Source organism: Calliphora vicina, chromosome 5, assembly GCF_958450345.1.
Source record: "Calliphora vicina chromosome 5, idCalVici1.1, whole genome shotgun sequence".
Lineage (NCBI taxonomy): Eukaryota > Metazoa > Arthropoda > Insecta > Diptera > Calliphoridae > Calliphora > Calliphora vicina.
In genome coordinates this window covers 7,818,901-7,890,989 of record NC_088784.1, presented here as the reverse complement: position 1 = coordinate 7,890,989, position 72,089 = coordinate 7,818,901, and the positions used below count along the sequence as shown (strand labels likewise).

At 28.8% G+C, this 72,089-nt stretch overlaps 3 protein-coding genes across 3 annotated transcripts; 1 reads left to right on the top strand and 2 right to left on the bottom strand.

The window, feature by feature from the left end:
- Positions 1–40,909: 40,909 nt before the first annotated feature.
- LOC135961642 (venom serine protease 34) lies at positions 40,910–47,427 on the top strand. The gene is made up of 3 exons (XM_065513170.1): positions 40,910–41,900; positions 42,008–42,112; positions 46,883–47,427. The coding sequence occupies exons 1-3, from the start codon at positions 41,006–41,008 to the stop codon at positions 47,425–47,427; spliced, it is 1,545 nt and encodes a 514-aa protein (XP_065369242.1). The 5' UTR covers positions 40,910–41,005.
- A 7,446-nt stretch (positions 47,428–54,873) lies between these two features.
- LOC135961219 (venom serine protease) lies at positions 54,874–58,059 on the bottom strand. Its single transcript, XM_065512714.1, has 5 exons — positions 57,853–58,059; positions 57,463–57,796; positions 57,312–57,410; positions 55,698–55,866; positions 54,874–55,636 (listed from the first exon to the last, which is right to left on the bottom strand). The coding sequence occupies exons 1-5, from the start codon at positions 57,997–57,999 to the stop codon at positions 55,264–55,266; spliced, it is 1,122 nt and encodes a 373-aa protein (XP_065368786.1). The 5' UTR covers positions 58,000–58,059; the 3' UTR covers positions 54,874–55,263.
- A 3,192-nt stretch (positions 58,060–61,251) lies between these two features.
- Positions 61,252–67,057, bottom strand: LOC135960364 (venom serine protease). The gene is made up of 6 exons (XM_065511636.1): positions 66,555–67,057; positions 62,680–62,897; positions 62,294–62,615; positions 62,139–62,237; positions 61,827–61,992; positions 61,252–61,762 (listed from the first exon to the last, which is right to left on the bottom strand). Exons 1-6 carry the CDS (start codon positions 66,592–66,594, stop codon positions 61,375–61,377), a joined length of 1,233 nt encoding a protein of 410 aa, XP_065367708.1. The 5' UTR covers positions 66,595–67,057; the 3' UTR covers positions 61,252–61,374.
- Positions 67,058–72,089: the final 5,032 nt, after the last annotated feature.

The following is a 72,089-nucleotide window of genomic DNA, read 5'->3' as shown; positions in this document are numbered from 1 at the left end:
GTTTTATTTTAATGATTATTCGTGTAAAACACTTTTGGAACTTAGGAAAAGACATCTAATTCCCGCTCAAAGTAATTCAGAGGGAATGAGTGATCGCTTCCCTTTACGCTCCATCATATAATCACTTCCTCATATTTTATACAGTAATCCATAATGTGGATTTTGTCCATGTTAAAACTTTTTTATGACACTGTTGCAATGCAAACATCATTATTTCATTCATGTACTCGTACTTATTTTATATTTGCTTATGCTGTGAGTACTTTTTTTTTTGCAATTTTCATAGTAAGTGACCACTTTTTAATATTGTATGTGCATAAAAATGTACGAGGATGTAAGTAAGTACATTTCTGTGTTAGTATGGAAAAGTTGAATGACAGCTCATTTGACAGTTAGTAAAAAAAACATGTTTAAAGAACCTACAGACATATATAATGGGTACTATATACAATTCTTTTATACATAAATACTACTATAGGTATTCGTATATATGTATATTTATTTAGTAGTAGAGAGTAGTAAAAGTTTAAGTACTTTTTATTTTATGAAAGAAAAAATTGTGATTTATAAAAAAAAACAAAATTTGCTGCTTATAATGATGCTATTGAAATAAGGCTTTTATCGTTTGTAGGAAAAATGTCAATTGTATGCAGTTATTTTTAAAATATAGACCTTGAGCTAATGCAAAAAAAACTGTTTGTAATACAAAGATATATAAATATAAATGTCTATAGTCATAGGACGTTATCAAGTATTAAATGTACTTGTATAAATAAGTGTGTAATTTTATTATAGAAACCTAATTTAAAAATACATAACAAAAGAATTTTGTATTGAAAATCAGGGCTATTCCTGTAGTCATTTTTAAAATATTATAATATTGTTTGAAAATTCCATTTAAATAGGATTCAACAGGTCTTTAATAATGTTTAGTTTGTCTTAGAATGTTATTTGGAAATTAAGTGAAGAGTTTTAACAATTCGAAATTTATAAGCGTATTCCTGAATAGAGCTGATTTGTTGTAACAAATCGAAATAGAATTTGTATTTGTGAAAGGTGTTAAATTTCACAAGTGGTTTCTCAATGTCAAACTCCGTGTTAAACTATATAAGTATCAAATGTATTTGTTTATCTTGGAATTTTAATGTTAGCAGTTTATGTATAGGGTTTAAAAATTCCATTTAAATTATTGAACACTGATTATATAGAAAATATTGTAAACATTTTATGCGTTTTTTTCTATTTTGTGGAAACTCACATTGTAAATATTTTCCAGCATTAAATATTGGCATTTTCTTATCTATAAATGATAACCTTTTGTATGAACTAAACCAAGTTTTAAAATATTCCATAGTCAAATTAACATTTCAAAATGTTTTGAAATTTTGAAGAATTTGTTGATAACTAACATTTTGTATACATAAACTAATATTGAAGAAGATAAACTAAAAATAAATTTAAAATTTATTTAACTTAAATTTTAATTGGTTGCCACTGAACATATTCCAGTCTCATTCAAAAGAATTCAAATCAGGTTCAAATCTAATGTATTTTGAAATTACACAATAGATGGAATATATCAACATAAAGGGTCTACTAAAATGAAATTCGAACCATCCTTGGTTTGTCAGCTGATTTGCTTACATTTTGCATTGGAATGATTGGAATTTCTGACAATTCCTATAGCAAAGTGTTATTATATTGTTATTCTGACTGAACGCTAATTATAAAATCAGCTGGAGTCTCTAAAAGACAGCTTAAGCCAAAACTCTTTTTGGAGTCAATAATTGAATTTTTTGGGGAAACATTTTTTTTCGATGAAAACTCGAATAATCACAAATCTATTTTTTGATGGAAAATTTGATTTTTCGTTAAAAATTTTAATCGAAAAGCGAACATCTGATTTTTTGGCGAAATCCGGTAGACACCTCTAAATTTAATACCCGAATACATCTTGCGGCCATATCAATGGCATAATTTCCCGCTTGGAAGATAGTACATGTATCACCAATCTGAAAAAACCGAGAGTTCGAGTTCATCTGAGGAAATTCCCGAACCAGTGAATGTTTCCGTCTTTGAATCGTCATTGAAGAGAGAGATCCCATGGCACATGAAGACAGAGTTTGCGACCCATTCATATCCTCTCGGTATTATAATATAAATGTTCTATCGAAGTTTGTGAAGCGCTGAGTTTTTCTCGCTTGGAAGCCAATACATGTATCGCCAATCTGAAAAATCAAAGAGTTCGAATTCATCAGAGAAAACGAACCATCATTGTAGAGAGATCCTATCGCTTATGACGTCAGTGTTTGAGACCCATTCATCTCCTGTTGGTAATATAATCCTAAAGTTCCTTAAAATGTTCGCATGCACTGCCTAATTTTTGTATGATTTCCCGCTTGGAAGACAGTACATGTATCACCAATCTGAAAAAACCAAGAGTTCGAGTTCATCAGAGAAAATTCATGAACCAGAGGCCATTTTCGTCTTTGAACCATCATTGTAGAGAGAGATCCCATCGCCCAGGACGACAGCGTTTCCGACAATTCATATCCTGTCGGTATTATAATCCTTAAATTTCTACCAAAGTTCGCATGCACTGCCTAATTTTTGTGGAATTTCCCACTTGGAAGACAGTGAATATATCGCCAATCTGAAAAAACCAAGAGTTCGAGTTCATCAGAGAAAATTCACGAACCAGTGTTAGATTCCGTCTTTGAACCGTCATTATGTATGACGACAGTGTTTGCGACCCATTGATCTCCTATCGGTATTAAAATTCCAAAGATCCTATCAAAGTTCGCATGCACTGCCTGCTTTTTGTTGGATTTCATAATTTTTGTATATACAATCTGTCTGACTCTTTGAGTCTAAGAGCCGACTTGGTAGAGGCGCATTTGATTTCATATTGGAGATATATACAGCTTCGTATCCAGACTATACTGAGGAGTGGAACATGCAGAGACTCCGTTCTCTAGCAGACAAGAGGACAATGGAATAGTTCTAATAAGTTTTAATTAGGTTGAAGACTACTGGTTTTCATTCGAGTATAAAACTCACATTTTGGGTTCGACTGAAAGCATAATGTTTTCACAAGAGCTTAGAGTCTGTGGTGCTCTAAATTCCGGGATTTTATCTTATGGTGAAAAGTACCAATTCGGTGTAGGACGAGTTGACCTCGAGTAATAAGCGAAGGGATAATTCTTCCGTTGGTATCCGCTCTACTGAGAGCCTGAAAATAATTTTATTCCCGAGAAGGTTCCACAAAAGTGGAGATATAACATGGTGTGACTTTATTCCCATTGATCAAGTTTGGGCATGTGTAACCCAAACTAGATTATTGGCCCTGATTTTCGTTATTACTTGATCTATTCTCAAAACACATAGAACCTTGATTATTTAGGATATATTAATATTTTTGAAGGCAGAAAAGATGCCTCATGGAGCTTCCTCACTTCATATATTGAGTGAGGTTATTACTGACATAAGAATCATCTAGTGTTTGCAATAAAAACGATGTGAGACTGATCCATATACGGAGCGGTATTATGGATTATCTTTCCCTCTTTGGGAATAAATGCCACTGTAACCTCATCTATTCCTTTTGAATTTACACTGCTTCCCGACTACTCTTAATTATTCTATATAATATGCCATATCATGATGGACGTATCGGTAGTTTTACGAGTAATTCCAAATAAATTGGCAGCTATTGGTCAACTTTGACAAATCGTTCTAATTATTTGATATATTTTGTCTCAGAATTGTATTACTTATGTACTATGTTCTTCACATATCCCTGAACTGTTTTAGGCAAATCTATTAAAAAGAATAAGATATTGGGAATACATTAACAGGTTTCATATAAAATATAATAAGCAATGAAAATGTTTATCTTAAAATCAAAAAAGTAAACTTAAAATACAAGATTTCTATAAAAATTTCATTCAATTCATCCAATCTAAATCTTTCTTATTTTCTAACATTCTTTCTGCATTAACTTTTTTTCAAAATCCGATTTTCCGCTTTAAATATGTTCAGCTATAGTTTAAGGATCATGTCCTTAAATTTATAAACAACAAATAAACGAAATGTCAATTCTGACACAATGAAAAACACCTTAAGACTTTTTTTGCTTCATGCATTTCTAACTAAAGAAACAGCTGTCGTCTTTGATTGTGGCGCGTGGCAACTACTAAAACAGAGACAGACAAACAGACAGAAACACACAATATTGCAACACCGGGCCTACTTAATAACATTAAAGGGAACCCAAAACTGATGAGCAGTGAATGTAATTGATAAATAAAGGAAGTGGAGGGCAAAAAAAGTAACGTATATTTGATGAGCCTCTAGGGCTCAACAAGAGAAAAAAGGAGAAATTATAAAGACTCAATGTTTTTAGAGAGAGCTCAAAGAACAGACACTCTCCAACAGGATATTTTATTTAAACTCAAATACTCAATTGATGCAAGAGTTTGTTTTTAATCTCAAAAACAGGTAACTGAGTGAGAGCAACAACTCACTAATATTAAATGAGTTGTGCTCTTTTGGGAAATTTAACTTGTGAGTAATTTTTTACTTAGATCTCTTTAAAAAGGACTCTTATAAATTATGAGTTTTACAATATTGGCGCTCTTTTTTTGTTGGGTGTTTAAATATAATTATTATTAATGATTGCTAGTTCCTTACAACATGGGGGTTGTTTATTATTGATCCTTTGCGCTGGCTCAACATTTGTTACAACATTTCTAAGGAAGTTTTAGTTTGTAACGTATATTTTTTTGTCCTTTATAAATAAATTTTGTTGAGCTGTTATTGAGGCTTTGTTGTTTACTTAACAAAAGGACACACTTTAGTTAATATTATGGAACGTGTCATAGTTTTTTCTGGGCTATAAAATTGTATAGGGGGAGATAATTAGTAATGAAAGGTACATTATTATTTTTTTTTTTGGAATGGATAAAAATTATATCCCCTAAAGGAAGTTATAGAAAATTATGGTACGCGCCAAAGAGAAATCGAAAAGCATAGAAATCTTGTTGTTGGTTCAAAAAGGTAAAGGAAGTACTTAAAATCTTCTAATAATTGAAGATTTTTGATGAGATCAGAGCAATTAGGGTTCAATAAAAATAAGGAATATTTAATATTTAAATAAATTTGAAATAATGAATAAAGATTTCTGCTAGCAGCAGAAATACTCATGTTTTAAATCATTGTTTAAGTATTTTTATTTTATGTCATTTAAAAAACTCTGCCACTTCTTAAAAACGTCGATAATAACTATTTAGAGAAAAGTAATCGGTAACCAATTTTTCAAAAAGCATGTTTATTAGGGCGGGTCGATTTTTTAACGAAAAATCGTATAGCAGAAACGCATTCTACGGAAAATTCTAAGAAATTTTCCCCAAGAAACCATAGGTCTAAAATCAAATCCTATCTTGCGCATTTCGTCTTTTATCCAATGATATTTCAATACAATTTTTTTTTTAATAGTTTTTTTATTGGATAAAAGACGAAATACGCAAGATAGGATTTGATTTTAGACCTATGGTTTCTTCAGGAAACTTTCTTTTAATTTTCCGTAGATTGCGTTTCTGCTATACGATTTTTTACTTTTTGATCGTCCATACAAATCAACCCGGCCTAATGTTTATGCATACAAGTTGTAACTTTTTTCTTATTAACGATTCTTTAATGTAATTTAAAGCTAATTTTTTAAAGTTATTTGTGTTTTAATTCAAGTAACCATTTGCTACAAGGAAAAGTAATCGTATGTATAAATTGTTACTTTTATATTTTCAATTGTAGTTCTTACCAAAGCACTTTTAAATATTAAAATCATCGCTAAGACCTTAATTAAACAAAAGTAACCGGTAACCAGTTTTTAAAATTGATATTTATTAGTAAATAAACTAAATATTTTTGCTCATTTATAGTTTCTGTTTATAACTCAAATACAATGTTTGTGTTATTTTCATTTTAATTCAAGTAACCGTTTGCTAGAATTAAAAGTAATCGTATTTATAAATAGTTATTTTTGCAGTTTTATTAGTAATTCTTTAAAAAATACTTCGAAATATTAAAATCTTTGCTAGGAGCTAAATTAAACAAAAGTAACCGGTAACCATTTTATAAAAGTGATATTTATTCGTAAATAAGCTAAATATTTTTGCTCACTAACAGCTTCTATTTATAATTCATTTAACATTTTTGTGTTATTTTTATTTTAATTCAAGTAACCGTTTGCTAGACGCAAAAGTAATCGTATTTGTAATTCATTATTTTTACATTTTTATTAGTAATTTTTTATAAAATACTTCAATATATTAAAATATTAGCTAGGACCTAAATTAAAGAAAAGTAAGCGGTAACCATTTTTTAAAAGTGATATTTATTCGTAAATAAACTAAATATTTTTGCTCATTAATACTTTCTATTTATAATTCAAATAAAATGTTTGTGTTATTTTCATTTTAATTCAAGTAACCGTTTGCTAGAAGAAAAGGTAATCGTAATTGTAAATCGTTATTTTTGCAGTTTTATTGGTAATTCTTTAGAAAATGCTTCAATATATTAAAATATTTACTAGGACCTAAATTAAACAAAAGTAACCGGTAACCATTTTTTAAAAGTGACATTTATTCGTAAATAAACTAAATATTTTTGCTCATTAATACTTTCTATTTATAATTCAAATAAAATTTTTGTGTTATATTCATTTTAATTCAAGTAACCATTCGCTGGATGGAAAAGTAATCGAGTTTAGTAATCTTTACTTTTATACTTTTATTTACAATTCTTAATACAATACTTTGACGTATTTTAATTTTCAATACCATTTAAATTAAACAAAAGTAACCGGTAACCATTTTATAAAAGTTTTAATTTTACGTAAATAAAGTAAATAATTTTGCTCTCTAATAGTTTCTATTTATAATTCAAATATAATTTTTGTGTTATTTTCAATTTAATTAAAGTAACCATTTGCTGGAAGCAAAAGTAATCGAATTTAGTAATCGTTACTTTTATATTTTTATTTGCAGTTTATAATGCAGTAGTTTCTCATAATGAAGTCTTCGTTAGTAGTTATATTGGACAAAAGTAATCGGTAACCATTATGTAAAAGATATTATTTTTGTATGTTTTTATATATAATTCAAAGAATATTTTTCTGCAGTTCTTGTTTTAATTCAAGTAACCATTTGATAGAAGGAAAAGTAATCGAGTAATTAATATGGGTCATCCCATTTGATTTATAAAAAATATAAAATGTTTTTATGATTTTTATGAAAATTAGAGTAACCATTTGATTTTTTTAAACTAAAAGGTGACATTTCACTGTGTATGCCAGTTATCAAATGGAAACTGGTTACTGATTAACCATTTCTTCGCCATAAATCTTTCAACCTTTTTTTTCATAAATTTTATGTAAAATTTCAATGTTTTTATCAACATTTCGACAAGGTGTTAATTTGTTAGAAATGTTTCTCTAAATCTCCTTCGACCACATTAGTTCCACTCGTTTATCTTTGGCTTTGGAAATATTCTAATCTAATAATTAAGGGCTCTACGCAAAATATTGGTAAACATCAAACAATACTTTTTACACGAATTTGTATGTTCAACTTCAACAGAACTAACTCTACAGGTTACCATTTTCATGGTTGCTAACAAATTATGCGTTTTGGTCAGGGCATTTATGCAAAGAATTCGTAACCCAGCAGGAATTCTTAAAGGATCTACGAAACCAAAGCGACCAACGAAACAGCAAGTGTTTTTCTGTAGTAAATCTAGCATGACATTGAGAATTAGAAGAAGAAACACAGTGTAGTTTAAAATCCATCATAAAAACATTATTTATGCTAAAAGGGGGATCTACAGGATTCATGTCCTTTACCTTGGCCACGCCATGAGTGTTAATTGAAAAATATTGTGGGATTTTCTTAATTTTTAGTTTTTGGTTTGGTTTTGAAAATATGTTAAAGCATAACATTGTTGTGGATGATTATAAAACCATAAACTTCAAAATTCTTAAGAATTTTAAGTAGGTATTTTGAAAACATTTTTAAAAGACTTTGTGTGACATTTTAACAAATGTCACTCGCACACACAATTTTTACAAAGTGTTTTAGTTTGATTTTTGTTTGCTTTCACCAACAAAAACAAGGTAAATATTTTAGTTGACATCATAAAACGATTATGATTAAATATGTAAAACACATACTAAACAAAATTGCTGTCAATGTCACAAATGACAGGTAATAAAAAGAAATTGTGAAGGATTTTCAAAATGAAATAAAAACAATAGAAATAATTATTACAATTTTTTGAGCAGTCTATTTTTTTTTAAATTAAAGAATTTCGGGTAATTTTGAGGAAGTTCAAGGTTTTTGTTATATTCCCTAAATAAAGGAATTTAGAATTTTGAAAATTTAGATATTTGGCTTAATAAAGAAAAGTAACCGGTAACCATGAAATCTCAAAATCACGGTAATTGAAGTATTTGTAATACAAATTATTTAAAATAGTGTTTAAAGCTTTAAAAGCAATTCATATTCGAGGTTAGAATAGATTTATCATTAAAAATTAAAAAAGTTTTTTCAAAAAGTAAAGATTTTCCAGTGTTCCTTTGCAATTTGTTGTTTAAATTAAAACAAATTAAGCATTTTTTCACTTTTTGTATTAATAGAATTTCGCCCTTTGAAAACTGGTTTTGAAATATATTTTGCGCATTCCATTTCATGAATGGAAAATGAAACCAACCATAACAAACCAGATTCAGTGATAATACATAGAAAATATTTCTAAAGAGAACAGAACAGTACAACTTATTAGCATATTAAGAATTTCCAATGCTTTAGTTTCTTTTTCTTTACAAAATTTCAAAACCCAAAATATTTTTTCGCTGCCTTGTCAAAAGCAGTCATATGATTTCTTACGTGTGACCAGGTGTGCGTAAGACTTGTGACGACACACTTAAATGCCTGCGAAGAAGTACACTCCCTGGGCAACAAGCAACCCCTAGGAACTGTGAGTGATATGATATCAAATGTTGGTTTTTTCTATATGCAACGAAATGTGTAACAATTTCGTAATTATAATTTTGCATTTGAAAAACCACTGTCAAGGGGAGTTTTTTTCCTTTATAAAGTCTCAAAAAGACATGCGCAATAAGTTTTTTAGACTGGTTTATTTTTTTTTTCTTAATTTTTGAAAGAAACTAGTCTGATAATTCCCAAAAAAAAAAATGGTGTGACGGAATAGTGATTGATGTTCAGCAAAAACATTTTAAAATCATTTTGCAAATTGTTATGACGTAAAAAAGGTATAGGGTTACAGAAAAGAGTAATGTGAAAAAGTAACAGGATTTTTAATGGTTTTCTTTCGTATTCTTAAAAAAACAACAAATCTTTAAAATAACAAAATTTTTTTAATTAAAAAAAAATAAATTTCAAATTAAAAAGTGGTAATTTTCAAATGGAAGACAAAGATCATCCAGGCCAGCCAAAAAAGTTTGAAGACCAAGAATTGGTGGCATTATTCCATGAAGATTGTTGTCAAACTCAACAAGAGTTTGCAAAATCATTGGGAACTACTCAAGCAGCAATTTGAAAATGTTTGCAAGTAGCAGGCAAATTGGGCACCATACGAATTGAAGCCTAGAGACCTTGAAATCGGATTTTGCATATCCGAAATGATGCTTGAACGCTATAAAATAAAACCATTTATGCACCGAATTATTACTTGCAATGAAAATTGGATCCATTACAAAAACCAAAAGCGTAAGAGATGGTATGTGAAGCCCTGCCAACCAGCCGAATCGACACCTAAGCCAAATATTCATGGCGCTAAGGTAATGTTCTGTATTTGGTGGCTGCAAAAGGGTCCTATCTATTATGAGCTGCTGAAATCTGAACAGACCATCACAGGTAACCTTTACTTACAAAAGTAGTTGGTATTAAAAGTAATCGGTTTTAAATAATTTACTTTTTTCACAAATATGTTTCGATTATACTTAATAATAGTGGTTACTTAAAAACGTAACCAGTAATTGCTTGCTTAAAAATCTAAAAATTTATAAGTCATCAATGGTGATTATATGATCATATACGGTGAGGCGTCGATTATCCGTTATTCGATTATTCGTTATTCGGGAAAGAAAAAGAAAATATTTTTAGATCGATTTCAACTTTTTTGCATCGATTAACCGTAATTAACTCTATTATACGGGATTATAAGCAACATTTTTTTCGATTATTTTTGAACAATCAAACACAATGTGAATAAATCGAAAAGGGGAATTCCCTCGACTTTTAAAGTTTTGTGTAGAAAGTGATTCTGTTATTGGCTTTCGATGTTTCCTGAAAGAACGAACTCCAATTTCTGGATTAATAGTGAATGAAAAGGCAAAAATATTCCACTCAAAATTAAACAAAAAAACGATATTTAATTCACAACCTTAATGCTGCAGGAGAAAAAAATTATTATATAGCTGCCACAATTTTTGTGGAAAAATTAAATGAATTCATATCAATGGGAAAACTCAACAATGAAAACATTATTGTGAAATTTTTCCCACCAAATGAGATGTCTTTGATCTATCCGATGGGTCAGGGTGCAATATGGAGCTTTAAATGTCATTATCGAAGAACTCTAGTGTAAAAACTAGTTACGTCAATCAACAGAGAAGAATTCAAGAAAGCGCTGTTCTCAATTAATAATGCTTGGAACGCTATTACTTCTGCAGTTTTGAGAAATGTGTAGAATAACTTACTCTGTCCAGAAAATGAAGTTTTTGAAATTTTCGAAGGTGGGCCTAACATGGGAGCTATCAATTATGGACCGATCACCATGTAATTATGTCGTGTGATTTATGTATATATTAAAGTTTGCTATGTTGAATTTTGTGTATATACCAACATTTTTAAGCGATTTATGTACGTTAACGTGATTTTCGGAAGTGGGCCTTATATGGGAGCTATGACCAATTATGGACCGATCACCATGAAATTAGTACGTGTGATTTATATCTATATTCAAGTTAAATATGTTGAATTTTGTGTGTATACCAACATTTTTGAGAGATTTATGCACGTTAAAGTGATTTTCGGAAGCGGGTCTATATGGGAGCTATGACTAATTATGGACCGATCGTAACAAAATTCGGTGACATGATATGATTTGTGTATACAAAACTTATTTGGAGCAGAATTTGTGTAGATACATATATAAACAAGTAAGAAAGTATGGTCGGTCAAGCCCGACTATATAATACCCTACACCAAGTAAATGAGTAAAAATATTTTTCTTTTAAAATATCAATAATTTATATATTTGAGTGATTTTTCGAAGGGGCCTTATATGGGAGCTATGATCAATTATGGACCGATCACCATAAAATTAGGTCGTGTGATTAATGTCTATATGAAAGTTATTTATGTTGAATTTTGTGTGTATACCAACATTTTTAAGCGATTTATGCACGTTAAAGTGATTTTCGGAAGTGGGTCTATATGGGAGCTATGACTAATTATGGACCGATCGTAACAAAATTTGGTGACATGAATTTTGTGTATATAAAACTTATTTGGAGCAGAATTTGTGGAGATACATATATAAAATTAACATTTATGACCGATAAAGTCCAATTTCGGGAGGACATTTGTATTGGGGCTAGGTGAAATAATGTACCGATTTCAGCCAGTTTCAATAGGCGTGGTCCTTGAGCCGAAAAAATAATATGTACCAAATTTCATCGAAATATCTTGAAAATTGCGACCTGTACTCTGCGCACAAGGTTTACATGGACAGCCAATCAGCCTGCCGACCAGACGGACGGACATCGTTTAATCACACTTATGACCGATAAAGTCCAATTTCGAGGGGACATTTGTATGGGGGCTAGGTGAAATAATGGACCGATTTCAGCCAGTTTGATCGAAATATCTTCAAAATTGCGACCTGTACTCTGCGCACAAGGTTTACATGGACAGCCAGCCAGCCGACCAGACGGACGGACGGGCGGACATCGTTTAATCGACTCAGAAAGTGATTCTAAGTAGATCGGTATACTTTAAGGTGGGTGTTAGACTCATATTTTTGTGCGTTACAAACATCTGCACAAACGCATAATACCCTCCCCACTATGGTGGTGTAGGGTATAATTAACGTGTATGAATATTTTACCAGGGAAAAACCAGTACAATATCTGGATTACTAAGTCATTAATTTAGACAATATGAATATCTAATGATAGATATTTCAAAGACCTTTGCAATGGCGTATATAAGACCACAGTAAGTTCGACCTAGGTCAAAATCAATTTTTTAAAATTTAAAAAAACAATTCGAAAAAAAATTTAAAAACAACTTTGAAAAAAAAAATTTGTTTGTTTACCAAAAAATATTTAAAATTTTTATTTCGAAGTATAATTTGGTGAAGGGTATATAAGATTCGGCATAGCCGAATATAGCTCTCTTACTTGTTTTTATTGATTTTATATTCATGTTTGTAGTTACTTAGTAAAGTAACCGGTTTTGAATATTTTAATATTTTAATTTATATTAATTGTTACTTAGAAAAGTAGTCGGAATTAAAAGTAACCGTGTATGAATATGTTACTTTTTTCACGAAATATATACGAACATAAATCCAAGTGTTTTAAAGATAATTTTGTTTGTTGAATTAGTGTTTTTTTTAAAAAAGTAACCGATATTCATTTGCTTAAACAGGCTCAAATGGTTACTTAGAAAAGTAATCGGTAATTGTTTGCTTAAGAACACTCAATTGAGGTTAGGAGTTACTTTTTTCTTATTTATTTTATACATTTTTCATATTTTATTGTTGAAATATCGAAATATGAAGTTTTTTTAAAAAAAGTAATTGGTATCACTTAAAATTTTTATCTACTACAAACTTTTTTGAATCAAAATTGTATGGTCAGATAACTGCTATTAGTATTTCTAAGTGAGTTCATATGATTTTAGGTGGTTATTTGAAAAAGTATTGGTAATTGCAGTTGAGTGCAAACGGTGGCCAACTTTAAGAAAATCAAAAAATGTAACCATTGTTTGTAACCGGTTATTTTGGAAAATGGATACTTACTACCTATCGATCATAATATTTTTGCATAGTTTTTTTAAATATTTTTTTTTGAATAATTTAATAAATTTTCTCGAAAAGTAATAAAAAATTTAACCACTTCTTAGGGAAACACATTTTATTCACCACTTTTAGCAAGATAACTACATAAAAAGCAACATAAAAAGAAATAAAATGTTCATGTCATTGGGTCCGTGGAGTTGTTCCTTTGTAATAAATTTCAAATGATCCTTGTTGATCTTTTTTTATACATGGCCTTAAATTTATTTGAATTATAAAAATTTTAACATTTTTAAATAATTTTTAATGAAATGTTTCTCAATATATTTAATACAAATTAAATTAATTAACTCAAATCCTTGTTGAGTCCCTTTTCCCTAATTTGTGATTCTTTAATAATTGATATTTTGCCTTAAATTTGCCAAAAAGGTGCAAAATATTGAATTTTCGTCCTTTATTTATAAAACAATTTGCTAAACCGTATTAACAAAGCATTATATTTATTTGCTTATATTAGAGATTTTAATTTGAAAAACTAATATTTGTATTTAATAAAAATATGTTTATTTCAAAATTAAAAAGAAATTTTCTTTACAAAAAACATTTAGAAACTGTACATAAATATTTTCTTACTTTTTAAATAACTGTATTTAATTATTTTCTTTTCCTTTATAATTCAGCTGATCCTGTCATTATCCTTTCTTTTTTTATCCAGTCTTTATAATGCCACAGGTTTTTATTTCTCAGCCTTTATTGTGTTGATATTTAGCAAACAAATATCAAACCAACAAGTGCTGCGTGTGAAATTTTCAATAATGAAAACAAACACTTTTCCCATAAATGTCCTGGCAAATACGAAAACCAAAGAATGTGAAATAATAAAAAAGGATCACACGAAAATATGTTATCGCTTGATCTTGATCAATTGGGGAAGCGCCTACTTATTAAGAGAGTGAAGGAGAGGTAGGGAGAGAGAGAGAAAAGAAAACCAAGAACCTGTTTGCTTAAAGCGGTAAACAAACAATAACATTTCTTCTTCTTTTGTCTGATATTTTCATATTGTCCTTTTTGCAGTTCAACGCTTTATGGATCAGAAGAAGAAACAACAAAATTATGAGGGAGGATCAGAACACTTTGGCAAAAAAGGTTCCCATCATTTAACGTTGCTATGTTAGTTAAGCAGGTACTTATAACTACTCTTCATTTATAAAGCGACAAATAAGTCAGAATAAATAAATGAATTAAAAGAGAGCACATGAAAAAAGGATCAAAAGGACAATAACTGTTTTAAAGCACTTGTTTAATTTATGAAGTAGTTTGTTTGTGAATTGGTTTTCGTTTTTTATATATTGTATTTCTGAGAAAGCGGCTTCTTTTTTTGTAATGTTTAAAGGAATTTAACAATTTCAATTAAACATTAATATAAACATGATTGGAAAAAAGATAAAGGACTAAAAATCATTGTATAATAATTGGCTGTTTATTAAAAAGAATTAAGAACATTTTATAGGAATTGTTTGTAATTTATTGGTTTAAGTTTTAAAACAATTACAAGACAATTAAAGAAATTTATAAAGAAAAAAGGATAATTTGAAAGAATATTTTAATGAAATTTCTTTTTTGTTGAATTTTTAATTGTTTCTGTTTTGAATATTTCACCAGAATTTTGATCTTTACAAAAACGATCCTTTCAAGACTTTCTTAATAAAGTGTGTCAGTTATTTGAAAAAGTTCTTAAATATCCTTTTACCTATTACGCACGTTTCTGCCACATTCCTGCCGAATATTAAAATTATTGCCAGGATAACTATTTTTAAAAGGATCTATAACAAAACTAGTGCGTAGTTTCTAAATAACAACACGTAGTAAATATGAACATAAAAAACCACCCATCAGGCTGTTATACTTTACAAAAGAAAATTTTTGTTCATTTCCAACAAAAAAAAAATACATAAACTTTCACACGCGTTTCAGTTGTCGCAACTAAACCCAAAACAAAAAGAAATATCAACATATGTAGAAATGAAATAAACTCGTATAAATAAATTTATGAGTCCTCTAAAATTTTCAAATTGATCATTTCGTAATATTGCAAAACCAAACCAAAAAACCTCCCCTTTTTTCCATGTAGGCATCATATATTAACATTTTTAATCATTACTTTTGAATTTGTTTTCAGTCATGAAGTAAAAGAAATATTTCTTGCATGACTTCATGTTCAAAACTCAACCAAGGGTAAATTGCTTGTCTTTAATATCAAAAACAAGAAAAAACTCATACAAGTAGAATGAATGTTTTTCAAAATCTTCCAAGCAAAATAAAAATTATAATAAACAAAATTTATTTTATTTGTGAAAACAAATCGCTGAACGAATAAAACACAAAAAACGCCAGCTGTCCTTAGAAGAAAATAAACCCTTGTATATATGATAAGAAACAGGGGCTGATGACCAAAGTTTACGAAATTTTTCATAACTGCACAGCAAAGGTCGTTGCGCTTGAGCTGTTAACAGGGTGAGATTTTTTTTTGTTGAGAAATTTTGTAGAAAACTTAAAATAGGCATTCTAAGAATTGTAGGAAAAAATGCTTGTTGATAGTTTCAAAAAATTATTTCTTAGTAATAGGTTTTATGTAAAATTTATTCTCTGCAAATAAAGTACTTCCCCAGAAGCAGTATTTAGTATTCATCATCAAGGATAATTGAGTTTTACTTAAATTTAATAAAAAAAATTTAATTTTGTTTAAAATCAGCATTTTGTGTAATCTTTACACAGATTTTTTTTAGATTTTTATGAGTTTTTAAAGAAAAGGACGAAAAGGATAATTTGTTAAATTGAGAAAAATTTATAAAATTGACAACTTTTGTTTATAAAAATCATCTATAAATTGTTTTGTGTAAAAATTGGGAAAGTTTAAGTATCATTTTATTACATTTTTTACAAAAGGACGAAAAGGATATTCTGAAAAATTGCTAAATGAAATCAAAAATTAAATCATTTTCTTAGTAATTTATCTGGATTGATTTTTGCGTAACTTTAAAATTTTTTTGAGCAAAGGACGAAAAGGATATTTTTTTTAATTGTGAAATATTTATAAAATCCACAAAATTTTATTTATAATAATTAAATGTAATTGATTTTGTGTTAAAATGGAAAAGTTTAAGTATTATTTTATTAAATTTTTTAAAAAAGGACGAAAAGGATAATCTGAAATATGGTTAAATGAAATTAAAAATTAAATATATTTCTTGGTTATTGATCTATGATTAATTTCTGTGTAAATTTTAAAAAAATGTGGAATTTTTATGAACTTTTACAGAAAAGGACGAAAAGGATAATATGTTAAATTTTTATATTTTTAGAAAATTTACTAATTTTGTTTATAATAAATATCTATAATTGGTTTTGTGTAAAAATGGGAAAGTTTCAGTATAATTTTATTAATTTTTTTAAAAAAAGGACGAAAAGGATAATTTGAAATATGGCTTAATAAAATGAAAAATCAATATTTTTCTTGGTAATAAATCTATGATTGATTTCTGTGTAACTTTTAAAATGTTTTTTTGTAATTTTCATCAAATTTTATAGAAAAGGACGAAAAGGAGAATTTTTAAATTGTGAAATATTTATAAAAATCTCAAAATTTTTCTAATATTAATTTATATAATTGGATTTGTATAAAAATTGAAAAGTTTAAGTATAATTTTATTACATTTTTTAAAAAAAGGACGAAAAGGATAATTTGAAATATGGCTATATGCAACGAAAAATTAAATATTTTTCTTAGTAATTGATCTACGTTTGATTTTTGTGTAATATTTAAAAGATTTTTAGTAATTTTTATGAGATTTTTAAGAAAAGGACGAAAAGGATATTATTTTAAATTGTGAAATATTAATAAAAATCAAAAAATGTTTCTTATTAGTTGATATCTGTTGGATTTTGTATAACTTTTAATACGTTTTTAGAATTTTTATGAGTTTCTAATGAAAAGGACGAAAAGGATAATTTGCTGAATTGTGAAATATTTATAAAAATTATATCTTTTTTCTTTTTAAGTGATCTTAGATTGATTTTGTAGAACTATTGAAATGTTTTGTGTAACTTTTACAAGTTTTTAATGAAAAGGACGAAAAGGATAATTTTTAAAGCTGTGAAATTTTTATGTAAAATCATTTTTTTTCTTTTTAAGTTATCTGGGATTGATTTTGTAGGAGTGTTGAAATATTTTGTGTAACTTTTACAAGTTTTTAATGAAAAGGACGAAAAGGATAATTTGTAAAGCTGTGAATTTTTATGATTTTTTTTCCTATAAGTGATGTAGGATTGATTTTATGTATTAGAAGATTTTTTAAAAGAAAATTTGTTAAAAAGGATAATTACAAAATCTTTGGAAATCATGTAAATATTAATGTATTTCAAAATTAAGTTAATTGTTATATAAATTTCAAGTGTTTTCAATTGTTTATTTAAATATTTAGCTAGTTTTATAGGTAAAAATTAGCTAAGTGTAACAAGGACTACAAGGACAATATTGGATATCTATATTATTTCAGAAATAATTAAAGCAATTGCTTTCATAATAACATCTCATACAGTTAATTGCTCTAAATTGAAAATAATACAAAATTTCAAGGATGTTTTAGTATTATATGTATGTAAACAATGATGTCCTTGATATCCTGTTACACAAATTTTGAAATTTTTACACGAAAAAGAAAACTAAATCAACTAATTTTGGAACTATATATATATATTAACATACAATACATTTCTAAACTGTTAGGTCTTTTAAACACATATTGCGAGGTTATCACATCCTTGATATCCTTGCAATAGCGATACCACGCAAATTCCGCGAAAATGTTGGTAAGTCTTTACAAAACATTTAACACATAATAGTTAGTGAGTTAAGTCATAAAACCATTTATAGTTATGTGAGAATTTGTAAAATCACGAAATTTATGTTGGCCCAAGGCTACGCAAAGGATAATAATGAATTCGTATCATTTGCCATAACATTTTAATTCCACGAAAGCAGTTATTAACTGACAAAAGTAAAAGAAAGGCTAAAGCAATGAAAGGGTCTAAAAGTAAAGGGAAAAAAGTTAAAGTGTTTAACTCTAACTAAGAGAGTTAAATCAAAGAGTCTTTCTTTCTGTCTGTCTTTATGTGTGTGGATGGAAAGGATAATTTTTATGAGCTGCCATAAACTGTAGTTAAAAGTAACCAAAATATTAGTAAAACCCAAAAGTGATTATTTGTTTGGCTTACAATGAGTTATTTAGCGAAAAGTTAGAGTTACATATACATGTGTGTAGGTCTTGAAGGATAACGCAAGGATAATGTTTACAATATGAGCTATTGTTAGCTATTATTAGTTGTAAGTTAAACAATTAACACAATATTAGCGTTTATAGCTTTTGTAATCAGTGAAATATTCAAGGTTTTTCTGAGTAGAGTTAAAAGTTGATTAGAAAAGGATGTTTAGCTAGGATTTTGTAAAGGATTTTCAAGATAATGAAACTAGGGAAATATTCTAAGAATTTTATAAAAAAATGTTTTAAAATTGCATGATTTTTTTGAGGAAAATTTCAGGAAATATTTTTAACAAAAAGGATAATAAAAAAAACATTGATTATTGTTAAAAATTGCATAATTTCTTGTAATACATTGAACAATTCTGAAAATATTTTGTTTCAAAGGACAATGAGTTAAACACCTATAGTTAAAAGAATTGCATAATGCAGGAAAAGGTTTTAGAAATAGAAGGATATACTTGAAAAAGGATACTGTTAATTTTCGATAATTGAGTATGTATTATGAAGGATACCGTCAAATTGCATAATATTAGCGTGTCTGGTCCTTTGAGTCCTTTGAGCATAGTTCCGAGGAATTTCAAATGAAATTGGGAAACGTTAAACAATTTTTGTTTAGACAAATAAATTTCATTCGGGACAATTTCTAAATTCTAAGAAAATCTTTAAAATTTGTATTCAATTTCAATTATTAACGATTTTTATATTCAATATTAAAATTTTAAAGAAAAATATTTAAAAATAATTTAAATTTTTTAATGATTTCAATACATTTGGATGTTTTAGGAAACTTTAAGTAAAACTTTAAAGTTTTTTCCAAAAAAGGACATTCAGGATATGCTCGAAATTCTATCAAAATGTTTAAAATTTCTATAAAATATTTAAAATTGAACATTTCTACAACTCATATACAAATTTCAAAGAATATAGTTCTAGATTCTATTTGATATAAAAAAAATTCAAAAATTTGTTTATACAAATTTTAAAAATATTGATTTCTTTCAAATAATCTTAAGTCTTAAGACGTTTTCAATGAGTATTTTTTATTGTATTTCGAAATAATTGCAAAATTTTGTATAGTATCGAAAAAGGACATTCAGTACAATTACCAAAGTGTAAGAAAATCTTTAAAATTTCTATAAATTTTAAATTATAAAAGATTTTTATATTCAATGTGAAAATTTTAAAGAAAAATATTTAAAACCATAGAATTTTTGCAAAGGATTTCAAGGATAATTTAAATGTTTTAATGATTTCAATACATTTGATTGTTTTAGGAGAGTTTTCTTTCCCATAAAACAAAAAATAAATAAATTTAAAAATTTTTACAAAAAAGGACATTCAGGACAAGTTCGATATTGTATAAAAATTTTCAAAATTTGTATAAAATATTTTAGATTGAACATTTCTACAACTCATATAAAAATTTCAAAGACAAATATTTATAATCCTAGATTCTATTCACATAATAAAAAAATTTCAAAAAATTGCATAAAGGATCTTAAGTCTTATCTATTAATTTATGAGTCTTAAGATGTTTTCAACGATTTTCCTATTGTAAACAAAAATAATTGCTAAATTTTGTACATTTTTCTAAAAAGGACATTCAGTACAATTACCAAAGTGTAAGAAAATCTTTAAAATTTCTACAAATTTTAAATTATTGAAGACTTTTACATTCAATATTAAAATTTTAAAGAAAAATATTTAAAACCCTAGAATTATTGCAAAGGATTTCAAGGATAATCTAAATTTTTTGATGATTTCAATACATTTGGATATTTTAGGAGACATTTCTTTACCATTAAACAAAAGATAATTAAATTTATTTTTTTTTACAAAAAAGGACATTCAGGGCAAGTTCGATATTTTATAAAAATTTTCAAAATTTGTATAAAATATTTTAGATTGAACATTTCTACAACTCATATAAAAATTTCAAAGAAAAATATTTATAATCCTACATTCTATTTCATCCAAAAAAAAATTTCAAAAATTTTTATATAAAAAAAATTTCAAAATATAGATTTTTTTCAAAGGATCTTAATCTAGTCTATTAATTTGTGAGTCTTAAGATGTTTTCAATGATTTTCCTATTGTATTCAAAAATAATTGCGAAAATTTGTACATTTTTGGAAAAAGGACATTCAGTACAATAACCACAGTCAAAGGAAATCTTAAATATTTGTAGAAATTTTAAATTATTGAAGATTTGTACATTCAATATTAAAATTTGAAAGAAAATATATTTAAATTCCTAGATTTTATTTCAAAATAAAACAAAATTCAAATATTTGTATAAAAAATATTTAAAAATAAAATGTTTAGCAAAGGATCTTAATCAAATATATGATTAATTTGAGTACCTTAAGACGTATTCCATGATTTTCATAAAGCATTTACCAAATTTTTTGGAAAAATTGTAAAATTTTAAGAAAAAGTTTAAAATTTTTTTAGAATTTTAATAATTAAAGAATAAATTTTTGAATAATTTTAGTACATTAGGCTGTTTTAAGTGGTTTTTTCGTTCCCATTATATGAAATAAACATATTTAAAAAATTTTGTTAAAAAAGGACATTAAGAAGAACTACAAAATATTAAGAACATATTTAAATTTTTTATAAAATTTAAATTAAAACAGATTTTTACATTTAATATTAAAATTTTAAAGCAAAATATTTAAAATCCTATATTTTGTTTAACAAAGTATTTATACCCTTTAAAAACACTCCAATTTAATCATTATTTAAAATAACTTCACCTTAGTTAATTCCATTAAAAATATATCTTCAATTATTTAATCCTTAAGGATATCAAATTAGCCTTTCAACATACAAAACCAAAAAAAGAAATACCTGTCAAATTACTGTTTACACAAACAACCTGTTAAATCAACAATGATGATGCTGTTAAATAAAACTCAATTTCCCAGCCTAAAGATCTAGCAAGCATAAACGAATATTTATAAATCTATTTATATCATCTTGATGTGTATCAACGTGAGGGTGGGCTAAATAAGAAAAAAAAGGTTCCCAGCCAAAAACAAAACAAAAAAATAAGATTTGTTCCAGTTTTCCCACACACACAAATAAAAACAGTTTGCAATTCTTTATATCATTTAGATACAAAACAAAATATCAAAAATTGTTATCCTAACTGTTCCAGTGTTGTCATCGCTTGAAAGAAGGATAACAAGCAGCAAAGAAAATATTTTTATACCAATCAACCTGTTCTCTATTTGAATTGCTTGTGTGGGATTCAATGTTTCAAAATTCACACGCTTAAAGAGCTGTATAGGAATTTTTACACACTCACACAAACATTTTTATTTTATTTGCACCGGAAGGAACTTGAGAAATACGTGTGGTTTGCATTAGAGATTTTTATGCAGTCGTACTCATACAGCCATCTATACAAAGAGGTCATTGTATTTTTAGTTCCGTTTTGTTTATATTTTTGCATTTCCTTTTTTTGTATTTTGCATGTAGTTTTTATTGTTTTTAAAGTAAATAGAGAATGTGGGAGTTTTTCTTATTTATTTGTATTTATAGAAATTGCTTGTCACAGTAGTATCCTTTTTGCCAAAAGGATTTCATATGTTTTTCCCATCATTTGTTTTGACAGTTTCAATTGCTTTCCACAAATAAAAGGATTATGGTTACAACTACTCAGTTTTTGTTTTTATTTTTTTAGAGAAACATTAGAAAGGTTTGTTTACTTTTTAGGGATATTGATCAATTCTTAAAAAGGCTATTTCTCATGAGGGCGTAATTAAATTAAATTTTGTTTGTTTACACAACAGGGTTTTAAATGTCTCCTAAATGCAAAAGAACCTGTTATCCTTTTAAGTCCATAATGATAAACAATATTTGAATATTGTTTTTAAGATTTAAAAATATTAGTTTATGTTTAGTTACATTTTTAATATTATGAATGGGAAAAAGGATCTGTTGTGGTATTAAAAAACAAATAAAGATTATTTGAATATTGTTTTAAAAATATGAAATAATCTGTTTAAGTTCTGTAATGTTTAAAAACATGTGTTTTACTTTGTAATCCTTTAAATTGCATTACAAAATAATAATTCTATAATAGATACTACTCTTTGTTTATATGTATATTTATGTATGTTGGCGTAGTTCCTATAAATATAGTTTTAGTTTGGCTACAATCGTAGATCGTTATTTTAGCTACTCAGTTTATCTTCAATCGTAGGTCATTATATGGTCTTAATTTAGCTTCGATTGTAAGTTATATAGCTTCAATCGGAGGTCATTATATAGTCTTAATTTATCTTCGATCGTAGGTCATGTAGTCTTAGTTTAGATTCAATCGGAGGTCATTATATAGATTAGTTTCGATCGGAAGTCTTGATATAGTCTTAATTTAGCTTCAATCGTAGGTCATTATATAGTCTTAGTTTAGCATTAATCGTAGTGAATCGTTGATCGTAGCTTAGCTTTCATCGTAAGTCATTATATAGCCTTAGTTTAGCTTTAATCATGGGTCATTATACAGTCTTTGTTTCGCTTTAATCGTAGGTCATTATATAGCCTTGGTTTAGCTTTAATCGTAGGTTATAATATAATCTTAGTTTAGCTTTAATTGTAGGTTGTTATATAGTCTTAGTTTGGCTTTAATCGTTGGTCATTATATAGCTTTAGTTTACTTTAACCGGAGGTCGTTATATAGTCTTTGTTTCGCTTCAATCGTAGGTCATTATATAGTCTTAGGTTAGCTTTAATCGTGGGTCATTATACAATCTTTGTTTCGCTTTAATGGTAGGTCATTATATAGCCTTGGTTGAATTTTAATCGTAGGTTGTAATATAGTCCTAGTTTAGCTTTAATCGTAGGTTATTATATAGTCCCAGCTTAGCTTTAATCGTGGGTCATTATATAGTCTTAGTTTAGCTTTAATCGTAGATCATTATATAGTCTTAGTTTAGCTTTAATCGTAGTTTATTATATAGTCTTAGTTTAGCTTTAATCGTAGTTTATTATATAGTCTTAGTTTAGCTTTAATCGTAGGTCGTTATATAATCATAGTTTAGCTTTAATCGTAGTTTATTATATAGTCTTAGTTTAGCTTTAAACGTAGATCATTATATAGCCTCAGTTTAGCTTTAATCGTGGGTCATTATACAGTCTTTGTTTAGCTTTAATCGTAGATCATTACATAGCCTCAGTTTAGCTTTAATCGTGGGTCATTATATAGTCTTAGTTTAGCTTTAAACGTAGATCATTATATAGTCTTAGTTTAGCTTTAATCGTAGTTTATTATATAGTCTTAGTTTAGCTTTAAACGTAGATCATTATATAGTCTTAGTTTAGCTTCAATCATAGTTTGGCTTCGGTCGTCGACCGTTTGGCTTCAATTTTTAAAATTCTCACCTTTAGTCGGAGCTTGATAGCTATTTTAAGTCCACGGGGATTTAAAAAAAAAAATTAGATTTTGAAATATTTTATTGCATAAAAAATTGCTCTACTAAAAAATTCTACTTCCTGTTGCAATCAAATTATTTTGATATAAAGAATAAACAATAATTCTAATATTAATTTCAAACTCTTACAAAACTACTTCCGCATTTTCTATTATTGGCAATTTTTTTCCAAAAAAACAATTCCAAAAATCTTTAGAATCTTAAATACTGGTCAGTGTGAGGTCTATTTTTTCCCAGCCTATTGTATACTCATCCTAACACTCCATAACAAATTGTAATAGAAAACAAATAACAACACCCTCAAATACCCTTGAGATTTCTCTGGCGGTGTAATACTTTCAAGTACAGATTCTTTAGTTTTGAAAATAAAAAAAAATTCCTTTAAAAAGATACCAATCAAGTCTTCTCTATCCAATTAACGCGCTTTTTGTTAAATATCCACCTCCATGTAATCATTGAAAACTACAAGAATGAAATTATTTTTGAAAAAAAGGAAAACGATCAATGATCGATGGTTTTAAAAACGAACACGCAAAATCTTAAACAAGGTTTTTTTTTAACTACCTGCTGTGATATTTATGTATTTTTTCTCTAATATTACAAAGAAGTAATAGCCTTTGACCAGTTGAAAAACAATCATATCATAGAGAGAGTTTCTTATTTTATTTTCTCAACCAAACCTGCTAAATATCCTTTTTAAATCCTTACTTAAGTATATCGTATTACAAGATTGTTTTAGGGATTTAACAGCAAATTTTATATAAGATTCTCATGTAAGTATGTAGTTTTTGCTTTAAGAGAAAATTGTGTAATTGTTTTATTTAAAGAATTTATGTAAATGTTTTAAACAATAACATTTAAGGATCTTTAAAAATATGTTTCTATAGGGGCTTAGTTGGAGCATATATTTCTTTCTCATGGGTGTTTAAAGACAATTAAATGAGATTTTGTTTAATAGTTTTACAATGGCATTCTGTACTTTCAAATGATTTATGATGTGTGACAATTTGAGCAGCAAAGATGAAGGATGTTTGTTTTTATGCGGGTTTTATTGGAAATTTTAAATATTTTGTTTAAATTTAAAATATTTTTAAGATAATCTTTTAATGTTGCATAATATTTGATCTCTTGTAAAGTTGATAAGGAAATAATTGACACTTCTTTAGGTTTTAAAGTATCACAATAAAAGGCATTTAATCATCATCAAAATTGTTTAATTTTTTACTTTTGATGACCCACATTTACTTACATATGTCAATAAAGGAGTAGTAATTTATAATTCCACTTTAATCTACCACATCAACAGCCTCGTAATGGTCTGTTCCTTTTATCAATTTTAATAGGTTTTGAAAAGGCCTTCTACAATTTTCAACCTATTGACATTTGGGAAGCATTTCGATGCAAGGGAATCCTTGAAAAATTCGCATACACCAACTTTCGTATTAAACATGAAGGGTGTTCGCGAAGGATGTCGGCTTTATCCTATTCTGTTCAACCTGGTGATCAAAACTGTGTACATAAGGATGTTGAAATAATTATTTTCAAATCAAAAATGGCAACTTAGCTTTGCTTGAAAATTTCAATATCTCTCCAAATGATCAAAGTAAAAGTATGTAAAATGTTTCAGTTCGCAACTTTTTATATATACCGACTATTCAAATTTGTCTGGACACGTACAAAATTAGCCATGAAAGACTATGGGGAGAGACTGGGCAGACATTGATTAAAAGTGATATAAAAGCGGAATTGTCAAAAAAAGATTCCAACACTCAATTCTGCTGTAGGAGGGCACGAGCGATACATGCATGGCGAAGACAGCTCGAAATTGAATGGAATATTGGCTTTTCCATTCAATTTCGAGCTGTCTTCGCCAGGTTATGAAATGAGATAAAGTGCAGTTATAAATCGTAAATGAAACAAGCCTTTATGTCTTATAGGCACATATAAATATTTATACAATCGAAAAATCGGGATTTAGCATATATCTCGGTCAATTATGGCCGATAATATATCGATACAACATGTGGGTTCGTATGTTATATTGGAGCTTCGGAAAGCCTTTTTCCCCACAAGGCTTAACTGGCAACACTGCTTATTACTTGTTCATGGAACTATTCGGTGGTACAACAAAAATACTTATAATACTAGTTGGCAATTCAATCATCCTTAATTTAGTAAAGTCAACAATCGTATCTTTAATATATGCAGTGTGTGAAGTGCCACCTGGCGTCAAAAGCGAACAATGTTTATTTTTAATGTAATTATCAAAGACACAAACTAAAAACACTATTAAAATTGGTTGGTCTGTTCAATAACAAAAAAACTATTACGACCCCACAATATATATTGATATTTAAAACCAAAAAATATTTTGGCCTATTTTTGATCTATATCAGGATTACTAAGTCATTAATATAGACAATATGTATATCTAATGATAGATATTACAAAGTCCATTGCAACGATGTATATAAGGCTATAGTAAGTTGGACCTTCAATGGGTCAAAATCGGGAAAAATATTTTTTAACCCGAATTTTTTTTTTCATCAAACAATTTTTTTGCATTAATTTTTTTCCACAAAAAAAATAAAAAATTTTTAAAATTATAAAAAAAAAAATTTAAAAAACAAATTGGAAAAAAATTTTAAAAACAATTAAAAAAAATATTTTTAAGTATAATTTGGTGAAGGGTATATAATATTCGGCACAGCCGAATATACTCTCTCTTACTTATATTTTACACCGCAGATATCTATTTGTTGCAGTTACTGACTATATAAAAATCGTTTTTTGTGTTGTATCACTGAGAGAGATTAAGAAATTGTATAATAAAAAATCATAAATTTTGAAAAAAGGAGAAAACAGAAATATATTAAATTTTTCTAAAATAAATTCTGGCTAAATTGGTCGATAATAATAAAATTCTATAGAATATTTATCGATAACAATAAATTTAAATATATAATCTATCGATAATTAAATATCTATATAGAAAATTTATCGATAATACATAAATTGCAAGAGAAAATTAAATGATAACAATATTTTTCTATAAAAATGTATCGATAACATTAAATTTTTAAAGAAAATTTAACTTTAAAAATAAATTTCTGTAGAAAATTTTTCGATAAGAAATTTCTATAAAAAAATATATCGATATCCAGATATTTATATTGAAAATTTATCGATAACTCTAAATTTAAATAGAAAATTTATCGATAATTAAAAATTTCTATAAAAATTTAAGGACAACAATAAATTTCAATATACATATGTATATAATCGAAAACAATAAATTACTATCGAAAATTTCTCGATAACATTAAATTTGTATAGAAACTTTATCGATAACAATAAATTTCTATAGAAAATTTTACAATAAGAAAAAATATATATTGACATTTAGATATTTATACTGAAAATTTAACTAAAACTATAAATTACTATATAATATTAATCGAAAACAATAAATTCTATAACAATAAATTTATTTGAAAAATACAATTTTTATTGAAAATGTATCGATAGCAATAAATTTGTATCAAAAATTTGTCGATAACATTAAATTTGTATTCAAAATTTATCGATAACAATAAATTTATTTCTACAATTAATCGAAAACAATTTATTTCTATCAAAAATTTATCGATAAAAATAAATTTCTTTCAAAAATGTACCTATAACTGCAATTCTATAGGAAATCTATGGATACCAATTAAAATCTCCTCATCCTTTGAAATTTCCAAATTTAAGCTACAATACAACAACGATGAGTTAAGCAAATGTGGCGATGGTGATGTAAAATTAAACTTCTCTTAGATTTAACTGCTTCTTTTCATCTCAAGTGACCAAAACGATAATCATTTCAATTTAAACATTTTTCAGAAAATCTAAAATTTTAAAAAATTGACAAATGCTTATTCCACAATTTAAATTGAAAAAAATAACTGCATTATTTCATATTCTTTATATGTATAATAATTTTATAAAAATTAATAATATAAATAATGAGTAACTGTTTAAGAATGAAATTAAGACAAATTTGTATGTCTCTCATTAAAGAATTAAAAAATCAAACCATAGTAAACCATGTAAGTTTTAAGGGATTTATTTATTATCACAAAATATTAATCATAATTTAAAATATAAATCACAATTTAAATATTTTGATTATGTGGACGAGTTATTTTCGGTCTCTGCATAAAACTCAATATTATCAGAAAAATTTAAATTTTAAGATTTTTAAGTTTTTCCATAAAAATATGTGTAACATTTTTTTATAAAATCAAACGTTTTGAAACGTTAGAAATTTTCACGAATCAAAATGTTTCAAACTTGAATATTTTCCATACAAATTTCCTCAAACGTTTGTCGTTTCGTTTTACAAAATTAGGCACTAAGTTTATGTTTTTTTGAATTTTCATAAGAAAGTAGATTTTTGAAGATTTCGAATTAATAAAATAAAATGTTGGAAGATGTTTATATTTGTGAATTATTGAATTTTCCATAAGAGAAATCGATTTTCGAGGGATCTTATGATTGATGCAGTTACTTATACTTTTCTCCAAAAGTTAGTACTAAATTTTTTCTAATAAAAATACGATTCTTAAAGGATTTTATAAATGATATCTGATTTTTATCCTTTTCTCAGAAAACTGAACATTTAATAAGATATAAACGTATGAATGTTTTGGGGATTTCATGAGTAATGTATGGAAATTCTCCAACCCTTCTTGTCTAGCATTATCTAAAGTACTTATGTTGGAATTTTTACGCTAAGACTGCTTTATATCAATTGTTTTTTTATATTTTTATTATCGTGTCACGAATAATATGAGTTTTAAAGGAGGGAAAAGAAAAACTTTTTTAACGATTTTGAAAATTACATAAAAAAAGAAAAACTAAGGCTTTTGTCGGTAATAATAAAAACAGGGTAACAACAGAAACTGACCATTAGAACGTGTTTGTAATTGTATGCATTTCCATCCAATACACATAAACCACTATGTACTCGTATCTATGTATCTGGAGTGACCATGTACCCGTAGTCTTTATTCAAACTCTTTCCAATCATTATAGGATGTTTCGTTTGTGTTTTTTTTTTGTTGGATTTCTTTTGGTCATTTGATAAATTGGCATTTGGTTGCCATGTTTGAGACTACAGCCAGGGGGAGTTGTGCTCTAAAAAAATAGACACAAATTTTATTATTTCAGTTTTCTTTTTTTTTTCGTTGAAAAACAAAACTAAAAAAAGAAAATTTTTGTGTATTCTGTAAACCATTGACTTAAAATAAAACGCGTACAATAATATTTTTGCAAAAATGAAAAAGAAATAAAAAAAAACGTTAGTTCCTTGTTTCATATGTATGTATGTTGTGTGTGTGAATGTAATTGTATTTTTGCTGGTATTGGTGATGATTTTTTTCCATCATTATTTTTTACTATTTGCCTGGTATTTATGTCTGTTTGATGTTGTTCTCTTTTTGTTGAGTTATTTTTTTTTCAAGTTTTGGCGAAAAATAAACAGTTTTTGGGTGTCTAACTAAATTGAAATGATTATCGTTTTGGTCACTTGAGATGAAAAGAAGCAGTTAAAGCATAGAGAAGATTAATTTTACACCACCACCACCATCGCCACCTTTGCTTAACTCATCGTTGCTGTATGGCAGCTTAAATTTGGAAATTTGAAAGGATGAGGAGATTTTAAATTTTGATAGAAATGAGCTGGAGATTATATTTGCTATTAATTGGTATCCATAGATTTTCTATAGAAATTTTGAGTTATCGATATATTTTTAATAGAAATAGCTGGATATCGGTTTATTTTTTTTATAGAAATTTCTTATCGAACAATTTTCTATAGAAATTTATTGTTATTGATACATTTTTTATTGAATTTTATTGTTTTCGATTAATTTCGAAAGAAATTTATTGTTATCGATACATTTGTATAGAAATTTATTGTTATCGATAAATTTTCAACAAAAATTTAATGTTATCGTCAAATTTTTTAAAGAAATTTATTGTTATCGATAAGTTTTCGATTGAAATTAATTGTTATCGATACATTTTTGTGGAAATTTTTTGCTATCGATAAATTTTTTATAAAAATTTTATGTTATCAACAAATTTTCGAATGAAATTTTTTGTTATCGATACATTTTTGATTGAAATTTATTGTTTTCGATTAATATTATACAGAAATTTATTGTTATTGATAAATTTTTAATAGAAATATTTGTATGTAAATATATTATTTCTTTTCAAAAAATTTTCTTTAGAAATTTGTTGTTATCGATTAATATTATATAAAAATTTGTTGTTATCGATAATTTGTTTTAGATATTTATTGTTATCGATAAATTTTCTATAAACATTTTATGTTGTCGACAAATTTTATGAAGAAATTTATTGTTTTCAATTATTACTTTATAGAAATTTATTGTTATCGTTAAATTTTCAATAGAAATATATAAATGTTAATCCATTTTTTTGAAAGAAATTTCTTAACGAAAAATTTTCTAAAGAAATTTATTTTTATCGACAAATTTTTTTGAAGAAAAATCTGAATTTTTTTTATAGAAATTTCTTTTCGAAAAATTTTCTTTATAAATTTATGGTTATCGATAAAATTTCTATAGAAATTTATTGCTATCCATCAATGTTTATAGAAATTTATTGTTATCGATAAATTTTCTCTATGAATTTAATATTATCGATACATTTTTTCTATAGATTTATAATTATCCAAAAAAATTCTATTTAAATTTATTTGTATCGATAAATATTTTGTAGAAATTTATTGTTTGTAATTGTAACAACTTTTTATTTATTTAAAATGTACAACTCACTCAATGTTTTTTTATACACGTTTATAAATTCTCAGAAATACAGACACTTTATAATGTATACGAATTCACTTGAAAAATACAGCACACTTTAAGGCACTCAATTGATGTTTATTCGAATAGCGTCTCTGATAAACTCACTAACGACTGCAACCTCTGCCACTATTTATAACTCTAGATTTCTCTTTAACTGTCTAGAGGTTTCTAATACATACGCCATCTGCGGAGTACTTTCTACAATGTTCTTTAACTGAATATTCGAATTCGAATATACGGTCGCAGCAAACAGCGTTGCCAACTTACGATCAATGGTCAACTGAAAGCTTTTATTTAATAATGCCCACAGATATGTTACAGTTTGCTATTACAGCACTGTTATTAGAACGCATTATGCTACTTTTAAATCAGCCCTTAAAATCGTTATATATGAATTCAAGTACAATTTCGTAACAATATTTATTACTATAGATAAACTTTCCTTAGAAATATATTATTATCGATATATTTTTCAAAGAAATTTCTTGTAACTTCCAAATAGTTTATGTGTAGCCTAGAATCGTAGTCCCGATCTACTTATATTTTGCTCCCGTGTGACAAAGTGTAAGTAGACGAGGCCGAGAGCCGAAGCATTTATCATGTCGGATTGTACTCGTTAGCTACTATTAGCCAATAAGTCGTAGATAGCCGATGAGAGCAGCAAAATCGAAATCGAAATTTCTTTTAGGCTTTTTAAACTTCTACACAATTTTGATGTATTGTGGTTCCAGTAGTACAAAAATGGTGAAATTTTTAAATGCTATGGATAGATTTTGTTTTCTAAAATTGTGAATTTTTTTAAATGTTTCTCCACATAATTTATGATAACTCAAAAACGGTTAGTCCGATATTATTGAAGTAAACTTAAAAAAGTTAAAATTTATATAGCCTTTAATCTGTTTATATATTGTGTTTTAATCGGTTCAGTAGTTTCGGTGTCATAATAACAAATTGAAGCAAAAAATATATTTTTTACATGAAAGTAGCAAATTTTTGTGTTTTAAAAAACTCATGAAAAATCGAAAACGGCAGAACTTGTTCAGGCTTATTAATTTGTCGCAAAGCCGCATATAATAGGAACAAAATGAGATATCAAACATAAAAATCGATTGATTCTTTTCGAATTTATTCACAATGAAGTGAATTCGCTCATTTCCACAAAATTTACCTTTTTTGTTTGATATACATAAAATTGAGTAGTTAGTGTTCTTCTTTCGATTAATTGATTCTGAAAACATTTTCCCCGTGCCATGTTCAAATTTTTACATATATATTACGTTTTAATCGGCTCAGAAGTTTCAGAGTTATAATAACAAATTGAAATAAAAAATATAATTTTTATGTAAAAATATCCAATTTTTTTGTTTTAAAAAAATCATAAAAATCGAAAACGGCAGAAATTGTTTAAATTTATTGCTTTATCGCAAAGCGACATGTAATAGAAATAAAATGAGATATCGATCATAAAAATCGATGGATTATTTTCGAATTTATTCACAATTCAGTGAATTCGCTTATTTTCAGAAAATTGTATGTGCGTACAAGCGAGTACTTTGAGTGTACATTTTACATGTGTTTTGTTTTTGTTAAAATTTTTGTTACAGAAAATCACTCACGAAAATAAATGATTGAAATTTTTGTTTTAAAGCATATTTCCGGATTCAAAGAAGATCGCTGAACAGAGATTTTCATTTTATTGTTAAAAATTGATTTTAGAGATCAGAAATTTTCAAACTTTTGTCATAAAACTTAATATTTAGGAAAACATTTCAGATTTTTTTATAAAAAAATGGGAAAATAATTATAAGTAATCAAAGATCACAGATCCTCAGCAATTGAATGATTTGAAATTGAAAAAAATAAAAAAAAATTTCTCTTAAAATCAGTACAGAAATCAAAGTGATAGAAAATAAAATTTATAAAAAATAAATCACTTAAAATTTATAAAATTATTTTTAGAGGCTTGATCATATTAAATTTTTTTACAAGTTTTTTTTGTGTTTTGTTATATATCTTTAGGGTTAAAATCAATGTTTTCTACTGTCTCTCACCATATATGTCAATATCCGTGATAAATGATATTTAAAAACCATATGAAAATAAGTAGACCACTTATTTTCGGTATTTGCTTAAAATTAATAAAAAAAAAATAAACTTAAATTTAATACTCGTAAATAACACAGAACTAAAAAAATATGTTTTAATTTTGTTAATTTATATAAAATATTTATCTACATAAAAACAAAATCCCTAGATTTGCTTAATTGTCTTTGTCCACGTATACAAACTAAATATATTTTTCAAGTATTCTCGACAAAAAAAAAATATCCACCATTTAACGCGTAAATACTTAAAAACAACTACAATCAACGAGAGAGAAAAAGGCAATTTCACTAAAAACCATTACAGGACACGTACATAAAAGGTACATCTAAATATTATTACAGCTTTTTTTTAAAACATTTGTTTTTTTTTTGGCTCAGACAAACTACCAGCAGGATCCACCTAGCAAAACATATAGAAATGGCCAACATCTATGGTCATTCAACATTTTCAAAAAAATTTTATAAAGAAAAACTACACACAATATATAAGAACATGTCCTTTTGCTGGAGTTTTTTGTAGAAAAAAAACTCTCGTTAGATTTTAATTCGTTTTTATTTCTTTTTAATTTTTTATTACATTTTTACAGTTTTTTGTTTTATTAGCTTTTTGCTGTTTGCTATAAAAAAGTAACCAGAGTTATATGTATAGTTTGTTTGTTTTTTTTTGTTCAGCGAAAAAAATAATATTATACATATGTGAGTATGAGTAAATTCCTGTTCTGAGCCTGATGATGTAGCTGGCTGTTTCTGGTTGCTGTTGATGTTCCTGCTGCTCCTGCTGTTATTGAAGTTGTTATTCTTAGTTAGTTATTGTCCTTTGGCGAGTGTTTACTACAAACACTCACAAAGGAGTAGGAAATTAAAAATGGCGAAATAAAGTTTAATTTTTTATATCATATTTCTTATTATACCCTTCACCATGAGACACAATGAATATCACATATTGCATTTGTATGTCGATAAAGCCATGTCCGTCTGTATGTTGAAATCAACTTTCCGAAGCCCCCAAATAACTTATAAACATGATTGATACATAAATGTATCCGCAATAGTCCACCTTATATTGGTATTTACAAATATAGAAAATCGGCCTAACTTGAAACCGCGCCTAACTCGATTTTTCAACATATTTATACCCTTCGCAATGAGTGGCAAGGGTATATATAAGTTTGTCATTCCGTTTGTAATTTCTACATTTTTCATTTGCGACCCCACAAAGTATATATGTATATTCTGGATCGTTATAGATATCAAAGTCGATATAGCCATGTCCGTCTGTGTGTTGAAATCAACTTTCCGTAGCCCCTAAATAACTTACATACATGATTCATACATCAATATGTCGGGAATTCTTCTGACTCGGTTGATATTTAAAATCGACAAAATCGGCCCACAAATGGCTGAGATATAAGGAAACCGGGAAGACCTCGATTTTTGGCCTATTTTTGATCTATATCTGGATTACTAAGTCATTAATATAGACAATATGGATATCTAATGATAGATATTTTAAAGTCCATTGTAACGATGTATATATAGCTATAGTAAGTTGGACCTACAATGGGTCAAAATCTGGAAAAATATTTTTTAACCCGAATTTTTTTTCCATCAAACATTTTTTTTGTCATAAAATATTTTTCCAAAAAATTAGGAAAAAAATTTTTAAAAAAAATTTCGAAAAGAAAAAATTTTAAAAAAACATTTTTATAAAAAAATTTCGAAAAAAAATTTAATTTCGTTTACCTAAAAATATTTAAAAAAAATTATTTTTAAGTATAATTTGGTAAAGGGTATCTAAGATTCGGCACAGCCGAATATAGCTCTCTTACTTGTTTTTTAAATTTTTTTCACCAGTTTTTTTTTTAATATTTTTCTTAAAGTAAACTTTGGTGAAGGGTATATAAGATTCGGCACAGTCGAATCTAGTTTTTTCCCAGATGTTATTATCGTTGCCGTTGTTTTTTTTATAATAAACAACAAAAACATTTGTATGTTTAAGTTATAATGAAAAAAATTTCTTATTTAGCGGGTCTGGTATCCAAAAAAAAAATCATAAATAAATAAATGAAATTAGTCTTAAAACAACAACAAGATTGTTTTATGTTCATGAGTTTCATGCAGGACTAAATGGAATGATGATTTTATAGGTGCTAAAGGATTTGGTTTAATACTAAAACTTTGGATTTTTTCTATAATAATAAAAAAATAAATTTCTCAACAATCTAGAAAACATTGTATGCGTAATATCGCCAGAACTCCACTAATTTGTCATCTTTACAAACAATATTCCGAAAACTGTAAACATTTGACTGGCTCATGGACCATCTTTGTTGTCTACATAGTGACTTTTTAGTAAGTTGCTTAATATTTTTTATTTTCATCCCTGTTGGTTGTTTGTACCAACATGAATTAAAGTAAATATTTTTCTATTAAGTTTTTTTGCCGTCTTCTTTTCTTCTTGTTTGACCATCCATATGTATTTAAACATATTTTTTTTTTTGCCCAAAATGACAACGAAGTAGGAGCATTTTCACGGAGATTATATTTTGTGGAAAAAATATTTAAGCGCTTTATTTAACGCTCAATTTTTTTAAGTTGTTTATTTAGGTTTTTTTATTATTATTTTATTTAAATATGTATGTCTTAGTTTGTATAAGATTTGGAATAGAATTCAGTTATAACAAGTAAAACATACAAAATGTGTATGAAAAATTCTGGAGACTATTTCCACGATTTTACTTTATCCTTTTTTCCTCTTTGTAATACCACCAACAAAATGGACTAAGAGATAAAAAGTTACATCAGGAACCAGTCACAGGGAAGATCAGTTTCACTTTTGTTTTCAGTTCTACACCATTTCCAATTATATTTTAGAAATTTCCAATTGCATTTCTGAATATTCTGAATATTTTGTTTCAGAACTTTTCATTTACATTTTAGAAATGTCTAATTGTAATACCAATACGAAAGGAAATTTGCATTTTCTTTGTGTTCGCAGATAGTCTGTTAAAATAAGTTTTCCAAAACTCTTTTATTAAATTAAATTATGAAACGAATTTAGATCCCGCGAATGATGACGATAAAAAATAGAATATCAACAAACCACTATTCCTAAAGGATTTTGCAAATATAACTCTAACAAGTAAGAAAGTATGGTCGGTCAAGCACGACCATATAATACCCTACACTAAGTAAAAGAGCATAAACATTTTTCTTTTAAAATTTCAATAATTTATATTTTTGAGTGATTTTCGGAAGTGAGCCTTATATGGGGCTATGACCAATTATGGACCGATCACCATGAAATTAGGTCGTGTGATTTGTGTCATATATATATGAAAGTTGAATTTTGTGAGTATACCAACATTTTTAAGCGATTTATGCACATTTCGGAAGCGGGTCTATATGGGAGGGTATAATGCGTTTGTGCAGATGTTTGTAACGCCCAAAAATATTAGTCTAAAACCCACCTTAAAGTATACCGATCGACTTAGAATCACTTTCTGAGTCGATTAAACGATGCATCGCGATGTCTGGTCGGCTGGCTGGCTGTCCATGTAAACCTTGTGCGCAGAGTACAGGTTGCAATTTTGAAGATATTTCGATAAAATTTGGTACATATAATTTCTTCGGCCCAATGACCAAGCCTATTGAAAATGGCTGACATCGGTCCATTATTTCACCTAGCCCCCATACAAATGTCCTCCCGAAATTGGACTTTATCGGTCATAAATGTTTAATTTATATATGTATCCACACAAATTCCGCTCCAAATAAGTTTTGTATACACAAAATCCATGTCACCGAATTTTGTTACGATCGGTCCATAATTAGTCATAGCTCCCATATAGACCCTCTTCCGAAAATCATTTTAACGTGCATAAATCTCTTAAAAATGTTGGTATATACACAAAATTCAACATAAATAACTTTCATATAAACATAAATCACACGACCTAATTTCATGGTGATCGGTCCATAATTGATCATAGCTCCCATATAAGACCCGCTTCCGAAAATCACTTTAACGAGCATAAATCTCTTAAAAATGTTGGTATAAACACATAATTCAACAGAAATAACTTCGATACATACATAAATCACACGACCTAATTTCATGGTGATCGGTCCATAACTGATCATAGCTCCCATATAAGGCCCACTTCCGAAAATCAGTCACGAATATAAATTATTGATATTTTAAAAATAAGATGTTTTTGGAAAAACATTTACTTAGTGTAGGGTATTATACTTTCTTACTTGTTTTTTTATGTAATCAAAATTTTGTTCAAGGACATAATGGACCAAAGGATTCTGAGATATTGTAGGAGCAGCCAGCTGGACATTCGTAACCAAATGAAATAAAAAAATATTTATTTATACATTTTTCTTTTAAAATTCATGAAAATAATTATACTCCTGGATGAAAATTTATTGATTAGGAACAGAACTATATGAAGCACTACCGATCATTTGTAATGCATAGAAACATGCTGAAATGAAAGTAATTTTAGTCGCTTCACTTGTGCTTGAGGCAAAACTTCGGGTGGTAATGACTCTTATATTTCCATTAATTCTTCCGCTATTTCCTCTTCAAAAACCAAACAATTTTGTTCCACCTTATTTTCTTCATCTTCAGAAATATTCCCTAATTTTTTTTTCACCAAAAGCTTTTTTCGCTGAATATTAAAACAAAATTTAAAAAAAAACAATTCGAAAATTTTTTTTTCAAAAAAATTAAAAAAAATATTTAAAATTTTTATTTTGAAGTATAATTTTGTGAAGGGTATATAAGATTCAGCACAGCCGATAGCTCTCTTATTTGTTTTTCTTTAAGTCTGGTTATTTTGGTAAAACATACTATATGTATTTAAACTAGTTTACTCTCAGGCTTAAAAACTACATTTAGTCTATAATTACCTCACACCAACTTACTGACCCAGTTCAGTGATCTTGTTGGCGGTGTAGGTGGCCTGGGCTGTCAGCTTTTTTTTCTTGTCTATTATTTAGACTTGTTAATACCACTCCATTTAAATGTGACTTAAATAAGCCGGTATACACCAAACAAACTGCAAAAAAAAAACAAACAATGATCTTGTGTGTTTTGTAGCATGTTTTCAAACTCACGTGATCGTAAACAAAACATAAAATAACTTGTCCATAATGATGTTAAATTGATTTGTATGTTGTAAATAAATACCAAACAAATTGATTTTAAAACTCCATGGGTAGGAAGTGATATAAATAAAAAAAATTATTCTTTTTTTGTAGGAAAAAAAAATCAAACATAAATTTAACTAACAAGTTTGAAAAAGTAATGATCAGTTGTTTGAGAGAAGTGAAAGAAGAAAGTTGGAAGTTGAAAATAAGAAAAAAATTAAGTTATTAATAAACAAATTATAAAATAAAAAAATAAATTTAATTTTAGTTAAAAAAGTACAAAATGTTAATCCAACTTTTAAATATTTTTTGTTTTTTATTGTGTTATTCTGTAAGTGGTGTTTTAACGCTTTTCGATATGTGCAATCATAAAGTTGAAATGAAAGCTGGTGGAAAAATGTATTTAAATTCCCCTTATTATCCTTCGGATTATCCCATTGGCACATCCTGTCGTTATGTGATCAAAGCTCCAAGGGATTATGAATTGAAATTTACGTGTAATATTAAATTGAATACGGTGAGAAAAGAGAACAAAAGAGAAGGAAATGTTAATAAAAATATATTTAGGTGTAAAGTGATTAAGAACATTAACTATTCAATTTTCTGTATATCAAACAAAAAACTAAAATTTTGTGAAAATTAGCAAATTCACATAATTGTGAATAAATTCGAAAAGGATCCATCAATTTTGATAACCGATATCTCGTTTTATTTCTACTACATGCGGCTTTGCGATAAAATAATAAATCTGAACAATTTCCGCCGTTTTTGTTTTTCATGAATTTTTAAAACAAAAAAAATTATCTATTTTCACAAAAAAAAAATATTTTTTGATTCAATTTGTTATTATAACTCCGAAACTACTAACCTGATTGAAACGCAGTATATGTATGAAAATTTGTACATAGTATGGGAAAATGTTTTCAAAATTCAATCAATCGAAAGAAGAACATTAACTATTCAATTTTATGTATATCAAACAAAAAAACTTAAATTTTGTGAAAATGAGCGAATTTACTTAATTGTGAATAAATTCCAAAATAATCAATCGATATTTATGTTCGATATCTTATTTTGTTCCTAATAAATGTGGATTTGCGATATAGAAATAAATCTGAACAATTTCGGACGTTTTCGATTTTTCATGATTTTTTTATTGATTTTAATTAGCTATTTTCACGTAAAAAATATATATTTTGCTTCAATTTGTTATTATAACTCCGAAACTACTGAGCCGATTAAAACGCAATATGTAAACGAATTAAAGCTTATGTAACTTTAAATGTTTCTTCTTTAAAAGTTTACCCTTATAATATCGGACTAACCATTTCTGAGTAATCATTAATTATGTGGAGAAAAGTCTAAAAAAATCACAATTTTACTTAAACTTTTTTTTTAAAAAACCTCTCCATTGAATTTAAAATTTGTACAATATTTGTATTACTGCAACCACAATACATCAAAATTGTGTAGTGGTTTAAAAAGCCTCTAAAATTTTTTCGATTTTGTTGCCCTGTTTAATAATTGGTTTAAGGATGAAAGTTCTACTTTCAATATTCACGTTGCACAGTGGTATGAAAAAAAAAAGAAGATGGAAATAAATCTGTAACTTCTAAACCCTTTGTCCGATTTGAATGAAATTTCACATTCGCAAAGAGAAAGTGTAGTCGAGTTTAAGTTTTGAACTTGGATCTCATGAACCCACCAGGAGCTGGGGTAGGGGTCCCCTAAATAGGACACCTCGGGTATGTTAAATTTTAAAAATTATCCTATTTCTTTGTTTGTGTTCCGATTTAAAAAAATTACAGATATAGAATCTTCTTGTCGAGCACTACATAAAACTTTAGCTATCAATTATCTCTTATAGCTTAGAAGATATTCGCATTTGAAAATTAAATTTTCAACATTTTTATCCACCCTACTCCAGTTTATTGATGACCGCGGTTCCAAATATTTCCCGATTTTCTCCATTTTTCTTTTGTAAGATAAGAACAGATGTATATATCAAACAAAGAAAGAATTGTTTAAAAATAATGACTAAATCCAAAGTTAAATGCATTTGAATTTAAAAAGGCGATTTTTCGCTATTTTTTAGGAAAAAAGTACTTTTATTATTTTTAAGTTATCTAAAAAAATTTCTAAGAGGATGTATAATGAATTTGTACTGTTTGAAAAGCTAACTTTACATCAAATATTTTACATGAAAAAACATTTATAATTTTTGATACCGAGGGGACCAGGTCCATTCAAAAAACGCCTATTTTTTATGTAAAGTTCAACTTTAGGGCAAAAATTCTCAATTCGCATAGTCGATATAAAAATATAGTAACCGATTTCAGATGGCCCAATATGTTCTTAATTATCTTATAAAGGGTTCCGATAACCCCGCCCGTGGTATGGATATTATAGTCAAAAAACGAAAAAATCCCATTTTGTGATTTTTCAAGACTTTTTTGGAAATTGTGGAATACTTGAATTTCAAAATTTGTTTTTATTTTTCAATTTTAAATAGAAAAATCTACATAACTGTGCAATTTCATTAAAAAATATTCATAAATAAAAATTTAATTTCAATTTGAAAAATTTTTATCTATGCAAAAACTCAATAAAAATCATTTTTTGTCATATTTTTCAAAAAAGTATTCCATGAATTTTTTAATTGTCAAAAGTTATATACATTTTTGAAAAGTAGACAAAATCCTCTATCCATTGATATATAACATGTCTACCTTATGTTTTTTTACGTGGCAAATAAATTAGAGAAAACTTAACAACTCGCTTAGAATTTCGAGTGCCATAATTTGTCACCAATTTAATTTAAAAAATACGACTTTTGTAAACAAACTTTAAAAACCACTTTGATTTCTTTCCAATTTTAAACATAATTTCAGCCTCAAGCTGCCACCAAATGTCTCAATGAAGTCTTCTACTTTAATCGTGAGGGCAGTGAAGTATTGACCGGTTCGGAGTATTTTTGTGGCACCGGCAAAATGGAAAGAAAAAGTTTTCTTAATCAAGCCGTACTCTCATACATATCAACACCCTACTACAAACGTATACTAGCAAATGTCGTTAAAGAAACTGAAAATGCAACACACATGAACAAAACAACAATTAAAAAAACTACAGAAAAACCAAAGGAAAGGACGACAACTACAACAACAGTTAAACCAACAACAACTACTGCAACCACTTCTAAACCACTCAAAGTGAATCAGTTAACAACATTACCAATAGCCGTAACGGGCAATTTATTGACGACTTCCTTTACACAACAGCCAGCTTTGTCGACAACTTCCTTTGCAACATCTTCAGCTGGAGAGGAGTATGCAAACGAAAGTATGGACAAGGATAAGAATGTTAGTAATTCGTTTGCTTATGTGGTGGCTTTGTTGTCAAACAAAATTGACATACAAGCTTTTATAACAAAAACAACAACTACTACTACAACTAAGTCACCTACAACACCACCACCACCATCTGCCTCATCAAGCCCAACAAGTGTTTTAAATTTCTATGACTTTTTACCGGCCAACACGTGGCGTAATGGCTCAATTGCCACGCATAAGATTTCCACAAAACGTGTTGCCAAAGTGATTGTTGGCCAAGATTATACAAGTTCTCAGCAGGCAGCCTCCTTCACAGCAGCATTCTCCTCCCCACCCACATCTTCACCCAGCCACTCCACACACACAACACGAACAACCGAAGGCGGTGGCTCGTTTTCTTGTTTAGTGGAAGTCCTTGAGCCTCAGTGTGAGTGCGGTTGGAGTTCTACGGTGAAAATAGCTGGAGCTTCTGGTGTGGCAGGTATCAATGAGTTTCCTTCAATGGCTGGAGTAATGACCATAAAAAATCAAAAGATTTTTTGTGGCGCAACTATAAGTAAGTTTTGCTTGTCGATGTTTCCGTTTTGGACACAGACATTTTGGTTGAAACAAAGATTTTTGTTATGGTTTTTCTTTTCATTTTGTTTTTTTTTTATTTTCTAGTTCATCATCGTTATTTGCTTTCGGCTGCCCATTGTTATATAACACCTGAAACTAGCAGACCAGAATATCTGACAGCTGTAGTTGGTGAACATGACTTGTCCACGGGTAAGTGGTCAAAGGAAAAAGGAATGTTGATTTTTTTAATACAAATTTCGCAATGCTTTGAAGATTGGAGAATAAGATAAAGTTTCTTTTTATTCGATCTCCAACGTATTGAATATTTGGGGATGATAAGAGATATATTGAATATCTAGATCAGCGGTCGGCATAAATAGTTCATGGACTAATGTTGTGCTATGAAATCTGAACAGTTATTTATTGTAATTTGTATTACCTATGCTTGTAGGTAAACAACCGAACATGTTCGTTCCCTGTTGGATATTAGTGCCGACCACTGATCTACATACAGTAGGGCTATAACCAAATGTTGTGTTATTTGGGAAAACTAATTTCGGGTAATTTTGGAATAAAAATCTCACCCAAAAAAACGATTTTTTAAAATCTCCAAAAAAAAATTTATATTGATTTAAATAAAAAAAATTTTATGAATAAAGTAAAATAGTAAATTTTAAATATAGATTCGAGCCAGGTTGATATTTTTTTTTTTAACGCTTTATTGATTTATTGAATCTGTCTGTTTTGACCTTACAATAAGTATTCAAATCTTATAACTAAAATTAAAACTATTTGCTCTTCAACAGGAGAGCCATAATGGTAAACTGTCACTCATCTTAGCGGGGTGGTAGATCTGCTCTACGGAGCCTGGATCGGGTTTGGGTCTGCACAAGTTGTCTTGCAAGCGTATTGGGATGGTTTCGCAGCTTCACAATATATTTCTCACGGACTTTCTTGAACTCTTCCTTTACCAATGTCACTTCTAGGTCTCTGTGGATGTTTTCATTTCTTATGTACCATGGTGCTCCCGTCATTGGGCCCTCTGTATAAGATCAATACTGGTTGATATGTTGATAAAAAACTATTTGCGTTTTTTTAATAAAAAAAAAATTATTTTGAAACTTTACCGCGTTTTTTTGCTGAACTTTTTTGACAACCGCGAAAAAGTAATACATACCATTTTTTTAAATAACTTTCAATGGCCTAGTCGACTATGCTAAGGCCATTTTGATATTTACAAAAATTTCTCAGTCTCAGTTCTAATGAGAACTTTTCTTAAACAGAGTTTTTTTGAATACTTTGTCTATACCTTTTGACTGTCTAAGATTGTCTGTCCGAATTGGTTTATAAATAGTGATATGAACAAACCCGGTTTGTTTAATTGGCACAACCTAAAATAAGTAACATTCTCAATTCATTCACCATTAGGTTCTACTTGTAAGATGTTGCTTGACCGACCATATAATACCCTACACTAAGTAAAAGAGCAAAAACATTTTTCTTTTAAAATTTCAATAATTTATATTTTTGAGTGATTTTCGGAAGTGTTCCTTATATGGGAGCTATGACCAATTATGGACCGGTCACTATGAAATTGGGTCGTGTGATTTATGTTTATATGAAAGTTAACTATGTTGGATTTTGTGTGTATTTTTCAAATTTTTAAGCGATTTATGCACGTTAAAGTGATTTTCGGAATTATGGACCGATCGTAACAAAATTTGGTGACATGAATTTTGTATATATAAAACTTATTTGGAGCGCAATTTGTGGAGATACATTTATAAATTAAACATTTATGACCGATAAAGTCCAATTTCGGAAGGACATTTGTATGGGGGCTAGGTGAAATAATAGATCGATTTCAGCCAGTTTCAATATGCTTGGTCCTTGAGCCGAAAAAATAATATGTACCAAATTTGATCGAAATATCTTCAAAAGTGCGACCTGTACTCTGCGCACAAGGTTTACATGGACAGCCATCCAGCCAGCCAACCAGATGGACGGACGGACATCGTTTAATCGACTTAAAAAGTGATTCTAAGTCGATCGGTATACTTTAAGGTAGGTGTTAGACTAATATTTTTGGGCGTTACAAACATCTGCAGAAACGCATTATACCCTCCCCACTATGGTGGTGTAGGGTATAAAAAGTAGGAAATAAATCTGTAACTTCTAAACCCTTAGTCCAATTTGAATGAAATTTAACATGCGCAAAGTAGAAGTGTTGTCAGGTTCAATTCTCTCCGAGTTGTTAAGTTTTCCCTAATTAATTTGCCACGTAAAAACATAAGATAGACATGATATATCTATGGATATGGGATTTTTGTCTATTTTTCAAAAAATATATACAATTAAAAAATTCATGGAATACTTTTTTGAAAAGTATGACAAAAAATGCTTTTTATTGAGATTTTGCAAAGATACAAGTTTTTCAAATTGAATTTAAATTTTTATTTATGAATATTTTTTAATGAAATAGATTTTTCTATTGCAAATAAAAATATAAAAACCAATTTTCAATTTTATAATCAAGAATCCCGCAATTCCCAAAAAAGTGTTGAAAAATCCCAAAAATAGAATTTTTTATGTTTTTGGCTATAATATCCATACCAGGGGAGGGATTATCGGAACCCATTACAAAATAATTAAGAACATATTTGCCCATATTTTGATATCGACTATGCGATTTGAGAATTTTGGCCCTAAATTTTAATTTTATATAAAAATAGAAGTTTTTTAATGATCCTGGTCATGTCGGTATCTACAATTTTGAAATCTTTTTCATTTAAAATATATAATTTAAAGTTTGATTTTCAAAAAGTATGAAATCTTAATACACCTTCTTAGAAATTTTGTAGATAACTTAAAAAGAAAAAAATGCACCTTTTGTTCCAAAAACTAGCGAAAACTGGAGTAGGGTGGGTAAAAATTTTGAAAATTTAATTTTCAAATGCGAATATTTGCTAATTGATAAGAGATAATGGATAGCTACGACGACGTTTTTTGTAGAGGAGATTCTATATGTGTAATTTTTTCGGAACACAGAAGAATAAATAGGATCGTTTTAAAAATTGAACATACCCGAGGTGTCCTATTTTGGGGACCCCTGGCAGCACCAAGGGTGGGCCCATACGTTCAAAATTCAAAACTTAAACTCGAAAACACTTTCTCTTTGCGCATGTGAAATTTCATTCAAATCGGATCAGAAGTTACAGATTTATTTCCCTCTATTTGTTTTCTATACCATTGTATATTATACAAAATATTGGTCTCATTTTTACCCCAGTTACATCTGAGGTTAATTTGACCATAATATTTTGTTCAGACATCATATAGTTCTTTGAAGTTCTCTTAAAAGCCGCTAACAAATACAAAATAATTTGTTATCGTTTCATGACAAATTCCAACTTTTCAATCTTATTTGATATTTTTTGGTGAAATTTTTTTTTAATTTTGTTTGTTGAAAAAATTTTAATAGTAAAAACAAGCCATATTCGGCTCTGTCGAATAATCCCTTCACAAAATTATACATCAAAATAAAAACTTTAGATATTTTTAGCTAAACAAACATTTTTTTCCAAAGTTGTTTTTTTAATTTTTTGGAAAAAATTTCGATTTATTTCTTTAAATTTTAATTAAATTTTTTTTTTGTTTTTTAGCGAAAAAAAACTTTTGGTGAAAAAATTAATTCGGGTTAAAAAATATTATTCCATGGTTGACCAACTGTAGGACCAACTTACTATTGTCTTATATACATACGTCGTTGCAAAGGTCTTTGAAATATCTATCATTAGATATCCATATTGTCAATATTGACTTAGTAATCCAGATATAGGTCAAAAATCTAGGTTTTCCTGAGTTTTTCCTTATATCTCAGCCATTTGTGGAACGATTTTCTCGATTTTAAAGCAACAGAGCCGGAAGAATTCCGAAGACATTGATGTATGAATCGTGTATATAAGTTATTTGGGGGATTCGGAAAGTTGATTTCAACAGACAGACAGACGGACATGACTTAATCGACTCCGCTATCTATAAGGATCCAGAATATATAGGGTCGGAAATGAAAAAATGAAGAAATTACAAAGAATTTCTTCATTTGAAGGGTGAAGGGTATAAAAAGAGGGTTAAAAAAATCTGAAAAAAAATTCGGGTTAAAAAATATTTTTCCCGATTTTGGCCGATAGTAGAAGTGCTATTGCGTTATATACGTTGTCGGAAAGGTCTTTGAAATATCTATTATTTGTCATTAGACCCGGTGATGAAGGTTTCCTGTTTTCAGTAAAATTTTTAATCCTCAACATTTAGGGAATATTTTTTTTAGGTTTAATGAAAATCTCAAATATTTCAACATTTAACCCTTGACCCCGGTTTATGAATGGTAGAATATCGAATTAATTTATAGAAAATGGGTAATTGTTATAACAAAATAATCAATTGCCTTCTAGAAAGTAGTAACTGATTCAGATTTTAAACAACTCCATTCAATAGTTTAATGGAGTAGTTTCCCGTGGTGATTTAAAATTACTCCCTTTTTCTAACTCATCGCTACCTTCTCTCTATTTGATTTACAACCTGATGTGAACCATTGCTGCTTCAGATAAACTTCTCATATTAAAGGTAAATGCTAATAAGTTAAATGAAATCCTTTTGGAGCACTCCGACGACTTTAAACTGAGTGGTTAATCTGCCGATTCCACAAAGAAAAATTATTGAAAATCTCTTCGGAAATCTTTATTGCATGTGAATAATTGCTGATTCAGATCAACTTCTCATATTAAGAGTGAATGCCTTTTGGATCACGACTTCACAACGAAAAATTATTGAAAATCTGCAAGGCTTGATCTATTATCAGCTTGATAAATTTTGTTTAATAAAATTGTCTATTTTATCTTTCTGAAATAGATAATTTAAGATTTACATTTCCATATTATAGCACTTTTCAAAATTCAATTTTTTCACACCTTTCTTTTTCAGTTCTGGAATCCTTTTACACCCGCCAATACGACATCATAAAAATCATACCGCACGAACAGTTTCATGTCAGCTCTACCAAAGTTCACAATGATATAGCTCTGCTTAAAACTCGCTATCCCATCGAATGGAATCGTAGTGTGGGACCAGTTTGCTTGCCATTTTACAGTCTAAAAGAGGCTAGTGCTAACATACCATATGCCGGTCAACGCGTAGAGACTGCCGGTTGGGGCACCACCTCATTTGGTGGCAAACAGTCTTCGGTATTGTTAAAGACCACCTTGGATGTGATGTCGCGCGGGGATTGTCAACATTTTGTTAGAAATCTGGCATTTGGAGCATTTTGTACTTATACTCCAGGTCGAGATACCTGTCAATATGACTCGGGTGGAGCTTTGTATGCACGAGGAGAACGTTTGTATGCTTTGGGTATTGTGAGTTATGGTTTTGCCTGTGCCACCAATCAGCCTTCAGTGAATACAAGGATTTCTTCGCATTTAAAGTGGATTAGGAATAAGACGCCGGAAGTGAAATATTGTATGAAATAAAAAGATTTATTTATTAAATTAAATTTAAAATAAAACATTAAAGCAATATGTTTTCTTATTTATTTTTTATTAAATGCCTTTAAAACCTTTTCCTAGTATTTCTTAAGTTTCAAAACGTTTCATTTTATAAAAATGAGCCCCTGAACATTTGCCCTAAAAATATGCAACTCATTTGCTTACAATTCTTTAAATTAATAGAAACAAGGTAAAACCATCTCGTTTCATTTAGTATGTTATATAAAAACGGGTATGAACAAAATTAAGCCTACTTTAAGGTGTTAATTAGTTAATATTTCAAATTATTGTATACTTTGCTTTGTAAGAAATAACATAAAGTGTTAACTGCTTTACAACTCATACTACATGAAAAGAAAAGCCTACTTTGAGGAGGCTTTCAAATTAAAAATATAAATTTTACATATGTTAAGTATTTTTGAAAACTTTTCTTCTTTTATTAGACAAGGTGTGAAGCAATTAACACTTTATGCTTTAATGCCGTTTTGCAATCAATAGGCAAAATGCAATTAATTTGAAATGTCAACTAATTAACACCCTAAAGTATGCCTTATTTTTGCTTCCATTTCCTCTTAACAAATCAAGCAAATACTCTCAGTTGCTACTTTCAACTTATTTCCATTGCTGGCTGTTGATTTCTTTTCAGTTATTTTTCTCTACCAATTATCAACATTTGCCAAAGATTTTTATTTTACAACCCCCAATCAACTATTTGTATTGCTACAATATAAAACAAATGCGAAAAAGTGCTCATACGAAATGAAAACTCAAATGTCAATATTCGATTTTAAATTTTTTTTATTTGTATATATTATACAAACGCCTTTTATATATGCTTCATATTTTGTTCATATACAATGTTGTGTTTTTATTTTTTTTGTTTTTGTATAGATTTTCAAAAAACCTAAATAATTAAACGTTAGCTTAACATGTATGTGCAAGCACAATACGAATATAAACAAAAAAAATAAAAATAAAAAAGAAAATATATAAAAAGAAATGTTTTTTATATACAATATATGAGTTTTGTTCCCTGTTAACTGCATAAGAGCAATCATACCACACACACAAATCCTCACTCACATGAAGTTTTACTCATCTAAACTCATACATACCACCCATTATAAAGTATAGGACAAATAAGCCCACCCTTAAAAATATGCATTGTATTTCAATGGTTTCTATGTAATTTCTTTTTAAACAAATTTCTATAGCATACATTTTAGGCTGATTGCATGCAATGTGCAATATTTCTATATGTATGTGAGTTTCTATGTGTGTGTAGGAAATAAAATCATCATCGCCATCGTCATTCTAAACAACAAGAACAACAACTACAAAAAACTTAAATAAAACATAGAATATAGAATTTTTATTTAGGTGCTGCTGTTGTTGCTGCAAGTTTCGCATCTTTTTTTATTATTACTACTTTTTTTTGTTCGTTTAACAGCGCTATTCATTTGCATCTAACCAATAGGCAACGAAATAGAGAAAATTGTCTGCTAGAAAATTGCAATTTTTCTATACATGCAATTTTTTGACGGCGCCCTGATGAGTCTTACTCACTCTTACATTAATACTTTTTTATTTTTTAACTAAGAGTTCAAATGACGTTGAGAGCAACCAAAAAAAAAATAGACTTTTAATTTACATTTAGCTAAAATAAAAGGCACTATTGAATTAATGGTTTTGCTGTGCAAGTTGTTAGGAGAAAAAAGCTGGTGGTGGAAAATGTTGGCCCAGGTGCAAGTAATAGTTAGAATATTATATTCGATACTGTTAGAAGGAGGAATTTAAAATTTGTATAACCCAGTAATATAAGGCGTTATTAAATGGCGGACTTGTTAGTCATAGTTGTAGTCATAATCTTAGTCACACTTATATTCATAATCATAGTCGCATTCTTAGTCGTTTTCGTAGTAACAGTTGCAATCATAATCGTATTCAAAGTCTAAGTCATAGATTTAGATTCATATTCGCAGAGATTGTCGTAATATTAGTCGTATTCAAAGTAGTTGTTATAGTCATAATTGTAGTCGCAATATTGGTCGTATTTATAGGCATTGTTGTGGTCATAATAGTTACAGTTATAGTCAGTCATATTCTATGTAGTTATATAAGTCGCATTTGTAATCGTAGTCGTATTCCAAGTCAATATCATATTCGTACTCTTAATCGTATTTATAGGCACAGTTATAGACATGATCGTAGTTTTAGTTTCAGTTATATTCATGATCGTAGTTTTAGTTTCAGTTATAGTCATGATCGTAGTCTTAGTCTTAGTCTTAGTCTTAGTCTTAGTCTTAGTCTTAGTCTTAGTCTTAGTCTTAGTCTTAGTCTTAGTCTTAGTCTTAGTCTTAGTCTTAGTCTTAGTCTTAGTCTTAGTCTTAGTCTTAGTCTTAGTCTTAGTCTTAGTCTTAGTCTTAGTCTTAGTCTTAGTCTTAGTCTTAGTCTTAGTCTTAGTCTTAGTCTTAGTCTTAGTCTTAGTCTTAGTCTTAGTCTTAGTCTTAGTCTTAGTCTTAGTCTTAGTCTTAGTCTTAGTCTTAGTCTTAGTCTTAGTCTTAGTCTTAGTCTTAGTCTTAGTCTTAGTCTTAGTCTTAGTCTTAGTCTTAGTCTTAGTCTTAGTCTTAGTCTTAGTCTTAGTCTTAGTCTTAGTCTTAGTCTTAGTCTTAGTCTTAGTCTTAGTCTTAGTCTTAGTCTTAGTCTTAGTCTTAGTCTTAGTCTTAGTCTTAGTCTTAGTCTTAGTCTTAGTCTTAGTCTTAGTCTTAGTCTTAGTCTTAGTCTTAGTCTTAGTCTTAGTCTTAGTCTTAGTCTTAGTCTTAGTCTTAGTCTTAGTCTTAGTCTTAGTCTTAGTCTTAGTCTTAGTCTTAGTCTTAGTCTTAGTCTTAGTCTTAGTCTTAGTCTTAGTCTTAGTCTTAGTCTTAGTCTTAGTCTTAGTCTTAGTCTTAGTCTTAGTCTTAGTCTTAGTCTTAGTCTTAGTCTTAGTCTTAGTCTTAGTCTTAGTCTTAGTCTTAGTCTTAGTCTTAGTCTTAGTCTTAGTCTTAGTCTTAGTCTTAGTCTTAGTCTTAGTCTTAGTCTTAGTCTTAGTCTTAGTCTTAGTCTTAGTCTTAGTCTTAGTCTTAGTCTTAGTCTTAGTCTTAGTCTTAGTCTTAGTCTTAGTCTTAGTCTTAGTCTTAGTCTTAGTCTTAGTCTTAGTCTTAGTCTTAGTCTTAGTCTTAGTCTTAGTCTTAGTCTTAGTCTTAGTCTTAGTCTTAGTCTTAGTCTTAGTCTTAGTCTTAGTCTTAGTCTTAGTCTTAGTCTTAGTCTTAGTCTTAGTCTTAGTCTTAGTCTTAGTCTTAGTCTTAGTCTTAGTCTTAGTCTTAGTCTTAGTCTTAGTCTTAGTCTTAGTCTTAGTCTTAGTCTTAGTCTTAGTCTTAGTCTTAGTCTTAGTCTTAGTCTTAGTCTTAGTCTTAGTCTTAGTCTTAGTCTTAGTCTTAGTCTTAGTCTTAGTCTTAGTCTTAGTCTTAGTCTTAGTCTTAGTCTTAGTCTTAGTCTTAGTCTTAGTCTTAGTCTTAGTCTTAGTCTTAGTCTTAGTCTTAGTCTTAGTCTTAGTCTTAGTCAAAGCTGAAGTTATATTCGTAGTCTTTGTTGAATTCATAGTCGCTGCTATAGTCACGGATTTGTTCTTATCGTAGTCTTGTCGTATTCAATATTGCAGTCATAGACGCAGTCGTATCGTTGAAATATATTCATAGTCATAGGGGTTTTCATACTCGTCGCCATCATCCAAGCGATTTCCACACAATTTACAGGGAAAATGATGTGTAATTTAAAGACTTCTTAAATCCCTAACTCATGTTATTCTAAGCAACCACAAAATATGCTACAAAAATGCAATTATTTCAATATAAAGATATAATTTAGATTAAAATTTTAAATTTTTCATGAGCTTACAAATTCAATTAAATAACACAACACCACGAATCATGACATGATTTGTCTCTGCCAAATGGTGGTGCTAAAAAATATTAAATGATTCAATAATAATTTTCTTCTTATAAGGAATCTTTTCTAAACATCAACAGCAACATACAAATTTCAATAAACGCTGCACATTTATATATTTTGCTTTAGCATTAAGAAAAAAATAGAAGAAGAAAAACTATCACTAGCTATTTAATTGTCTCTCTTTGTCTAAAGTTAAAACATCTATTGTTGTTTGAGGCAGCCAGCAAACTAGAAGAAAAGTTTAAGTTTTATGTATATGAAAAGGAAAATTTCTAAAACTCATACTCTTGTTGTTTTTATGGAATTTTACAAGTATATGATTGAGTTTAAACAGGCCTGTATTTTAATTTAAATGCAAATTAAGTCTTTTGTCATATATATTTTTATGATTTGATCTAGAAGTGTAAGAAGAAGACACGACATATACATAGATTCATACACACACTGTCTCTTTGTGTTGAAAATTTTATTAGGCAAAACAAATTTAATATAATTTTCCATAGAAAAAATAATACTGTTTTAGTTTGATGAATTTATAGTTTTTTGGCATGTTGTTTTTTGCTCTTCTCACATTTTATTAAATATTCTTGTTTAAATAATATAGAAATTAAGAAAATTTTAAATTAAATTACGCAATAATGAAGTGAGTAATTGGAAAAAATTTACAAAGTAATTTACAAACATAAGTACTGAAGAATTGATTGATTTAAATGTTGAAAAAAGCATTAAAGTAGGTTATAAATATTTTGATTAAAAGATATTGATGTATATCTTAAGTATATAAAGTTGTAACAAATAAAAAATCTACGGTATAAATGCTTTAATTAGTAATATAAATCATAACATAGTCTAGTCATAGTCTAGTCATAGTCTAGTCATAGTCTAGTCATAGTCTAGTCATAGTCTAGTCATAGTCTAGTCATAGTCTAGTCATAGTCTAGTCATAGTCTAGTCATAGTCTAGTCATAGTCTAGTCATAGTCTAGTCATAGTCTAGTCATAGTCTAGTCATAGTCTAGTCATAGTCTAGTCATAGTCTAGTCATAGTCTAGTCATAGTCTAGTCATAGTCTAGTCATAGTCTAGTCATAGTCTAGTCATAGTCTAGTCATAGTCTAGTCATAGTCTAGTCATAGTCTAGTCATAGTCTAGTCATAGTCTAGTCATAGTCTAGTCATAGTCTAGTCATAGTCTAGTCATAGTCTAGTCATAGTCTAGTCATAGTCTAGTCATAGTCTAGTCATAGTCTAGTCATAGTCTAGTCATAGTCTAGTCATAGTCTAGTCATAGTCTAGTCATAGTCTAGTCATAGTCTAGTCATAGTCTAGTCATAGTCTAGTCATAGTCTAGTCATAGTCTAGTCATAGTCTAGTCATAGTCTAGTCATAGTCTAGTCATAGTCTAGTCATAGTCTAGTCATAGTCTAGTCATAGTCTAGTCATAGTCTAGTCATAGTCTAGTCATAGTCTAGTCATAGTCTAGTCATAGTCTAGTCATAGTCTAGTCATAGTCTAGTCATAGTCTAGTCATAGTCTAGTCATAGTCTAGTCATAGTCTAGTCATAGTCTAGTCATAGTCTAGTCATAGTCTAGTCATAGTCTAGTCATAGTCTAGTCATAGTCTAGTCATAGTCTAGTCATAGTCTAGTCATAGTCTAGTCATAGTCTAGTCATAGTCTAGTCATAGTCTAGTCATAGTCTAGTCATAGTCTAGTCATAGTCTAGTCATAGTCTAGTCATAGTCTAGTCATAGTCTAGTCATAGTCTAGTCATAGTCTAGTCATAGTCTAGTCATAGTCTAGTCATAGTCTAGTCATAGTCTAGTCATAGTCTAGTCATAGTCTAGTCATAGTCTAGTCATAGTCTAGTCATAGTCTAGTCATAGTCTAGTCATAGTCTAGTCATAGTCTAGTCATAGTCTAGTCATAGTCTAGTCATAGTCTAGTCATAGTCTAGTCATAGTCTAGTCATAGTCTAGTCATAGTCTAGTCATAGTCTAGTCATAGTCTAGTCATAGTCTAGTCATAGTCTAGTCATAGTCTAGTCATAGTCTAGTCATAGTCTAGTCATAGTCTATGTTCTAGTTAAAAGAATAATTAAATTAAAAATCTCTTGCTTATTTTTAGGTACAGCAGCCTTCGTATATTTAAATCTTAATTTAAAATTTAATTGCTTATTTTTATATATTTCTTAATTAACATGTTATTTTTTATAAGTTTTTTTTATATAATTTATTCACTAATGATGTTATGATAAAAAACTAACGTACTTTTTAGTGCAAACCATCATTGTCTGTTTGTTGTTTTCTGTTATTTTTTTTCGTTTGCCATAAAAACAAAATCAGGACATCATCAACATCTCTTAGCAGCTACTTTGAATTGTTATTTTTTGTGTTGTTTTCATTTTGAATTTTATAAATATAGACGGTTGCATGAGAAGTTGTTTTGTAAGAGTTTGAGTTAAAGAACAAGTAGCTAAAAGGATACAAGTCGCGTCAAGTGTACTTTAATGCATTTATATTGTGTTGTTTTTGTTGCAAAACAACAACAGCAGAAAAAGGAAAAGCAGTGAGAAAAAAAACGTATACCAACTCAAAAGAATCATGATGATTTGCTGTTGTTTCCGTTTTCTATATTATCCTTTTTTTTCAGTTTCTAGCATTCTGACACAATGAACAAATGAACTTATAAATACTTTGTTTTGTGCATACACATATTTACAAGAAGAAAAAGGGTTAAAAAAAGAATATGAAAAACACGGCATATATTTTTTGCTGCAAGTTGTTGTACCACCACTAGCAAAAGAATAGACTTAAAGATTTTCAAGAGTCCTTGGCAAAAAAATATAATAAAAATGTAGTCGTTTTTAGGCTTCAAAGAAAATTTTTTAGAATCTTTTATTTTATTATATTGTTATTAACTTCCGTGTTAAGTAGATGTAAGACATGATGAGTTTCCATAAAATAAGGATGATTGAAAAGAAAAAGGATACTGACTGTAAAATAAAAAAAAAATGTGCTAATACTTGAGGTATAATAACAATGGATTTTAATAAGAGACAAAATTATAGGATGATGGTTTTTTATTTTTTTTTTATAGAGAATTACAAATTTTCCAGTAAATTAAATTAAAACAATAGAGAATTCTATATGCAATTTAACATACTTTTAGGATTTGAAAACATGAAAATGTATTGCATATGTTTTGGGGTAAATTTAAAATCTTTAAGATGTTTTTTGCTTCAACCATGTGTTGTATACAACAAATATTAAATTTAAGGAAGAAAACTCCTGAAACAGTGAAGCTCCTCAATACTTTTCATATTTAAAATTATAAATATTTTAACTTTAGTACGAATATTTGTGAACTTGAACTTGTTGCTATTTTTACTCATATTAAAAATCTGTTTTATCTTTTAATAATTCATGACAATTAAAACAAATCGTAATATGTTTTATTTTATTTTATTGTACATTTTTTTCTAGCTGAAAATCAACCCCTTGAAAACAATTAAAATATTTTGTAAAACAATTTAAGAGTACTTTACGCTAATTTACTTTTTTTATGTTATTTTATTGTTGCATAAAAGTAACAATTAAATGTATATAAAGGCATGAACATCAAAGGATAACAAAGCTCATTATCCTTGAAAATATGAAAAAAATCATACAAAAAATTATGGTTGTGCATAAATTAAGTCATTTACCATGAAAATAACAAAAGAGGTACTTAGAACAATAAAAAAAATATAAGGCAGACAGCAGCAGGACATGATAATTTCTCAATAAATATTTTATTAAGCAAATTGATAAAGGAATGTGATTAAAAGTGTGGTCATTTAAAGAACACACACATCATTTTGCGTATAACGCCAGATCCAACTCAAATGCGAAGTTATGCGAGTATTTATGCCAATACCAAAACGCTGGCCACAGCTACGTCCATAACTAATGATGCCCAAAAGATATAGTCTCTGTTGACGCAGTATAACCGGTCCACCCGAATCATATTGACAGGAATCTTGAGCTAAACCTCTATAATCATAGGTACATATTTGAGTGGGAATTACAGTGTCATTGTATTGTTCCTGACATATGCGATTTTCCAAAGTCATCAATTGGATTTTTTGCAAAGTATTGGACTTTGCGCCGGCAAATGATAAAGTGCCCCAGCCGGCCACATCCACATTGGAGTAGGCAAAGACATCATTTCTGAAAACGTTTCATTATTCAAAATCTATGAAATTTAAAGAACATTTTCTTAAAAACTTACTGTTGCCTCCAAGGCAAACAAATTGGTCCTACACCTCTAGACCATTCTATGGGTATTCTGGTTGTTAATATGGCAATATCATTGATTATGGAGGTGGCTGAAGACCTATAACCGGGATGATTCAAAATACTCTGTATGCGATATTGGATGGCAAAAGGGGTTTCATTATCTGTTAAATTAAATATGGAAATGTTTGTAAAAACTTACTAAGTCCAAGACTAAGACTAAGACTAAGACTAAGACTAAGACTAAGATTAAGACTAAGACTAAGACTAAGACTAAGACTAAGACTAAGACTAAGACTAAGATTAAGACTAAGACTAAGACTAAGACTAAGACTAAGACTAAGACTAAGACTAAGACTAAGACTAAGACTAAGACTAAGACTAAGACTAAGACTAAGACTAAGACTAAGACTAAGACTAAGACTAAGACTAAGACTAAGACTAAGACTAAGACTAAGACTAAGACTAAGACTAAGACTAAGACTAAGACTAAGACTAAGACTAAGACTAAGACTAAGACTAAGACTAAGACTAAGACTAAGACTAAGACTAAGACTAAGACTAAGACTAAGACTAAGACTAAGACTAAGACTAAGACTAAGACTAAGACTAAGACTAAGACTAAGACTAAGACTAAGACTAAGACTAAGACTAAGACTAAGACTAAGACTAAGACTAAGACTAAGACTAAGACTAAGACTAAGACTAAGACTAAGACTAAGACTAAGACTAAGACTAAGACTAAGACTAAGACTAAGACTAAGACTAAGACTAAGACTAAGACTAAGACTAAGACTAAGACTAAGACTAAGACTAAGACTAAGACTAAGACTAAGACTAAGACTAAGACTAAGACTAAGACTAAGACTAAGACTAAGACTAAGACTAAGACTAAGACTAAGACTAAGACTAAGACTAAGACTAAGACTAAGACTAAGACTAAGACTAAGACTAAGACTAAGACTAAGACTAAGACTAAGACTAAGACTAAGACTAAGACTAAGACTAAGACTAAGACTAAGACTAAGACTAAGACTAAGACTAAGACTAAGACTAAGACTAAGACTAAGACTAAGACTAAGACTAAGACTAAGACTAAGACTAAGACTAAGACTAAGACTAAGACTAAGACTAAGACTAAGACTAAGACTAAGACTAAGACTAAGACTAAGACTAAGACTAAGACTAAGACTAAGACTAAGACTAAGACTAAGACTAAGACTAAGACTAAGACTAAGACTAAGACTAAGACTAAGACTAAGACTAAGACTAAGACTAAGACTAAGACTAAGACTAAGACTAAGACTAAGACTAAGACTAAGACTAAGACTAAGACTAAGACTAAGACTAAGACTAAGACTAAGACTAAGACTAAGACTAAGACTAAGACTAAGACTAAGACTAAGACTAAGACTAAGACTAAGACTAAGACTAAGACTAAGACTAAGACTAAGACTAAGACTAAGACTAAGACTAAGACTAAGACTAAGACTAAGACTAAGACTAAGACTAAGACTAAGACTAAGACTAAGACTAAGACTAAGACTAAGACTAAGACTAAGACTAGTCTAGAAAAATAACTTTGTGCAAACACTGAACTGTTACTAACCTGCTACCAAATCATGATCCCCGGCATAAGCCATTATAACATTTGGATCCGGATGAGCTCTAGTGCAATGGGCAGCAGTTAAAATATGACGATGGCTGACTAAAACAAAACATTACAGTTAAACAAACAAGTCCTTAAATTAAAAGCTTACTTATATTTCCACCACAAAATATTCTTTGAGGCGAAGTTAAATCCCTTAAAGCCACCATAGAGGGAAATTCATTGTGTCTGGTTTCCTGGCCATTAGCTATTCGAGTTGCAGCCGACCAGCCACAATTGCAGGGAACCCGGCGAGCACGAGCTTGACAGTTAAAACGGCCTCTTAGCTGTGTATTTGAACGTGATGATATGTAAGCCAAAGCCACAGAACGAAAATTAGAAATCCTAGTGATTTGAGTGGAGCGACAAAAGCGTTGGCCATCACGAAACTGTAAGTCCCCATCAAGGGAAAGGAAGAAATACTCGGTGTCACAGACATTGGAAACCTAACAAAGTATAAAACATGATTTTAAGCCAATTTTGAGATTTGTAATTTACTCACCACTTCGAAAAGACAGGTTACTATGACCACATGATCCCTGGGAGCAGTAATACGATGTCTGCAGTTGGTGCCCGGCTGATAGGCATTTGGATAATTGGGCGAGGTTATATTGAGAACATCACGTTCACTGGGTATTTGATAATCCATGGAAATACATTGTTGTTGGGTTGATGCTAGATCTAAATAAACTAATAGCCATAGTAAGCCTAAAACTTTATGCAGGAAGTAAAATAAGTAGGATGTTCGTTTTGGTAAAATATTAATTTATTACCAGTTCGGTTTTTTAAATGTTTAAACAACATTGTACTAAGACTGTTTTAAAATAACTGTTTCACTTTATATGTTTTTAAGTTAAAAGTTAATTTGTAATATTTGCTTTACAGTGCATAATTGGTTGGTGTTCTTATCTTGTTAAAATACATATATTGCACAATTTGTACTTTAAATAAAAATTAATATGAATAAATACGGCTGTAACACTTTTAAATTCGTACATTTTATAAATGGTTTGGACAAGGGTTAAACAAAAGTTGTGTCATTTGTATGGAAGTATGTACAATATGGTTTTTTTATATCAGTCACTGATAAATAGAACCACATTAAGGTAAGGTGAATCATAATCTTGTGTAGAAATTGGAAACACTTTTAATTTCTCCCCTTCGTTGTGTGGAACAGGGAAGAAATTACATATCTTAAAAACTGACATCGATGTGTATTGTTTCCACTATAAGTTGAAATCAGTTCCTGTTATCTTCTTTATTTTATATACAAGGTGGCGCAAAAGTAATCCTCCTATCAGAAAATGCTATAAATTTTGCTATTGGCCCCTAATTTTTTGTTTTGACATTTGTGTAGTAAACACATGCGAAATACACGTTAATAAACAATGTTACGCTACACTGCTCTAGAACGCGGAATATTACTGACTATTTATTTGACCAATAATCGGTCGGTGCCTTTGGCACAACGTGAATTTCGTCGCAGATTTCTTGGAAGTCCAACGCCTACTGGTGAAACACTGCGACGTTTAGCAGCTCGCCTCGAAGAGACTGGCACAACACGAGATGCTGTCAGGAGTGGCAGACCCCGGAGTAGCCGTTCTGCAGAGAACATTGCTGCTGTAGCCGAGGATGTCATGTGCCACGCAAATGGGTATCAGTCGACGGTCTTTACAGCGAATTTTGGTACAAGATTTGAAGATGTTTCCGTACAAAGTCCAGACGGTGCATCAGCTGTTAGCTGCTGACCGCCAATCGCGTCTAACATACGCTCAAGCCATCCTTAATCACCACCAAGAGGAAGATGATTTTTCATCAAAAATAATCATGAGTGATGAGGCCCATTTCCATCTTAGCGGGTACGTAAATAAGCAAAATTTACGCTTCTGGGTCACTGAAAATCCGCGTGTAACCCACGAAGAGCCATTACACCCGCTCAAAGTCACTGTATGGTGTGCTGTTTTCGCTGGAGGAGTCATCGGACCTTTTTTCTTCGAAGACGTCGCGGGCCAAACGGTTACTGTGAATGGTGAGCGCTACAGAGCAATGATCAACGAGTTCTTTTTGCCGCAACTTGATGAATTGGGATTGGAAAACATGTGGTTCCAACAGGACGGTGCAACGGCACACACTGCACGTGCCACAACCGATATGCTGAAGGATGCATTTCCCGGGCGCCTAATCTCCCGTTTTGGCGATTTGCACTGGCCAGCAAGATCGCCTGATTTGACCGCTCCAGACTTCTTTTTGTGGGGCTTTTTGAAGTCGCGGGTTTATGTCAACAAGCCCCAGACTCTTGCAGCTCTTAAAGACAATATCTGTGAAGAATGTGAGGACCTATCGCCGGAAGTTTTGGCCAAAGTGATGGAAAATGCCATAAAAAGGGCTTAAATGACAATCAACTGTGGCGGCGGCCATTTACATGACATCATATTCTCGACTTGATGTAAAAAAATTAAAAGACCAAATAAAAATAATCCACAAGAAGAATCAAAGTTTTTAATTTTTTTTTAATTACAGCCAAAAAACATCGGAAGTTTACTTTTGCGCCACCTTAGAACTGTGTTAGAACTGAACTCTTCCTTAACGGCTGGGACGATTTCGATGAAATTTTGTGTGTATGTTTTGTGGGTCCCTGGATGGGTTAGATTCACAATTGACCTATATATGTACAATGGGCGTGGCACCTCCCATACGAAGTAAAAATTTATTATTAAAATTTTAGGTTTAATTTGCACGGTGTATCTCAATTGGGTCCAATCGTAGGTGATACATTATGTCCACCTATTATGTCTCTTGGCAACCCTCGTTCTGCACTCATCATGTTGTTCTAATGATGATGTGAAACTTACTTAAATCAAATAAATCAAAACAAATACTTCTTGACAAAACATTACCTCCCCAATGCTGGACAATATCACTCGAATTTATATATTTTGGGTAATTTGACACGTATGTGCTCTTTTTAGTGCAGTGAGAAGTCAATTGGTTACTTTGTACATCCCATGTAACCTAGCGTGCAGTTAATTGTCACTATAGTGTCCCTAAGTATCTTAGATTGTAGTCACTTTAAACGTTTATTTTGTATTGCACTTTATAAAGTAGTTATTTTACCCAAGTAGTTAGTTTACAAGCAATTTGTTATTGGAATGTTTATGGATGTCTTTTTTACTGACTAATTGAGGTCAATTAGCACTCGTAACCAGTAATGTAGCTAGTAATGTAACTCACTCTATGTAACCGGTATGTGAATCCAATGCGTTGACTACTTTGGACCATCTTATGACAATCAAGCGTTAAAAGAACTAGTTACGTAACTAGTTATATAACTAGTTCTCACTCTTGATGATAGGTAAAATCACTAGATGGGGACGGTCTCCTAGAACTGGTGGGTATCTACGTCTACATACATATATAGGGGATTTCATGTCAAGTGAACCAACTTTTGAAATCGATGTCTACCGATCGGGAAGACAAAGTAATTCAGACAAAATTCTTCAAGAAGATCGGTCAAGAACTCTCTGAATTAGAGGGGGTAAAAATTTGATCAAACATGTGTTTTTCTCATCCATTTAACTTATTACCTATTGTTCTTAGCAAAATGTGTCCCAAATAGTTTAGATAGCTATTTCTTCAATCTTTTGGGAAAAAAAATTTCGTTCCGATCGGAAGTCATCGATTTCAAAAGTTGGTTCACTTGACATGAAATTCCTCATATATATTAAAAAGCTAAGAAATTTTCATATCATTTCGTAAATTTACTTATTAAAAACTGTAGATCTTCTAAATCCCTGAATTATTTGACATTTGTAAAATACTGCTTAAAAAATTATTAATTTTTAATAAATATACAATCAAAGGCATGTTAAATAATTTGTAAAAATGTAGTTTATTATTTTTAAAGATAAATTAAATAAAATCAAAAAACTTTTAATATAAATTAAATAGCTAATTTTTGGTATACTCTCTCAACTAAAGTTTCTAAATAATAGTATTTAGCTTTAATCTCAGCCATTATAAAACACTACATGCTGACATTACAATTTGAGTAGCCGATATTTTGTTGAATCCACGCTAAAAATGAAGTAACGCGTGTATTAACACCGGTGGCATAACCACCCTGGCCACATCCTTTACCGAAACTTATAATACCCAATATGAATTGACGATTATACTTGAAAATAACTGGACCACCAGAATCAAATTGGCAAGAATCTTTGTTGGTGCCTGTAGTATCATAAGTACACAGTTGACTTGAATAAATTGTGGTTATACCCTGATATTCTTTGGCACAGCTATTATTATCCGATACCATAAGAGTAACCTTTTGCAGATTTTGAGCAGTAGGACCGGCAAATGAGGTAGTACCCCAGCCAATGACATCCACGTAATTGTAAGCGAAATTATTGTTGCTATAAAATAAATACAAAACTTGTTAAATTATATGCAAAATTCTTAAATTTAATAATAGTTTACGCATTAGCAGCCGATGGTAAACATATGGGTCCCACACCTCTGGACCATTCAATGTTAGAGGTTGTTACCAATATGGCTATATCATTATTCACAGGATTCTGGGTATAAGAAGGATGTACAATTATTTGGCTAATATAGTAATCTGCCGAATATTTGGTGTCAGTGGCTAAATTAAAAAGAAAGTAAGTAAATTAAAACAAGTAAGAAGGTATAGTCGGTCAAATTAAAATTTCAATAATTTTTATTCGTGAATAATTTTCGGAAGTGGGAGCCTATGACCAATTAAGATGGTGTAGGGTAATTAATACTTACTAGATAATATATCTTGACGTCCAGCCCGAGCCAATATATTAGCTGGATTTGTTTGAACACGTGCACAATGGGCAGCTGTAAGCAGATGTCTATGGGATACTGCAAGTCATACAAATATTATTTAAAATGGTTAGTTAAATGTTTGAGTTACTTACTTATAGCTGCATCACAATACGAGGGCTGGTTAGTGGTTCTATCCTTAAGAGCCACCATACTGGGATATTCATTTGGTGATGCCGTCTGCCCATTAACAATTTTCGTATTGACAGACCAGCCACAATCACAGGGCTGGGGCTGAGCATTCAATTGGCAACGGAAGTTGCCAACACCGCCACTTGAAGTGTAAGCCATAACTACCGAACGGAATACAGATTTACGTATAAATGTGCCAGCACCACAAAATTGTTCAGAATCTCTTAGCAAGAGATCACCATCGCGTGCCAAATAGAAATACTCAGTACTGCAGCCACTGGTACCCTTTAGTACCGGAATACAATTTAATTATTTAGTACTATTTTACTTAAGTTATATTTGTATTTACCTTAGCCAAATTGATGGTACAATTAACTGTTATATCATAATCCAATGGAGCTACAAACTTATAACGACATGATGAACCTTTGGGATAAGAATTTGGATAATATGGCGATTCTATGTAGGATAAACCAGGATTTATATTATATGTAGTGTCACAGCCATCGAATAGGGCAGCTTCCGTTCTTTGTTGAAAGGCAACAACAAGGAATAGGAGGCATAAAACTGTAATGAAATGTTGGAAATGAAAAGTTTTATTGTGTTATTTTGGCTGCAATAGAGATTTCTCGAACCTTTGGTTCAAACCTGACTTTGATGCTAGTTTAACAGCTTTTCTTTTAAAATACATATTTTTTTTTAATATCTAAAAAATTTAAAATATTATTTAGGAAGATTCGAATTTAACTTTCGGAATTTCTAAACATATTTCTTAATTTTTGAGCTTTATGAAGTTTCGTCAATGTTTTTATTGATTTTTAAAATTTTTACTATTAAACCGATATCTCACAAGTATATTAATTGATAATAGTTGTGAATCTCATAATATTTAAGGTGTGGTGAATTTGTCAAAAGTGTGGTGAGTTTCTCGAAAACTCTGTAAATTGCTTATAAAATGATATGGTAACAGAAGACTTTAATGAAGCACAATTTTTAATTTAATTTATTATGAAAATTTAAAAAACCTTATACAAATCCAATTATTTATTTTATAAATTTATGATATTTTTTTAGATTTATTTGAGTTTTAATCCTTTTTATATGACTTTATATTTCGAAATACATAAGTATCAACAATTTAATGTTATTTAAAAATACATAAATCTTGAGGCGAGGTGAATTTCTTAAAAATTCTGCGAATTGCTTAACAATTAATACGACAATTGAAAACCTTAATAAAACGCGAATTTGAATGAAATTTATTATAACAAACAAATTGAAATCTAAAATTCCATATATTATGTAAACTTAAAAATTTTCAATTTCATTTAGATTTTTCTAAAATTTTATTACATTTTGAAAGATTTTTGAATTGTTTTATTTTAAAATACAAATGTTCAGGTCTTAAGTACATGTTTCTAGAATTGATAGTAGTTACAAAATCTATAATTTTTAATGTGTGGTGAATTTCTTAAAAACTCAACAAATTGCTTTAAAATCAAGACGATATCAGAAAACTTTAAGGAAACAACATTCTTAAATCAATTTATTATAATTGTGTTTAGACATTTTTTAAATGTTCTATTTCCAAATAATTACTTTAATTGTATCTAAAAATACATATTTTTTAAGGCGTGGTGAATTTTGTAAAAGTTTCATAAATTGCTTTTAAAATTAATACGATACAGGAAATCTTAAGAAAACACAAACACAATTATTATTATGAGTTTAACTAAGATCTACAAATCCTAATATATTATAAATTTCAAGGGAAATAACATCGTTCATAGTTTGACAGGTATGGTAAGCCACTGAAAATCATCATGAGTTTTCAAAAATTTAGTTAGGAACTTAAAATTGTATAAAACGACATTAGCAGTTTTGTAACAACTATTTATTAATTTATGAAAAGTAGACACAATTGCCTATCTGTTGATATAAAATATGTTAGAAATTTAAACAAATTTATTAAATTCGGTTAATAGTTTCTAAGCCCGGAAATGGTTTGCATATTTAAAGGGTTCACATTTGGCGACTTGTAGCGCTGTCTGTACGTAAGACTCAAAACAATATTAGGAAAGCTCAATAGACAATCTATATTCGGCTGTGCCGAATCATAGATACCCTTGACTAAATTATACATTAAGATAAAAATTTTAAATATGTTTAAAGGTATTTACTTAGTATTAACACTTTTCAAATTTGAAATATTATAGAAATCATTCGGTATTTCAAAAAATCGTTTCGGAAAAACATTTATTGTTTATACAATAGTATTACAAATATTTTATTTCTTTGTTGATTGATATTTTTCTGAAAACTTTATTTTTATTTTATATTTTCTTGACATTTTTGTATGCCTTATTTGTATTTAAAAATACATACCAGATACATATTAAAAAAGTTTTTGAATAGTTTTAAACAAATTTTGAATTTTTTGAAAATCTAATAGGAATTTCGTTTAGATGATGAAATTGTATTATGATACTTGAATTTTTGACAAATATTAATACTCAGTATTGCCGTTTATAAATACCTTAAATAAAGAAAAATTTATTTTTTTTTTTAAACAAAATTTAAAAAAAAAAATTTCTACATTTTTATACCCTTCACCTTCGTGAGAAGGGTATATATAAGTTTGTCATTCCGTTTGTAATTTCTACATTTTTCATTTCCGACCCTATAAAGTATCCTTATAGATAGCGGAGTTGATTAAGCCATGTCTGTCTGTCTGTCTGTTGAAATCAATTTTCTGAAGACTCCAGATATCTTCGGGATCCAAATCTTCAATAATTCTGTCAGACATGCTTTTGAGAAGTTTGCTATTTAAAATCAGCAAAATCGGTCCGTAAATAACGGAGATATGAGCAAAAAACCGGGACAACCTCGATCTTTGACCTATTTTTGATCTATATCTGGATTACTAAGTCATTAATATAGACAATATGGATATCTAATGATAGATATTTGAAAGTCCATTACAACGATGTAGATAAGGCTATAGTAAGTTGGACCTCCAATGGGTCAAAATCGGGAAAAATATTTTTTAACCCGAATTTTTTTTCATCAAAAAAATTTTTTTGTCATACATTTTTTTTCCACAAAAAAAAAATTTGAAAAAAAATTTCGAAAAAACTTTTTTTTAAAAAAATGTAGATATAACAAACAGAATGAGAAACTTATAGTATATACCGTTCCACTCATGGTGGAGGGTATATAAATATTTAGATCACTCGCCAGGGAACTTAGTGAAGGTCTAAAGCCTGAGTTAATTCTGCTCTTGAACCTTTTCTATATCTTTTCACAAACTTAAATCTATTATGCTATTATTGCTCAATTTATTTTGGTCTTATTTCCTAATTATTGGTAAATTTTAAAAACTGGTTGATACAATACTCTAACTTACACTATTGGTCAATTCACAAGGTCTCCTATCAGTCATATTGTCAGTCGGCTTAACCGACTCATAGGTGTTCGGCGCAGGTTTCTGCTAGTTGGTTACGATAACACAATAAATATAGCATACAGAGTAGTATTATTTTAGGACATTTTTTGCTTGAAAGACAATAACAACATTTTCAAAAATTAGGACATTACGACAATATGACATGATTTGTGAATTGCCCATATATCTCATGAAAATTATATTTTTGCTGTAGCACCGGGATATTTTGATTGTGTTATAAAATCATTATAAGCTTCTTTAAACGAATGGCTAAATAGTAAAATTTCTGTTAAAATTAATTAAAAAAACTTTATGAAGTTCTTCTCTCGATAAAAAATTCTAGTAATTTTTTGTTTAATTTTAAAGGTTTATTTCAAAGTACTTTTGAAATAAATAGTAAAATCACCATTAATAAAAATCATCATTTTTGTAAATATAAACTTTAAACTAGCTTTAGAATTTAATATTTTTGTATTGTGGTGGATTTCTAAAAAATTAGGTGAATTTCCAGAATAACTCACCACAATTCACAAATTACTTCAAATTTAAATTTATTTAATTTTAATTATCAGTTTGTAAAAAGTTCACCACACCTCACAAAATCACTTAAAACTAAAATGCTTTAAATTAATTGAATAAGATTTATGCAACATATTTAATAATCTTTTGTTTTTTTTTAAGGTAAAACTTAAAAAAAATTGTTAAATAATATATATTATTTTGCACTTTCTTTGCCACTGTTTAGTTTCATTTCTAATTTGCTGGAGTTTTGTAATTACCTTTAAAATTCCGCGTTACTTTCGAGCTGTTCGAACACATTTTAGTTAATGACAATTGTTTTCCAGCCCAAACGTCTCAATTTTAATACACTTTAAATACACCTGTACTCATTAAGACTAGACAATTTTGTTATTGTTCTTATTATTATTTTTTGTCTTAACACAAATATTAGATTTGATATTTTAATTATGAAAAAAAAACACAAGCAAAAAATTACTTTAGGGCCAATAAACATATATGGTTTATTAGCACCCACAACATTTGCAAGACTTTATTAAAGATAAAAACGGCTTGACACGAGAAATTAAATAAAACCAAGACTTTTTAACTGCTGTGCAAAAAAAATTGTTGACTTTTACTTTAATTATAATAATTGTTTTAAATATTTGTTTTATTAAAAAGCACGATTTTGTTTTAAAAACAGTTTCACTTTTGTTACAAATTTAAAAATAAAACTTAAAAATTTTGATTGTTTTGGTTTTCAAATGAGAGAATCGGTGTGTGCTGTGGACTGGTGGTATGACTGATGTTTAATCAAATGTTTAATAGGGACTGTTATATTTGTTATATTTATATTTAAATAACCGTTAAGGTAAATAAATAATTTTTGTTTTTAATTATATACTTTCATTAACATTTGTGCAAATACTTACAGAATTATTACTTCACAACGTCACAATCACTAGCAATGATATTGACATCAACAACATATTATGAAAAACAAATTTGTCTCGAAACATGAGGGTTTTGAATTGGTAACAAGTATAGGCCTATATTTGGTTGAAAACGAATTTTGAATACTGTATAGAATATGAACATGAGAAACTAATGTTGCTATGACGAACAATTATGCCAAACATTTCGTACTACTGATCACCATTCTCTAATTCAATAGTATAGTTTAACTGACTGATGAGACAGGCGTGTTTTAAATTCGCCAGTCAAAAGCCTTGAGAATCGATAGGAGGGTAATTAGTGTTGGATTTCAAAGACTACTAAGTCTGTCTGGTTGTTTCATTGTTGTGTGTGATTTTGATGATATTTTTTATTAATTTATAATCTTCATAATGAGTGTCTTTCCTTTTGTAACTAATACATTTTTCATTTCCGGCACCATAAAGCATATATATTCTGGATCGTTATAGATAGCGGAGTCGATATAGCCATGTCCATCTGTCCGTCTGTATGCTGAATTTAACTTTCCGTAGCCCACAAATAACTTACAAACATGACTCATGACCGCTCGGTTGCTGGTCAAAATCGAGAAAATCGGTGCATAAATGGCTGATATATAAGGAAAAAACCAGGACAACCTCGAGTTTTGACCTATTTTTTATCTATATCAGGATTAATAATTCATTAATATAGACAACATGGCTATCTAATGATAGATATTTGAAAGACCTTTGCAACGGCGTATATAAGGCCATAGTAAGTCGGACCTACAATGGGTCAAAATATTGGTAAAAAATATTTTTTAAACCGAATTTTTTTTCATCAAAAAAAAATTTGTTTTAATATTTTATACAAAATTAGAAAAAATTAATTTTTAAAAAATTAAAAAAAGATAGAAAAACAATTTAAAAAAAAATTTTGGTATAAAATTCCAAATCGGGAATAATAATTTTTAATCCGGAGTTTTTCATAAAAAAAATGTTTTGTTTCAATTTTTTTAAAAAAAAAAAAATAAAAAAAAACAATTTAAAAAAAAATGTTGCTTAAAATTCCAAATCGGGAAAAATATTTTCTAGTCCGAATTTTTTTTCATAAAAAAAATGTTTTTTTCAATTTTTTTTACTAAATTATTTTTTAAAAAATAATTTTTTTTCAATAATTAAAAAAAAAATATTTTTTTAAAAAATTAAAAAAACAATTTTTTTTAAAAATTTTGGTATTTTTCGCTAGATTTATTTTTTGAAAATGTGATTAAAGAACATTTCTGTTTAATATGCTTCGCATCCTGATTAAATTAAAGTTAATTTCGATTGAAATTGAGTGGGATTTATTTAATTCCTAAAATTCTCAAATTTCTTTCACATCTCTCAAGAATTTAGCAAGAAAATTTAAAAAATCATTAACCTGTTACAAAAGCCTCGACTAACTCTAAAGATCTACCTTTTTTTAAACCAAAAATAAGTGATAAAATTCGCTTTCAATGTTGATTTCACTTGTTTTATATTTGCCACATAAAAAACAGGTGACAAAACTTTTACACAATTTTTTTGTTTTATTTTTTTTAAATTTTATAATGGTGTTTTTGAACTTGAACATTGATAGTGAAGAAATGAAGGAAAATATTCTAAAACAAAATAATCGACTAACTCTATTTGTTTGCATTTACTATGGGGTTTTTTTCATAATGAAAATGGAATTAGGACGCCAAGCGTTAAAGCTACATAAACAAAAGTTTTTAATAATAATACAAATTCAAAAGTTAGTAAAATCTATTTAATATTGGTAAATTTGCTTCATATGTAACTAATTGAACATTAAATTAATATGTTTAACTAGTTCACAAATTCGGAATAACTTGCTTTTCAATTACTTCTGTTTACCATATGCATTACTTGGAAGTGGTCTAATAATGACTTAATGACAGTTTTACTGAATAACTTACTTTTCATTGGCTTACCATCTGCATTACTTAGATGTAGTTTAATAGTCACTTAATCATAAGATAACTTTATTTATAACTAGTTGACCGCCCCAGCTTCGCCCAGTAGCTATTTACTAATGTTAGTTTTTCAAGTTTCTCAAACCCACATACACCTACCTGTTCTAATTTATTTGCAAATAAAATATGTAAATTTGTACTGCATACTTCAGGGGGCATTTTTATTACAGTTGACTGGACTCAAAAAAAATTCCGGAATTTTTGACCATTTCATTTTTATATACATATATAGATAGAATGGTAGTGACATGCAATTACTTTTCAATGGCTACTTCATATTGTTTGCATTACTTAGAAGTAGTTTGGTAATGACTGATATTGAATCTGTAGAGTAGAATAAATATATTAGCATTTTAACTCATTACTTTGCAATGTATGTTTTTGTTGAGTTGGTTTCGTTTCTTCGACAAATATTTTATCAATGTGAACGTAACTTTAGCGACGTCTGTAGCCTTCATTCTGTTTAAAATCTTCAACAATTAGAACGTATAAAACTGTGAGTTTCCAAGATGAAATAATAAATGTTACACGTTTAAAGCCAATTATCTTTTTTGCTTAAGATTTGTGTCAATTGTACGCATTATACATAGCTTTCATTTCTGCAGCAACAATTAATTCCCACAATAAAAACAATTTCAACAACTTTTGTCTTTATTTTTAGTTGTATTTACAATTCTTAAAGTATCTTTATGATTTACTAATAACACTCTAATCTCTTTTATCTTTAAAGACGCATAAAATACATATTGTCAAAACAAAAACAAAGTATTAACTTATTTTGTCATAATATGTGTATTTGGTTAGGCTTTGTAATTCTTTTTATGACTTAAGTTATTAATAACACAAATTGTTTCATGCGAGATCAGTTGATCTCACACTATTTAAAATTTCCAGATACTAATAAAATTGTAACAGTAAAGCAAATTTTATAGGGAAATATAAACTAACTTAGTCATGTTTTACAAGAATTAAACTTGATACTGCGAATAAACCTAATAATTATGCACCTATTTATATCTGCTTTAGGCGATAAGACCCCAGCAGTTAAGCAAGTAGTCAATGTGTTCCTTATATACAGTATTTGTCACTAATGTTTGATCACTTGGCTAATAAATTTTGGGTCATTTAACACATCTGTGCTCTTTGTAGAGCAGAGAGAAGTTAATTGGTTACTTTATACATCCCAGGTAACCTATCGTGAAATCAATTGTCACTTAAGTGTCTCTAAGTAGTCTAGAGTGTAGTCACTTTAAACGTTTATTTTTGACTGTACTTTAAAAATGTAGTTATTTTTATTATTAAGGCTATTTATGGAGGCAATTGAATTTGATAAAATGTTCGTAAAGTATGTATGAAATTTGTATTTGGTTTCGTTAAAAAAGTACTTCACAAAATAATAGCCTAAAACATAACATAACATACATTTCATGTCAAGTAAACCAACTTTTGAAATCCAAGTCTTCCGATCGGGATGAATTTTGCACCAAGGTTAGTCCTATTGGATGGTAATTTAAACACAATTTTTCAACAAGATCAAGAGCTCTGTGAGTTATAGGGTCAACATTTTTTAACTTATTGCCTATTGTTCTTAGCAAAATGTGTCCCAAATACTTTAGATAGCTATTTTTTTAATTTTTGGAAAAAAAAATTTTTGACATTTTTTTCCGAACTCAAAAACTTATTTGACTTTTTTTCAAAATTATTATACCCTACTCCATGATACAACCATTAGAAGGTAAAATCACTAGGGAGAGAGTTTAAAATGCTATGCCTTGTTACGTCAAATAATAGAAAAATAAAAAACATAAATCCAGAAATACGAATAATAACAAATGAAAATTGAGAAATATTTTGTTTATATTTGAAATACAGTTCAATATAATCGGAGTCATTGAAATGATGTATGCAAATCCGTGAGTGTTTCTTCAGCTCAACACCGCACTCTGCACTCAATTTTAATTTTATTTTTAGGACATTTTATAAATCTTACGACATTTTGTTCAAATAAACATTTAAATTGAATTTAAAATATTTTTCAATTTAGTTAATTTTTGATGTTTTTTTTCAAGTGTACTTTTATTTTTTATTTTATACTAGCTGACCCGGTGCGCTTCGCCACCCCAATTAGAAGAAAGAAATAGTACTATCAAGTCTCACTTTGTGAATCTAATTGTAAATGTCTAATTTCATATTTCTGGGTCCATTATTATAGAAAATGCAAAATGTGTTCCTAATTTTAAATTTTTATGTTTATTATTATAAAATATTCAAAAAGTACCATTGCAATAAGGAAATAGTACCATTGATTATCACTTTTAAATTCGCATTCACTAAACCATAACCCGTCAAGCTTGAATTTTAGATTTGTATATCATTTCCTATATTATCAACTAATTTTGTTTCTATAATACTTAAGATTTAATAAATTATCACAAAACCGAAACCGATCGGTTTTTAATTTTTTAAAACCGAAACCGCGGTTTTGGAATTCTTCGATTTTTTGGAAAATCTAGGTCCATTATTCTAGGAAATTCAAAAAAGTACCATTAGAATATATAAAAAGTACCAAAAATCCCCCACTTGTGGTTTCCCACTCACTCGGGTCCATATATGCTTAATTTCATGGCTTTAGGTTCATTGGTGTAGAAATTACAAAAAGTACCATTCGAATAAAGAAAAAGTACCAAAAAGTCTCCCCTAGAATTCTAACTCACTTAGGACCATGTATGCTTAATTTCATGTTTTTAAGTCCATTGTTATAGAAAATTCAAAAAAGTACCATTAGAATATAGAAAAAGGACCAAAAAGCCCACACTTGTGGTTTCCCACTCACTCGGTTCCATATAAGCTTTATTTCATG

Excerpts from the sequence above, each read along its gene's own strand:
- LOC135960364 (XM_065511636.1), bottom strand. The coding sequence starts at position 66,594 with ATGTGTTCGAACAGCTCGAAAGTAACGCGGAATTTTAAAG. Across the intron at positions 62,898-66,554 it reads AGTAACGCGGAATTTTAAAG|TTTTATGCCTCCTATTCCTT; the intron begins GTAATTACAAAA and ends ATTTCATTACAG. Across the intron at positions 61,993-62,138 it reads ACGTCAAGATATATTATCTA|CCACTGACACCAAATATTCG; the intron begins GTAAGTATTAAT and ends TTTTTAATTTAG.
- LOC135961642 (XM_065513170.1), top strand. The coding sequence starts at position 41,006 with ATGGAAAGAAAAAGTTTTCTTAATCAAGCCGTACTCTCATACATATCA. Across the intron at positions 41,901-42,007 it reads TTTTTGTGGCGCAACTATAA|TTCATCATCGTTATTTGCTT; the intron begins GTAAGTTTTGCT and ends TTTATTTTCTAG. Across the intron at positions 42,113-46,882 it reads TGAACATGACTTGTCCACGG|TTCTGGAATCCTTTTACACC; the intron begins GTAAGTGGTCAA and ends TTTCTTTTTCAG.
- LOC135961219 (XM_065512714.1), bottom strand. The coding sequence starts at position 57,999 with ATGGATTATCAAATACCCAGTGAACGTGATGTTCTCAATATAACCTCG. Across the intron at positions 57,411-57,462 it reads ATTTTGTGGTGGAAATATAA|TCAGCCATCGTCATATTTTA; the intron begins GTAAGCTTTTAA and ends GTTTTGTTTTAG. Across the intron at positions 55,637-55,697 it reads TGTTTGCCTTGGAGGCAACA|AAATGATGTCTTTGCCTACT; the intron begins GTAAGTTTTTAA and ends AAACGTTTTCAG.